Source organism: Triticum urartu, chromosome 7A, assembly GCF_056163025.1.
Source record: "Triticum urartu cultivar PI428250 chromosome 7A, HENAU_Tu73, whole genome shotgun sequence".
In the NCBI taxonomy this organism is placed as follows: domain Eukaryota; kingdom Viridiplantae; phylum Streptophyta; class Magnoliopsida; order Poales; family Poaceae; genus Triticum; species Triticum urartu.
Window position 1 is genome coordinate 171679035 of NC_141879.1, and position 72089 is coordinate 171751123.

The window sequence follows — 72089 nt, forward strand, 5'->3', positions numbered from 1 at the left end:
GATAATTTTTCATACATAATTTGTTTGATTTGGAGTTACGGTTGAATTACTATGAATTTTTGAAGTTTTGGATATTTTCTGCAATTTTCTGAATTATTTTAAATCCAGAAAATCAATACTACATCAGCATGACACCATGCTGATGTCATCAGGTCAATGGCGCCAGCCCAGGTCAAACCTGACCTGTGGGTTCCACTGGTCAGTGACCCAATGTCATTTGTGTCGCTGACAGGTGGGCCCGGTCAAATGCCACGTCAGCCAGTCAACCATGACGCGTGGGTCCGCTGGTTTTGTTAACTAATCTAAAATTAAACTAAATAGCGGTTTAATTAGGCAGCAGGGCCCACTACTGAGTGGCTCTAGGGGTGATTAATTCCTAACTAAGTGGCCACGTCGGCCCGCCGGAGTTTGGCCGGCGGCGACCATGGAACACGGCGGAGGCACGCCGAAGTTGCTCGGGCTCGCACTGGAGGCGGCGGCTTGCGGCGGGGTTTGGCTCTACGGTGAGCTGGCGTTCGGGCGCATCTACTAGGGCAGGCGGGAGGGGCTAGGATGGCCCAAGCTTGCCAGAATCAAGCTCGCGGTGGCAGATGGATTTCGGGTTTGCACGGGGTTGCGGCTACGGAGCAGGGCAGGCCTAACTTGCGGGTGATTCGAGCTCCTGGAGAATCCCTGAGTGCGTTGACGTGCTTGGAGGCGAGCTTGCGCGGCCGTAGCCGCGGTGGCGGCATGGTCGGCGGCGAGGAGCTATCGGCTCCGGTGAAACTAGGGCTGCGCGGCGGAAAAGAGGCGGGGAAGAGAGGGGTTCAGGGCGGGAGCTCACATGGATTCCAATGGAGGCCTCACTAGGCTCGGGGAGGCACCATGGACGACGGATGCGGGCCGGCGATCTCGGTTGGCCGAGGTAGAAGACGACCGCGGTGACGACGTTCGGGGGCGTCCGGTGCCGCGTGGCTCGGCGGAGAGGACGAGGGCGATGAGGCGGGGCCTCTGGACTGCTCGAGGGGACGAGGGAGAGGCGACGGCCGCGGTGGTGCTCGACGGGGCGCTGCGGTGCGCTCGGGCACAAAAGAGAGGGATCCAGGGAAGGGGTGAGAGCGAGGGAGAGTGAGAGAGAGAGGCAGGGAGGTGCGTGGCGCCATCTGGGGTCGTCCAGGGCATCGGCAGAAGCAGGAGGTGGCCGGAGCGTGTGCTTGCGTGCGGTGGCCACGCGCTCTCGTCCTTCTGGCTGGAGGAGGATGATGACTGGCGGATGGCTGCGTGGGCTGGGCCGCTAGCTGGGCCATGTAAGTGTGCTGCCAGGTACAGTGCCCTCTCTCTCCGATTTTCTATTTAGTTTCTGTTTTTCTATTTTCTGTAATTGTTTTTTCTTTAATAAAAATGCTAGAGCATTTTCACAAATCCTAAAAATATTTTTGGGCTCTATTTGGAATATTCCCAACAGCCCTCATTTACTTTAAAGATCGTTTAGACATTTAAAATTATTTATAGTATTTAAATGCCCAAATGCAAATAAAGTATGATTTAATTCAGAGCCCAAATATGTCATGGAAAAATGTGCATCACCTCTGGTTACTGTTTATAGCATTTTCCATAAATGATGAACAATTTTGAAAGCCATTTGGATTTACTGAAAATAATTTAGGTGAACCTAGTGAATTCCTTTGATGCTAGGGGTTTAGGTAATCCCCATTTCAAGTTTTTGAGAAACTTAAACATGATGCACACATGAAGGGCTAGCCTAGTGCATACCAGAACTAGGGATGTGACATATATGCGTGGGGGCTGAAGACGACGACTGCAATCTTTTAGGTTATATACATATATACATAAACGGCCGCACAGGAGGCATCATAATACTTTCAGGCAAAAGTATAAAAACAACCACCTTTATAAATAAAATAAAACATTGTTTTTACAATGGGAATACATGTCACTAGAACATAATATTCTTCGAGCACCGAGCCTCTATCGAACGAGTGCCTTCAAGGACTTCTTCAAAGTAGTGCTCGGCAGCTACTCGGCCTACGGCCGAACCCTGTGTTGCAATAGTGGTGGCCTCCATCTCTGCCCAGTATGTCTTGACACGGACAAGTGCCATCTGCGCACCCTCTATGCACGCCGACCTCTTCATAGCGTCGATGTGCGGCACATCACAAAGGAATTTTTGCACTAAACTAAATTAACTATTCGGCCTTGGCCCTTCGGACCACAGATGATCCAAAACAGACCTCATGGCAACTCCGGACAACCTATGGAGCTCGGCCCACTCGTCCATTCGCTCATTCAACAGCAGCGGACGCACTGGAGCATGGAACTGTGACCAGAATAGCTTTTCCACTTCACGATCTTTTTGATCCTTGAAGTACTCGGCCGCATCAGCAACACTTGCTGCCAAATCCATGTATGTGTCTGCAGAACTCCATAGTTGATCAAGAGGGGCATACTCCGGATCTCCGAACTTCGTCCACACCAAAAAGGGCTTCCCAGCTGCGATATCTCCAGATTGACGCAGCTCCTCCTTCGCCGCTCTGATTTTGGAGCGGGCTTCCTTGGCTGCTACCATGGCCTTCTCCAGGTCCGTCGCCTTCGCTCGGCTTTCTTTTTCAAGAAGCTGGTATCGATCGGCGACATCTTTCAACTCAACGGCCATCTTGGCTATTCTTTCCTTGCTTTGGCAATGCGCAGCCTTTTCGGCCCTCAGCTCTTCGACCGCCTTTAGAGCGGCCGCATTGCTATTCCTGGCTTGTTCATTGGCTCGGGCAAGTTCCGCCCAAAGGGTCTCCACGACGGCAGCTCCATCTGTAGTTAAAAACATATTAAAGATACTGGCATCATGCTCCTCTTACTATGTGTTGATCGCCAGAGAAATCACATACCCTGTGCCTTGTCGAGCCGCTTGTTGACAAGCACGATGTCGGCGGCTGCCGCATCAAATTGCCACTTCAGCTCGGCAAACTCATCAATCCGGCTAGCCACCGGACCTTTAGTCACCTGCACATGAAGGCAGTCTAATTATTACCCGAGACTATGATCCTCTGTTTGCCGCCGTTCTCGACGGCAACCAGACTCTCAAGGGCTACTATCTGCATAGGGCACACCTAACATGTGTGGTACTGTAAAAACATACACTATTTCACGTACCTCAAAGCCTTTCAGCAGACTCATAAAAGCTTCATGCAACCCACTTTCGGCGGATGAAATCCTTTCAATCACCGTACCCATTAGCGTACGATGGACTTCTGAGATGGCCGCTTGCTCCGGAAGATCCTTCAGTGCGTCCGACCACACACCGTATGGTTCCGGACTCTTTCTATTGCTCTCTTTAGGAGCCGAATACTGGGGACTTCGGGTGGCCAAAGGATTACCCTCTGGCCTTGGCGGAATAGGAGAAACCCTCCGCGACGACACTTCAGGGTCGCGGCCTCATGAGGCGGGGTGGCAGGGGGAGGTGTTTCGCTCTCCATCATCTCCGGAAGAAGGTCCCCCGAAGACAAACTCTGTTGAGAAGGGTTACGATCCGAACTGCAAGACATATGCTTCGGTTATTATCTTCAGAAGTAATGTAAGGTATTTTTACTATTAAGTACTTTTTGTTTACTTACAACTCGGTAGAGGGCTGATCCCCTTGCGGACACTGTGAGGCAAGAGTACCCTCCGAGGCAGGACCCTCTGGCGGAGATTTCTTCCCCCGTTTGGACACCTTTGTTTCTGGGTCATCAGAGGTGGTCCTCTTCCTTCCTTGGGGAGAGGAAATTTCAGATTCTTCTCCCTGGCTATCCTCCGTCGCGGAGGCGCTAACTCCCCCGATTTGGACGAATAGTGAGTGAGGCCCGCTTTCAGCTTCTTTGTCCCCCCCCCCTTTATCTTCCTTTGAGGGTGCCTGATAAGGCGCCGGATCGAGCATTCTGTCTAGTACTGGATTGGCCAAGCCTTCGGGAAGCGGGGCCGAACAGCTGATCATCTTCGCCTTTGTTATCCAGTCCTGGTCAAAGAGCGACTTTTCATAATGATGTTATGATAAATAGAAAGACAGCGTGTTCGGCCATGGGATTACTTACTTGGTTATCGGGGCGATTACAGCTCAGATCCGCATCCTCGGTGGTGTCCGGACACTCTATTTGGGGTCCGAAGAACAATTTTTACATCTCTTCGAGCGTCATGCCGAGGAAGTGCTGAATAGTTTGCGGTCCTTCCGGGTTGAATTCCCACATACGGAGGGGTCGATGTTTGCAAGGCTGGACTCGACGAACTAGCATGACTTGCATTACCACGACCAGGCTGACATCTCTCTCAAGGAGATCTCGGGTGCGACTCTGCAATATCGGCACATCATTTACTGGCCCCCAGTTCAGCCCCTTGCTGATCCATGACGTCAGTTTTGGTGGGGGGCCCGAGCGAAAGGCAGGGGCGGCTACCCACTTGGCACCTTGTGGAGCTGTGATATAAAACCACTCCTGCTGCCACAAACTGGACACCTCTGGGAAGGAACCCTCTGGCCATGGAGCATCAACGCTTTTTCTTATTACGGCACCTCCGCACTCTGCCTGCCGCCCCTCGATCATCTTCGGCTTGACATTGAAAGTCTTGAGCCACATGCCGAAGTGTGGGGTAATGCGGAGGAAGGCCTCACACACGACGATGAACGACGAGATGTGAAGGAGGGATTCCGTGGCCAGATCATGGAAATCCAGCCCATAATAGAACATGAGCCCCCTAACAAAGGAATCCAGAGCGAGGCCTAGCCCTCGGAGAAAGTGAGAGATGAACACAACACTCTCGATGGGTTTGGCAGTGGGGATGACCTGCCCTCAGGCAGGCAGCCTGTGCGAGATTTCGGCGGTCAGATACCTGGCCTCTCTCAGCTTCTTGATGTCCTCCTCTGTGACAAAGGAAGGCATCCACTGACCTTGGAGGTTGGATCCGGACATGGTTGAAGGTCCGAAACGCCTGACCTGAGCTGTGGGTGTTGGAACTCGAGGAGGGGGGAAGATTCAATTGAGCACGAGAGGGAAAAAGGGACAGGCCTTGGCCTCGTTATAAATAGGATGAATATCAAGCGTCCTCCTCGTGGCCGTTTGGCACTTGCCTGAAATCGAGGAGTCATACCAACGGGCATGATTGGGTTTCCCACGTCTGTATTGATGAGAATCCCGTAATAAGGGGGACACGATCTCTGCTTTGACAAGACGTGTCAGGGAAACCGCCTCGCGATATGTGCAGTGCTAGTTGAGAAAAATGGTTCGAATAAAGACCGGGCCATGACATGATGTCATGCTGTCAAAACGTGTCAGTAGATTAGATTTGTGGAAATATTACTCTCTCTATGGTGGTATGTGGAACTTGCTTTCTAGAGCCAGACACTATCCTTGTGCTCGAAATCTTCCATGGAGTATTCGAAGGAGGAACCCACCTTGCAACGCCGAAGACAAAACGGCGCGCCGGACTCATCGTCATTGAAGCCTGGTTCAGGGGCTACTGAGGGAGTCCTAGATTAGGGGGTCTCCGCACAGCCGGACTATATCCTTTGGCCGGACTGTTGGACTATGAAGATACAAGATTGAAGACTTCGTCCCGTGTCCGGATGGGACTTTCCTTGGCGTGGAAGGCAAGCTTGGCGATGCGGATATTCAAGATCCAGAGGACTTTGACCCTATGTCAAGAAAGCAACTAGGAGGGCACGAGGTAGGGGGGCGCGCCTACCCCCCCAGGCGCACCCTCCACCTTCGTGGGGCCCATGTTGCTCCACCGACGTACTTCTTCCTCCTATATATACCTACGTACCCCCAAACTACCAGATACGGAGCCAAAACCCTAATTCCACTGCCGTAACTTTCTGTACCTGTGAGATCCCATCTTGGGGCCTTTTCTGGAGCTCCGCCGGAGGGGGCATCGATCACGGAGGGCTTCTACATCAACACCATAGCCTATCCAATGAAGTGTGAGTAGTTTACTTCAGACCGTCGGGTCCATAGTTATTAGCTAGATGGCTTCTTCTCTCTTTTTGGATCTCAATACAAAGTTCTCCCCCTCTCTTGTGGAGATCTATTCGATGTAATCTTCTTTTACGGTGTGTTTGTTGAGACCGATGAATTGTGGTTTTATGATCAAGTTTATCTATGAACAATATTTGAATCTTCTCTAAATTCTTTTATGTATGATGGTTATCTTTGCAAGTCTCTTCGAATTATCAGTTTTGTTTGGCCTACTAGATTGATCTTTCTTGCAATGGGAGAAGTGCTTAGCTTTGGGTTCAATCTTGCGGTGTCCTTTCCTAGTGACAGTAGGGGCAGCAAGGCACGTGTTGTATTGTTGCCATCGAGGATAACAAGATGGGGTGTATATCATATTTCATGAGTTTATCCCTCGACATCATGTCATCTTGCTTAAAGCGTTACTCTGTTCTTTTGAACTTAATACTCTAGATGCCTGCTGGATAGTGGTCGATGTGTGGAGTAATAGTAGTAGATGTAGGCAGGAGTCGGTCTACTTGTCTCGGATGTGATGCCTATATACATGATCATACCTAGATATTCTCACAACTATGCTCAATTCTTTCAATTGCTCAACAGTAATTTGTTTACCCACCATAATACGTATGCTGTCGAGATAAGCCACTAGTGAAACCTATGGCCCCCGGGTCTATTTTCCATCTTATTAGTCTTCCGTCAACAAGCTATTTCCTTTTTCGTTTATTTTGCTTTCTTTACATTGCATCTTTATCATAAAAATACCAAAAATATTATCTTATCATATCTATCAGATCTCACTTTCGTAAGTGACCGTGAAGGGATTGACAACCCCTTTATTGCGTTGGTTGTGAGGATTTTATTTGTTTGTGTATGTGCAAGGGACTCGTGCATGGCCTCCTACTAACTTGATACCTTGGTTCTCAAAAACTGCGGGAAATACTTACGCTACTTTGCTGCATCACCCTTTCCTCTTCAAGGGAAAACCAACGCAGTGCTCAAGAGGTAGCAATGCATAGCAATGAGAGGGGAGCATGTGTCTATGTACCTCGTAGACCATAAGCAGAAGCGTTTATCAACGCGGTTGATGTAGTCATACACCTTCACGATTCTCCCAATCAAGTATCGAACGTATGGCACCTCCACGTTCATCACAGGTTAAACTCGATGACGTCCTTGCCTTATTGATCCAGCAAGACGGGTGAAGTAGTAGATGAGTTCTAGCAGCACGACGGCGTGGTGACGGTGGTGATGAACTATCTCCGCAAGGCTTTGCCGAGCACTATAAAATATGACCGAGGACGTACTAGAGGGAGAGGTGTGCCACACACGGCTAGGGAATCATGGTGTGTGTTGCTCCTTTCCCTCCTCTCATATATATTGGTGGAGGGGGAGGGGAGGCATCCCCTAGGGTGCCCTAAGTTTTTGGCGGCTTCCCTAGGGCGCCTGCCCTGGCCGAATCCCCCCTTCCATATTTGTGCATGGGGGGGATGGGGATTGGCTGCCTTTGGGTGCCTCCCCCTTCCTTCCCTCCCTCTTTGGTGCATGGGCAAGGGGTGGAGGGGCACACCAGCCCCCTTGTGGGCTGGTGTGCTTCCCCCCTTTGGCCCATAAGGCCCACTGCTTGTCGGTGGCCTCCCGGAACCCCTTCCGACACCCCGATAAAATACCCGGTACTTCCGAAACTTTTCCAGTGACCAAATACTATCGTCCGATATATCAATCTTTACCTCCGAACCATTCCGGAGCTCCTCGCCATGTCCGTGATCTCACCCGGGACTTCGAACAACATTCGGTCATCAACTCAGATAACTCACACAATACTATATCGTCAACGAGCGTTAAGCGTGCGGACCCTACGGGTTCAAGAATGATGTAGACATGATCGAGACACCTCTCCGGTCAATAACCAATAGCGTAACCTGGATGCCCATATTGGTTCCTACATATTCTACAAAGATCTTTATCGGTCGAACCTTATGAGAACATACGTATTTCCCTTTGTTTGTCGGTATATTACTTTCCTGAGATTCGATCGTCGGTATCTTCATACCTAGTTCAATCTCGTTACTGGGAAGTCTCTTTACTCATTCCATAATACACCATCTCGTAACTAACTCCTTAGTCACTTTGCTTGCAAGGCTTCTCATGATGTCTATTACAAAGAGGGCCCAGAAATACCTCTCCGATATATACATGGAGAGACAAATCCTAATCTCGATCCATGCCAACTCAATAGAGACCTTCAGAGATACCTGTAGAGCATCTTTATGATCACCCAGTTACGTTGTGATGTTTGATAGCACACAAGGCATTCCTCCGGTATCCGGGAGTTGCATGATCTCATAGTCGAAGGAATATGTATTTGACATTTAAGAAAACACACTGGTGCACGTCGGTCCTAAACAAACGGTTTAAAACCCCTTTCCGCGATGACATTTGGAACCGTCACCAAGTGAGTGTGGGCGATAGGGGGGTCCTTCCCACACGACCCAGAAACCGTCAGGGATAGGGCCCCTACAGTACTCCTACTCGTTTCTGCCCGCATTGCCATCACAGTCGGTATTTTGTGGTGCTACGTTTACGATGTGCGGCCCATCACAAATGGTTCACTATTATAGAACGTGTATGATGCACGGCCCATCACAAATGGTTCACCATTAAGAAGATTAGCTAATCGTCGTACGGGTGTCGGACAGGATTACGAAACGTCGGACCGTCGTAACATCGTCGTACACGACAACTATCGCACACGCTATTCTGTGGTGCAACGTTTACGATGCATACTTCATCAGAAACAGTTCATGGTTGCGAATCGTGTACGATAAGGCAACTAACACAAATGTTTAGTTTGCCTGCACCGTTTGTGATATTGTCTGACATCGCACACGCTTTTCAAACGAGAACTGTGTGCATGCTTGCACATGTTTCCTCTCTGTGAACCATCTCGGATTATGGTGCATATCGCAAACATTTGTGTTTTACCAACAGTGTGTGCTGTAACAACCTGGAGAGCGTAATTTCATCGTAATTTAACTGCTGCTTTTCCAAATTGTACCGAATTTGGATTTGAATTTGAATGTATGATACAACTTTATTCATATCCATCAGGTTCAAACAACCAATGCGTTATTCGATTCATAGGTACATATGTTCAAGAATTACATAAGAACCAAATAAAGAATGATGAACCATAGTTGTATACTTGTACTATTAAAGATGGTAAAGAGAGAGGAGGAATATATTCTGGTTGCTGAACAAGGTGAAGCGGAATGCCCATATTGTGCCCTCCGCCATGCAGAAGGCACGCACGACTCTAGTCCAACCCCTTGTGATGGCCGACCGCCCATCCTTCATGATCTTCATGAAAACATCTAGATAATCATTGTGTTCTGGTATAAAAACATTAACCTTTGCATGCCCACCAATCATGTAGTTTGAGAGGTAATCTTGAGTAAACTGATTTGGCAACCACTGCAAAGGAATAAGATTTCAGACATTGTCATCTAACACAACTCATTATGGGCAGTAAAAAGAAGGCTGCAGAGTTCTTACTTACCATCCTGCAGTTCGCTGTTGTCTTGGATAAAGTGTAAACAAATAGTTTAATTCCCATCTTTGGACCCATTTTACTAACAATCTTTATCAGCTTCCTCACTTGATGCTGGTTCATCGATATCTCATTACCCCATACATAGAAAGGGTGGAAACACGGATCTTTACCAATGACATATGTACCTAAAAGCACCAAGTTAACATTAGAAGCTAAACAAAAATGGCACAATGATGTAGTACAACACTCTTTTATAATATGTCTATATACATCCGTATGTGGTAGTCCATTTGAAATGTCTAAAAAGAACAAATATTTAGGAATGGAGGGAGTATATTATAACATCCAATATACTCACATATTAGATGAATTAACATCTTATATTATATATGGGCCGGAAGGAGTTTAGTTCGTTCTTAAAAAGTATATGCTGCTGTATCCATGGGTTACAGTTAGTTTGAGCTAGTTCGGGCTCAAATAGCCCTAAAGTATATCTAAATATGAGGGCTAGTTTGAGCTAGTTGCATCTATAACCCACCCAAAAAACTAGTATCCAAACCAAGAGGTGCTAATTGGAGCTAGTTCTCCTAATGCATTTATTGTCAATCTAACCCTGCCGTCCAAACAACTCTTTGGATGGAGTTAGTTCAGGGTTAGTAATGAGCTAGAAACTAACTCTAACCTCTAGCTAAGTTGAGTATCCAAACAGGGCTGTATTGTTGCTGTTGCTGTTGCTGTTGCTGCTCTTCTACATATATCTAGACATCATTAGAACATTAATGTAACACTCTTCCTTGTTTATATGTAGTCTAGGATTGCATATTTAGACATTAAGTACAGTTCATGTTGCTATGTAGCCTCAGATATATTACATATGGCCCTAGTTAACGTAAGGAAAAATGGGTTGTAGATATATTCAATTAAAAGTCCGATTCACCGATTAGTCCCTTATTAGCTACCGGCCTATATGGTACCAGCTACGGATATCCTGAACAGTGAGCAGATATAAGCCATGGGATGAAACTAACCTCGATGGAAAATAGTAGTCGTTCCCAAATTTGTCCTGTGTAGGTACATCAAGAAGCATGGTAAGCACAACAGGCTAAACATCAACCAAAATTACACATGGCAGACAAAATAATCTCCAAAATATAGCTTCAGTGTGCAGGTTTAAGCACGCTAGTAAAGTAAAACAAGTGGAAAGGTGTGCTAACTGCAACATTCCTAGCATTTAACAACAAGCAAACATGGTCATTCAAACTGGTATTGTGCCGGTCTAAGTACACTGGTTATGGTTAAATAAAAATGGAAAGGCGTGTTAACTACAAGATGCAGCAACCAAATGTAGTCATTCATAGTGGTATTGTTGAAACTGCTACTGATGAAATTGAACTGCACAGTTCATACTTGCACATATAGAACATCACGTTGTGAATGACTGGAATAAACAAGGCATACTACGAACAACCAAAGATAGCATTTGAAACTGAACATATGCTAACTACAAACAACCGAACAATCAAAAAACTTTAAAAGAGGCATATGATAGCTATAACAAGCTTAACAATAAGCAAATATATGCATTCCTATCGGTATGTTTAAAACTGGATTGATGAAATGTACTGCACAGTAAATAATTGCACATATAGAACATCACAATATGAACAACTGAAATAAACAAATCATGGGTTTCCTCACTTGTCACAGATGGTCTCATTCCCGTGGGAAGAGCACGGACTCTGGATGCGCTCCATGTTGTCGCAGATGGGCTACTTCCCCTTGGAAGAGCACGGCTTTAGGGATTCCCTCCCTAATGTCGCAGATGGGTGCTTTCCCCTTGGAAGAGCAGATGGGCTCTTTCCCCTTGGAAGAGCCAGAGAGGGTGCCCTCCTCGTGGTCGCTGTCGATGAGGGGTGACTTGGAAGCTATGGATCCCAAGCCAGCGTCGCAAAACGTGTCCTTTAGTAATGAAAAAAGTGGCGTGATGGCGATGTAGAATGGCAAATTGTTGACAGCGAGCCAGAGGAGATCAGCGGCGGGGCCATTGATGAGATCGGCGGCGGTTGAACCTGAGGGGTTGGGGGTGGTCCACTTAACCTGTGACACAGCCCACCTCAAGGCGTCGCTGTTGATGACCTCGATGTCGTATCCGGCGGACGAGACATGCACTCATACTCTAGCCCACTGCTTGAGTGCCTCCCGCCAGTAATGGTCGTCAGCTTCGTCGGCAACGTCGGGCGAAGAGACCGCTATACAGCTCTTTTGGGCCAGTGGCTCCTTGAGCTCCACGGGAAGCGTATCTGGGCTTTGTCTGTGACGCTCTGGAGTGGGGGATGGGGATGGGGATCTGTGGGAAAGGGGGCGTTTGGCAGGCGTCATCTAAGAAACTCAGGCCGGCCTGGGTATGGAGATCGGTGGGTAAGCTGCACGGGCAAACCGGCAGATGTTGACAATGGAGGCCTTGCGCCGGCGGCGGGGACTTTGCTAGGGTTTTGAGCGAGGGAGGGTGTGTTTGTGTGTATGTGCATGCGCGCGCGCACGCCCGAGCAGGTTTTGGTGTGTGTGTGTGTGGAGGGGGGTGTTTGAGGAAATGACGCGGGTACTAAAAATTTTACTATGCGGGAGTCAAACGCGGGAGTGAAATGTCGGGCTATTGAAAATTTTGATGATAGTGCATCGCACACGGTCCGGAGATAACAACCGTGCGTTATGAAAAAGAAAAACCCTCGAGGCGGGCAGATATTTTTGATGCGGGCGGGATTGGGAACAAGAAACATTGCACACGGTCCGGAGATAACAATCATGTGTTATGAAACAGAAAAACCCTCGAAGCGGGCAGATATTTTTGAGAGGGGGAGCCTCGTGGATCCCAATGTACTGTGCGGATGTGTGTGTGATAGGTGCACTGGCGTGGCACATGGTTAGTTTGAGTGAACCGTGTCTGTTGTGTAATCCGACTTGTCTAATGTTCATAAATTTGGCGAAAAATGACGCAGGCGAGGGTCAGAACATGAACACACTTGCATGTGGACCAAATTTATGTATCAAAAGGGTGGTTTGATTTTCAAATACCAAATGCAACTTCGATGTGGCAGCTCTGTCGCAAAGCGCACGGTATTGCTTGCTCCCACACTCTCGTGTCGGCATGAAGGGAATCCTAAGCTATGAATGCATGCCCCCTCACCCTCAACCGAGGTTCACCTAGCAAAGTGCGAAGTAGCTAGCAGCCCCCTCCTCCCTCGTGTCGGCACGAAGGGAATCCTGAGCTATATATGAATGCATGCCCCCTCCCCATTAACCGAGGTTCACCTAGCAAAAGTGCGAAGTAGCTAGCAGCCCCCCTCCTCCCTTGTGTCGGCACGAAGGGAATCCTAAGCTATATATGAATGCATGCCCCCCCAACCGAGGTTCACCGTAGCAAAGTGCGAAGTAGCTAGCAGCCCCCCTCCCTCGTGTCGGCACGAAGGGAATCCTAAGCTATGAATGCATGCCCCCAACCGAGGTTCACCTAGCAAAGTGTGAAGTAGAGCTAGCAGCCCCCCTCCCTCGTGTCGGCACTAAGGGATTCCTAAGCTATGAATGCATGCCCCCACCCCAACCGAGGTTCACCTAGAAAAGTGCAAAGTAGCTAGCAGCCCCCTCCCTCGTGTCTGCATGAAGGGAATCCTAGCTAAGCTATAATGCATGCCCTCCCCCCAACCGAGGTTCACCCTAGCAAAGTGCGAAGTAGCTAGCAGCCACCGCTTCCTCGTGTCGGCACGAAGGGAATCCTAAGCTATGAATGCACATCCCCTAACCGAGGTTCACCTAGCAAAGTGCGAAGTAGCTACCAGCCCCCCTCATGTCGACACGAAGGGAATCCAAAGCTATAAGCATGCCCCCTCCCCCCAACCGAGGTTCATCTAGCAAAGTGCAAAGTATCTAGCAGCCCCCCACCCCCCTCGTGTCGCCACGAAGGGAATCCTAATTAAGCTATGAATGCATGCCCCCAACCGAGGTTCACCTAGCAAAGTGCGATGTAGCAACCCCCCCCCACACACACACACTTTCAGTCAGCGGGCCAGAGAGGCATATATCTCACCAAGATGGATCGTAAAACAGACCAACAATAATCCACCTTGGTCGTACAACATCTCTCTTGTTGTTGGTCAAAGTGATGGCCATCCATGCGACCCCGTAGATGGGTTAGCTCGCCAATAATCACGCAAGTAGCTAGTCCCCGAAGACAACCACTTCATGCGTGTGGCCCAAACATATGTTTGGAGAGGTCACTACAAGAAACCTATTAATACGTGATGGATTTCTGGTGACGTTCTCAGATATCGTCACCGATGATGACAGTTTCTCTTATCCGTCATGGAAAGCGTCATGGATCAGCAGGATGTGACCGCATCCCCTTGCTAGTGCTTAGTCTTCTCTTTTTTTATACATCATTCAGACCGTCACCGATGGTTGCTGCTGATGTGTCCCATGTGACTCTTTATTTGTCCCACATGTCAGTTGGTGTAGCCAATGATTTATATTAAAACTAAAAGAGAATGCACGAACTTTCCAGAGAGCGCGTGGACATGTAAAATTTTAAGTCGCCCACGTGGGCCGGTGGCAATTTTTTTTGACCCAGACTACTTAAGCCCACGATCTACACCCATCTAACCCTAATCCCCTTTCTCTCCTCTGTTCCCTCCGCCGCCACAGCTGCCCGCGCCCGATTTCGGCTATTGCAGCGGCTATTGCCGGCGCGGAGCACCCCACTGAGCTCGCCTCGCTCGGGTCCATCCTCCCCTCCGCAAGATTTCCCCGTCCCGGCTTCTACCGCTCGCCGAAAATCCAGTCCTGTGCTAGGGTTTTCTACTCCGGCACACCCTTCATCGTCGGCGCATCTCCGCCGGCCTCTGGCAGCTCTTATTCGTCGTCTACGGTGCCCGCAGTTGTCAGTCCACCTCGAGCAGGTCGGCGCGGAGGATCTCCTCCCGCAGGTTCCATGGACACGGCGCACCCTGCAGTTGCCGGTCCGGGACGAGGGCGGGCACGGCAAGCCTTGTCTTGCTCGACGATGATGCCGGCGAACGCCGGTGCTCCTCCTGGTCGACCTCTAAGGAGGAGCGCCAGTACAACATTAGCACGCCCTGCGGCTGAACCCCCCTTCTCCACCCATCCAGTGGCGTACAGGATGTCAGCAAGTCCAACACCCCCTTAGCCCTGCAGCCCTGCCTCCTGTCCTCTAGCTCCAACGATTTTTATTTACCATTAAGGTACATGAATCACTCATGGAAATATTCTGATATTTATGTACTGACTTGGTTCTTGGGCAGGAGGAGTTAGTGCAGAATCAATATCAGAACCATCAGAAGTTCAGGATTGGACGTGGTGTTATTTTGTTCCAGTTTCTAGACAGAGCCATATATGTACGTATATCTATGTTATATGCAGTATGTTGGTACATATATCTATGTTATATGCAGTATGCTGGTATGTTCAAATCATTATTCCAATCCATATATACCACATTAAAAATGTATTACAGGCATCAACAGTATTCCATCTCAATGCAAGCATAATGTCTCTCCCTTTATCAGCTTGACAAACTGCACTTTTCAGTATCTCTGCTGCTTAGAGCTCTAAGAAGCTTGATTTTTGTGTAAAAAATTAATTCTTTGTGGTTTTATCCAAAATTTACATCTCTTCAAAAGCTTAGCATATATAAGAATAGGCGTTTTATGTTACTTCCATGTTTACATCATGAATGCCATGGTTTTGGACATTTTCAGTTGTATTTGGTAGTGCGAGGTTAGTTGTCCTCCTATAAAGCTAACAAGCTGTTTTTTGTGCACGAACTCTTTCTGGTGAACATTAGGTGAAAAATGACCAAGCAAGAACATATCCATGAATTGAGTTACTTATTCCATGTATTCGGGCCTATTTTTTTAATCTTTTTTAGAACAAGAAAGTGCATTCATGTATCAGCTACATGGCAAAATGTTGTGCTACCGTTTCTGGATAAATGGTGCTTAGGTGGTGTATAGTCAGTTCCCTTCACTCTCCCTCTCCCAGTTTTACATTCTTTCCCCATCTTTTTATTTCGAATTGAGACATTTATGTCAGTTTTCTGTTCATTTGCTACATAACAGTCGAAGGTAGGAGTCGAAGGTAGGAGTTTGTGGTTCTGTGATTGTAGTTGTATATGATGATTTGCACCATGTGTTTTCTTAAACTGTAGAAACTCTCTTACAAAAACTATGTATACAGGAGGGGCACAACTCAACTAAATAGTTCATTTAGATGCCTGGTAGAGAGATAATAGGGTCCCAACACCAATACAATATAGTCTGAGTTGTTTTAAAGATAACTCGGACACCAGTTGGCAGCTTATGATAACCGTCGCTTAGAGGCTGATTTTTTACTAATAGTTATTGCTCATTCAGAAGGGGAGCATGACTCCACCAATGGACATGCACCTTTCCGTCGTTGAAATTTAAACGCTCGACATTCTTGTATTTTTCATGTATGTCGTAGTGGAGTCAAATATGGCCTCTTTTGTTAGGAAATTATATCTTGTCTCTCAGTAATACTCCTTCATTATGTTTCTAAATGTATTTTGTTTGTTCTAGAATAAATCATATACTGCATTTTGCATCATTTAAATGCGCTGGTTCTGATCATATCTCCACTTTTGTCCTGTATGTTTTGCGAAATGGAGTAATTAACTTGAATTGTTAATGCGATTCAGATCTTTGGCATGTACAGTTCATATAGCTAATGCCTCCCTACAAATGACTTTGACCCCACTACAATTGTTCAAAGTTTACATGCATATTGTTTATGTTGGGTTCACTTCATATAGGAGCAAAATCTGAGAAGTTGTTGCGTTCAAGTTTATGTGAGTTCTTGGTATGGTTCCACTTCAACGCTGTTTAGTTGTAATATCACGCCTTTGAATGACTTTTTCATAATACTTCTGTTGTTACGCAACCTTAGCTGTGCTGCATTTCTTATCTGAGTTGTAGTGGAACTTTTTATGTCAACTAAGCACAACGGAGTTTAGTTCTTTTCTCCCTACCAACTCTATTGATCTATTATAGTTCATCATTACTTTTTGTTGTTGCTGGTTGTTTCTTTTCACATGTTCGATTAAGTTTGTTGCACTACTTTGCATCCTGGGAGTGAAAAAATATCGTGATAATGTGTAAGCTACTTCTAGTTTTACCTACTGGCTATTACATTTTATAATGTGAGGTAATTTTCATAATGTGGCAGATATTGGTTTATGGGAGCAGTTTCAACCACAACTACATGCGTTTTGATGACTTCGGTGTGCAGCCAGAAACATGGGATCACCCATAGTTGCTGTTTGATGAGAGTTGGCCTTGCTGATTTGGGCGGTACTGCCTGGAGAGTAGCATAGTGTTCTTTGAGACGTGCTTGTAAAATTAGTGTTTTCTGGGTCTTCCTTTTGCTCCTGTACTGATATATTTTTGGTGTATATTTGTAATTTTCTTTTTTTAGTGAAATGAGCATATATTTTTCGGCAAACTCTTAATAGCCTGAAATTTCCATGGACCAAGAGAAATGACTGATGTGCTGATGTCTATGGATTGAAATTCGTGGGCCTTACCTGAAATTATTATGGGCTGTCCCTTTTGGACACCGAGCTGAAATATAGTGGGCCAAAATTTAGATGGGCTGATTACTATATGGGCTGCCACGTCATATCCATGTCAGATGATGATGTGGCAGGCAAATTGACGCCGTTATGAGTATGTCAGTTAGGTGCCATCCATGATAGTAAAGAACCGTCATGGTTCATGATGGTTTTGGATGATTCGTCATGGAGTGTGCAGTGGTTAAACTATGACGTGATATACATGACGGATTTTAAATCCGTCACGTATGCCCTTCCACGACAGTTTTGCACATGCCTGTGACAGACTTAATCTGTCATGGATTAACAGAATTCTTGTAGTGGGAGTGTTTTTGAGTAACAATGAACAACTTTGATGTGGCACGGTGATTTCGAACTAAAAATCCCTACACTGAGTGAGGGTTAGGTTGACGATGCATATGTATGTTACACCACACTTCAAGCCAACGACGGGGATTCATATATGCATGCATGCGCGCATAGTATATGCGCTCAAACTTAATTAGGTCTGAATCTCACCATGACCTATACTATGATAACACTAACCAAATGAAGAATATGCCATGGTAACCTATCTTGTTGTTGGTCAAGGTGATCATGGATGTCCACACGGGCCCACGAATATATAGGCTTGTCGTCGATAACCACGCGAGGGCGTGTATCGTTCAAAGGCAACCACTACATGCATATGTATGGAGGTGAGGCATGTATGCATGTTTGAATACACAACATTGATCTAGCGCGTGTGTCAAAAATCATACACTAGCTCCCCACACAGAGCGAGATCGGTTCATGATGGTGTCGTTGTACTAGCCACTTTGACTCGATGGGAGGGATTCATTCGTACACATGCATATGTGTGTGCTCAAAGTGTATCATGCATGTCATCCCAGAGCAAAAAAAATAATCCCCTCCTAAGTCAAATTAACCTCTCTTGTTGTCAGGCAAAAAGAAGTGATGGACCAAGCGGGCCCATAGGTGGAAAGCATCAATATCGCTGATAACCGTTTAAGTGGGTGCGAGAGGACAACCACCACCACTTTGCATGTGGGCCAACCATATCTATGTTGTATACCCAAAATGCACAACTTTGATGTGCCACATGCCTCAAAAACCGTAAACCATGCACCCACACAGAGCGAGGTTCATATCAAGCGTACTACATATGATGGTCCCCTTCCCCCCTCTTCACCGCATACTATATGCTCCTGCCGTAATATATGTACAACCCAAAAGAATCCTCATCGATGGTGAAATTAATTAACCTCTCCCGATGTAGGTCAAAGTGATGCATGCATGCATCGATGATGGCCTCGTTGGCCCACAGATGGAAGCGTCACACGTGAGTGTCCTAGATAGTGTTGTGTGATGTTTGAATAACCAATTTCACAATTTGGATGTGGCACGTGCCTCGGTAACCAAAAAGTCTCGACACTGAGTGAGGTGTACTTGTTCACGGACGCATACATATAGTATATATGCTAGTCCCCTCCCACCTCTTCGACGCGTCCTATATACCACCATAACACAAACAAAACAGATTATACCTTGCTGGTCAAATTAACCTCACTGCCGGTTGTTCGTCAAAGTGATGGACGACGACCTCGCAGGCCCACAGAAAGCGTCACATGCGAGTATCGAGTGTCGTGTAGGACAACCATCGACTGCATGTGGCCAAAACATTTATGTATGAAAGGGTTGTGTAATTTTTTAAATAATGATTTCACGACTGTAATGTGGCACCAGCCTGCCTAACAAAATGACCAACCCACACGGTGGCTCACAACTCGTAGTGTACTGCGAGCCACCCGCCAACCCCAGATGCACACACCCACACACACACTGCGAATCCACCGCAACTACGATGCATGTTAAATTAATTATCCTGCAGTGAACATACATGATACCAAAGCAGGGATGTTTTAATTTCAAAAAATTCACAGAGATCATTAAGACGTTTAAGTACATTGATCGATTGATTTTCTATGGGTATAATGTGCAAAAATCAAATTTGATCTACATGCACACATGACAGTGCACCTAAATGGATTGCAAAAACACATGTGTCTCACTGGGTGCATGTTTCCTCCCCGTGCAACAAATTTCAAACATTGAGAATCCTGATATTTAAATTCCAGTACATCCAAAACTTATTTGAAGTTCATGAAACTTATCGTGTTGTCATATGGACACCAATACAAAGTGGCATTGTACTTTTTTTGTCAAATTTGAGACCAGTTTTGATGTAATCTTTATCTAATTACAAATGGGAGATTTTTAATAATTGGGAACCAATATCCCAAACATATTATTTATTCGAACCGTGAGCGTTAGACCAACAATGGATACGTGCCATGCTTCGGTTAAGCAATAAAGAGGCAGCATTAATCATCCAAATAGAAAAACAATATACGTGCCGCCGCGCGACATACGAGCAGTCCGATGGGGAGGCGTGCGTGCAGGTGTGTCAATTTATGGAGGCATGCTCGCTACGCATTGTCATCGAGAGGCGTGCGAGTAGTTGTGTGAAACTTTGGTAGGCATGTCAGCAGTCCGGTGCGCAGGCTCACCAGGAGGCGAGCCATCGGTTTGACCACCGCCCGCCTCTCTCCAACAACTCCCACTACTCCATATTAATGGTGCGCCCGAGCGGCCGCACCCCCATCCTCGCTACGCACACACAATCCTCTCTCTCCACTTGCAACCTCGACGCCGCTCTCAGTCCTCAAAGCCGTTAGTGTATGAGGATACCGCCGAAGCGCCCCATCGGAGGGAGTGGTGATGCCGAGGATGCTAAAGCACCGGAGCATAGCGTGGAGATGGAGACAGAGGTTGCCGTCACCGCCGGCGAGTTATCGCTACACCCTGACGTCATCGACGGTGTCGAGCTTCCACAGCCGGAGGCGGAGTTCCACACCAACTCCGACGACCACTCCGGCGATGACTCCAACGACCACTCTGGCGACGACTCCGACGACGACGGACAGCTGGTTAGTCATCTATACCCATTTATGTGTCAAGTAGATCATAGGGTTTCTCTGGTTACTCCTGCCTCCCCTTTTTGGAATAGAAATCATGTGGTTATGTTCTCCCAATCCATGAAATCTAAGTAAGTTTCGTTAGATCCGTGTAGTGTATTGATTATTTGAATGGTACAGGTGATAAGTCATTAGTTGTTTCATCTGTGCAAATGATTTCTGCTAGTAATCCGGCTAGGGTTAGTGTCCGTGCTAATAATTCCTAGCCAGGACTTGACAATTGATTTTGAATGACCTACATATGTTTGATCCATTATTTTCTTCAAGATTGGTCTGTACTGTTGGGAAACAAAGTAATTTCAAAAAATCCTACGCACACACAAGATCATGGTAATGCACAACAACGAGAGGGGACAGTATCGTCTACGTACCCTCGTAGACCGTAAATGGAAGCGTTATGAGAACACGGTTGATGTAGTCAAACATCTTCACGATCCGACCGATCCAAGGACCGAACGCATGGCACCTCCAAGTTCAGCACACGTTCAGCTCGATGACGTCCCACGAACTCCGATCCAGCAGAGCTTCACGGGAGAGTTCCGTCAGCATGATGGCATGATGGCGTGATGATGTAGTCCAATATATCGATCTTTATGTCTTGACCATTTCGAGACTCCTCGTCATGTCCCCGATCTCATCTGCGACTCCGAACTACCTTCGGTATATCAAATCACATAAACTCATAATACCGATCGTCACCGAATGTTAAGCGTGCGGACCCTACGGGTTCGAGAACTATGTACACATGACCTAGACACGTCTCCGGTCAATAAGCATTAGCGGAACCTGGATGTTCATATTGGCTCCTACATATTCTACAAAGATCTTTACCGGTCAAACCGCATAACAACATAAGTTGTTCTCTTTGTCATCGGTATGTTACTTGCCCGATATTCGATCGTCGGTATCTCAATACCTAGTTCAATGTCGTTACCGGCAAGTCTCTTTACTTATTTCCGTAATGCATCATCCCGCAAGAAACTCATTAGTTGCATTGCTTGCAAGGCTTATAGTGATGTGCATTACCGAGAGGGCCCAGAGATACCTCTTCGACAATCGGAGTGACAAATCCTAATCTCGATCTATGCCAAGTCAACAAGTACCATTGGAGACACCTGTAGAGCAACTTTATAATCACCCAGTTACGTTGTGACATTTGGTAGCACACAAAGTGTAATCGGGAGTTGTATAATCTCATAGTCATAGGAACATGTATAAGTCATGAAGAAAGCAATAGCCGTAAACTAAAACGATCAAGTGCTAAGCTAACGGAATGGGTCAAGTCAATCACATCATTCTCCTAATGATGTGATCCCGTTTATCAAATGACAACTCATGTCTATGGTTAGGAAACATAACCATTTTTTATCAACGAGCTAGTCAAGTAAAGGCATACTAGTGGCATTCTTTTTGTCTATGTATTCACATATGTATTATGTTTCCGGTTAATACAATTCTAGCATGAATAATAAACATTTATCATGAAATAAGGAAATAAATAATAACTTTATTATTGCCTCTAGGGCATTGCTACCTCTTGAGCACTGCATTGGTTTTCCCCGAAGAGGAAGGGATGATGCAGCAAAGTAGCGTAAGTATTTCCCTCAGTTTTTGAGAACCAAGGTATCAATCCAGTAGGAGGCTACGCGCGAGTCCCTCGTACCTGCACAAAACAAATAAATCCTCACAACCAACACAAATAGGGGTTGTCAATCCCTATAAGGCCACTTACGAGAGTGAGATCTGATAGATATGATAAGATAATATTTTTGGTATTTTTATGATAAAGATGCAAAGTAAAATAAAGGCAAAGTAAATAACTAAGTAGTAGGAGATTAATATGATAAAGATAGACCCGGGGGCCATAGGTTTCACTAGTGGCTTCTCTCGAGAGCATAAGTATTCTATGGTGGGTGAACAAATTACTGTTGAGCAATTCACAGAATTGAGCATAGTTATGAGAATATCTAGGTATCACTACTAGGGAAAAGCCTAGCAGCAGCGCGGGTTTTGGGCCTCTCAGTAGTGCGGGGACCGGCGCTACTAATAAGGCGCTACAGCTAATGTATAGCAGTAACGCCTGTTGTCCCACGCTACTGCTATACATGAATAGCTGTAGCGCTCTTTAGAAAAGGGCGTTGCTGATATTATCTACAGCGCTGTTTACTGGGAAGCGCTACTGGTAAGGAGGCGCTACTGCTAAATTTCCCCCCTCGCTACTACTAGTTTTATTAGTTTTTTTCCTCCATATTTGTTTTGTATTTTAATAGGCTTTATACAATAATCTTTAGTATATCATACACATACAAATGTAATCATAGCATATACATACAATTAGTCTCATCAAATCATGTCATCATCCAACACAAAGTGGTCTCTCATCATCATCTCGAAAATAGCGATACAAGTCTCGATTACTTGCAAATACATCGCCATCCATCTAAACAATGATATACGCGAGAAGAGCTATCACTTTGAGTACATGAGTTCGTATCCCTCTCTCGCATTACCGTGAACCTAAACTAACGACTGCCTGTCGCTCGGAAACCAAAAACCGGTGTACCTGGGCCTGACACTCCGACCACTTGTCATATATATACTCCTGGCATAGCACTTCTTCGCCATTTATGATCTGTGCACATGCATCGTCACATGAGTCGATGATATGCAACATATATAGTTGAGCAACAGAAAGAGACAGACTTGGCAAAAATAGAAACAACATATCATAAGCATAAATAACAAAGTTCATCGTACCCCAAAATGCCCTAACTAGAGTGATTTTCGCTAGTCGAGGAGGAGGATAGTTTAATTACATCACAAATAAAGTTTCACCATGCATAAATCAAAGTTTTGTCATACAGAAAGTATGGACTAAACGGACACATTGTCATATATCGACAATCACTCCAACATTTCATTCCATCCATCCAAGTCAGGGAGATAGTCCTCGAGCTTAGTGAAAGGCTTCATGTCAAGACGCTGAGAGGCGATCCATGTTCGGATGTCTTCCCGCGACATTTGTCCTTCTCCGTAGAACATCCCTGTTTTTGCGACGACCTCCTTCATGATGATTTGGGCAATTTCGCGCTCGATGTTATAGAACTCAGCTCAAATTCGATGATCCTCGATATCTCCTATGTCCTTTGCCCATTGCAGAATATGGGCATCGCCGGATCTAGGTGACATGCGAAGGTTCTGGTGACCCCGTCTGTACTCCAGCATGTGGTGTAGGACATAGAATCCATCATTAAGAGAATCGTTCAGTTGCTGGATGCAGTAGAAGTCGGTCTTATGGCCGAAGGCGACCCTGCCGCCCCTTCTCTTCTTGTCCCTGACCTCTCCACCCCTTGCTTGGTAGTAAAACATAGCACTGTCGAGAACATCCTTGATGTGGGTGTAATCCTTTTTGTGAATGTTCTTCAACGAGTCCAAGTAAAGAGCGTGGGAGAATCGGGGGTAGAGGATGATGAGGACGGCGTGCCCGCCGCTGCGCAAAATAAGTACACCTCAAATTAATTAGCCTCCACCGTGCAAATGAATGATTGAAATCGAAGGAAGGGTAGCAGCGCGGATGACTTACACGGGATGATAAGGCACGAGAATCGCCTCCTTATCCTTATTGGCGACCATGAAACTGACGATGTAATCCCTCGCGAATTCATAGTGCTTTGCGCAGACTGCTAAGAAGCCCTTGTGCATGTAGTACGGGTCAGCGACACAGATATGAGATATCACTACAAGAAATATGTCAACTTGTGACCACCACTATTGGTCACTGAATGGTCACAAATTTCAATTTGTGACCTTTTTGTGACCAAAAACATAAGGTCAAAAGCTGGCCGTCATAAACTGACATTAGCGACCTTTCTTCTGGAATGGTCGAAACGTTTATGACCAAAAAAAAGGTCGTAGATTTAATGACCAACTGTTTTGGTCACTAGCAATCCGACCACAGCACGTCAGATCCACCGTGGCAAGCTGACGTGGCAGACTTATGACCAAATGAAAAGGTCGTAAAATAGAATCAGCCCGGTCCATTTCAGCCCATTTAATTTTTTTCTCTTTATTTTGCTTATCTGCATGGGCTTGGCCCAATAATTTGGCCTTTTATTTTCTGGGAATGGAGCCTTTTTCTAATGAATTTTTTTTATATTCCACTATTGTTTTGGGCCACAGCCTTTTTAGTCTAGTTCGAATTTGGGCCTTGGCCTTTTTATTTTGTGTTATGCAGCCTTTTGTAAAAAATTTCTTACAGTCATTTCTTTTTTTAGGCCCAAGCCTTTTTAGTCTAATTCTTGTTTGGGCCTCGGCATTTTTAGAGCCCAGGTTCATATTTTGCATGACTTCAGAAAATGATCCACAAGCCCAGGTTCACAAGATCCACATAACTATAAACAGGCCCAGGTTCACAAGATCCATAAGTGATCCACAAGGCATAAAACAGCCAGGTGTAAAACACTACAAGATGCAAAACACTACCAAGTGCAAAATGCAACAAACACTACCAGATGCAAAACACTACCAGATCCACATAAGTTCATGACCTACTACAACATAACTTCACATCAAGTTCAAAGACAAACTACACAGCAAGTTCAAAGACCATCAAACTGCCTTAGCTCCAAAGAGAGCCATCAAGTGGGCTAACTGCTCTTCCTGCTCTTGAGACTTCTTGCGCAGCAGCTAAAGTTCCTTGTCGCGTGCAGCTTTAGATTCTTCTGCCTTCATCTTGATTGCCGCCAATTCTTCTTGCATCACTTCAGCTTGAAGCTCAGACCTCTCCAGCTTCTGCTCAAGGTCACGAACATGAGCAGCAACTTCAGTTGTTGCTTTGCCGGAGTTGTTCCTAGATGACTGGAGCCCAACATTCCTGAGGAATGTGCTTTGCTTGACTTCGGTCTTGAGGACTTGTTCGACAATTTCAACAGCAGACTTTGGCTCTTCACCTTCTAGTACCGGCGCGTCCTTCATTTTTTCCATCTCAAGCTAGCATATGGAGGAAAATTATAGGCATTAGTGGGAGATATATTTCACATTTTGCAAACCAAACCAATCAAGAGAAACCAAACCAGCACACAAATCGATTATTTGAAGTAACCAAACCAGCACACAAAATCTATACAAGAAGATGATGACTAGTGACCTGGAGACATGCAATTGGAACAATATGATCACTTCATTAAGCCTAGAATGGTGGTTCTATATAAGATGGCTTCCTGAGTGAGCCGATCATCAAACTAACATTCAGATCAAATTTCATCATATCATAAAAAATGCATCAAATAGCTACAGCAAGTTCTGATATCTTTGTTGAACTATCAAACAACATCAAAGCATGGAACATTGCGTGTGTTCTTAACTGGCTCCGAATCAAACAACATCAAATCATCAAAGCATCAAAGCTGGTTGTGAATCAAACAGGGCAAAGCATGGAGTGACTTACTATAGCAGTCTTGACTGGCTCCGAAAATCCGTGCTTCTTGCTGTTGTGGGTGGCCTTAAACAAGTCAATCGCAGACAGCTCCTCAACCTTACGCTCTTCTTTCTGAAATGTTTTTCAACAAAAATCAAAATGTTATTCAGCAAGAATCAGAAATGTTATTCAATGAGGATCAAACGGTAAGGTCCCTAGAGAAGAGTTCTCACAGTGGCAAAAATGTGTGCTGTGTAGTGCCTGGAACTAGTTCTGTGATTGTACACGACTTTTTCTCGATTCATCTTGTTCGACACACAGGTTTCCTACAAAAAAGCATACTGTCAGCATGATCTAGCACTAGCATATCATGTGCAGAACATAAAGCATCAAACAAAGCAGAGACAAACCTTGTGTCTTGGGGTAGACCACATCTCCACCAGAGCTTGCCATTCACCATCCGTTAGATCAGGCACCGGAGACTTAATGCTGACTTTATTTGCGGCTACGGTATCAAAATACTTCTTCTTAATCTGATGGCGTTTGTTCTTTGAATATTTCTGCAGAATATCTTTGCACGAGGTCTTGATGGTCTCCGAGTCCGGGTTCATCTCAAAATTTGCCTACCAAGATAGCAAACAAGGTAGGAACAATATTAGTGATCATGCATAGGTGTAACAGAAAATAGATAGCACATTAACTATGAAATAAGTAGCTTACAGCAACTTTCCCAATGTAGTTCTCCAATAGACTAGCATTTTTTGTATAGCTTGAAGTGAGGAAGAACCGGAAGATGGCTTTTTGCAACGAGTCCACACTCAGAAGCAAGCTTTGATGCCTGCAGAGGCTTCTCTGGACGAATCATCCCTTCGGCAATTTGGATAGGCACCTTGCTACCAAGCGACTTGGTGATCCTCTCTAGCCCTTTGCCCTTTCTAAGTCTAGTCTTGGGAGTCATTGCATCTGAAAATGAAATTGAACTCATAAATTAGAATAGAAATTGACAAATGCAGGAATCGACAAAAGCATACATGATCATTCCATTTGGAAAATGCACTAGTAAAAGATAGCATTGCAAAGGTCAACTTGCCTGATTGAAGCACAAGCTGCTGTTCTTCTTCATTGATGACAGCGTTCCTGTCAATAGAAGGTGCAACAGGGCTGAGGTCTGTGTGGACAGTGCCTGCTTCATCAATGCAGATGGTTCCTGCTTCATCTAGGCAGACAGTGCCACTTCCATCCATGCTGAGAGTGGTTCCTTGATCCATGGGCGGCAACTCATCACCCGTTTGCACCGAGGTCTGAGAGTCCATGCGCAGCATACTTTCCTGATGGTCCATCGCAGTCGCCATCCTTGCTTTCTGCCTTGTGACTCTATCAAGGGCAGGTTCATCAGGTTCCAGGATCCTCTTTTTTTGTCCTGGAGCTGGGGCCATCACCCTTCCTGGAGGCATTGCAGCAGATGTTTCTGAGCTCTTGTTCTTCTTGCTGACTGTCTTCTTAACACCAGGCCTCTTCGTCCTAGATTCCTTCAGTGCCTCGTATAAACAGCACGGAAAAAAGCATTAGATCACAAGAGAAATATGTAAGCACAAGAATAACATAGAATAACAGAACCCCAACCCTCCAAACAAGACAGAGTTTGCACCTTAACAATCTTGTTGACTACAACATCATCCACTTCCTCTCCATCAATAACTTCATCCTCCTTAGGATTGTACTCTGGGTCATCATTGATAACTCCACTACCCTCTTGAACCTCATCACTTATACCTTCTTGTACACCATTTGTTTTCCTAATCATCGACGCTATTGCACCGATGCCAAGGGACTGGAACATCCAATTGTTCCTCATGATATTTCTAGCCCTAACCTTCTCGTACTCGGTGAGAGGCTCTTCTTTGCATGATAAAGGAAACGTAACTATTAGGTGAATGTTTGGAATGCATGGACAGACAGCCAAACATATCTTATGAAATTTTATTATCATTTAATCCTAGTTATTCAGGTAAGGAAGACTAACAGCACACAGGCACAATTAAGCCAGCTTATTCAGATTGCAGCAATACATTTCACTTAGCATATTAAGACACAGATTTTATGAAACTGATAGTATAACCACAAGGAGCAAGTTGCATACCAACGGTTGGCCTCATGCTTGACCTTGTCCTCCTTGCCATGGATGATCTTGAGGTGGTTCTTGCAAAATAGAATAAACAACAATCAGGTACAACAGGGATAAAGTAAAATGATGCACTTGTATCAATAAAGGAAAGCATTTGGACCATCATGCACATACATGTAATACATGTGAAACAAACTTGATGGATAAACAATACAGTGATCTAGTGTTATTAATTAAGAAAACATGTAAGTGCACTAAACAAGCATGCATGTACACTGGAAGGATATGAAGCATCTCTTAATAACTTCACTACATCAAGCAGGAGGTAGTAATGTACATCAAGCAGGAGGTAGTAATGAACATCAAGAAATCTTCCTAGTGCCTCATATAAAGTACACAACAAGCAAGCAAAGTGCTAGTAATACTGCTGATGCAAACCCTAACCCTATGTACGCTAGCAAGCAACTGAATTGAAGAGTGGCAGCAAGCAAGCAAGCATCCCCATGATGTACTGAAGAGACTAACAACGCTTGGACTGACATTCTACTGATTGTATTACTCTATGTATGCCAAGAAAAACTAAACTAAACTAAGATAAATAGAAATTAGCATGTGATGAACAAAGATAACTTTAATAAATATGAAATCAGCATCAGTCACTATACATAGAAAAAATAGATTATGTAGTATTGTTCCTATATCAGGAAGTGAAAGTCTAAATCGCAATCCACCAACAGGCACCTTATGGGCATCCTCTATGAACAGGATATGCATAAGGTGCTTTCAGCGTCCACAGTTTCACTTCAACAAGCTTTGATGATGATAATCGTAAATGGGAATCAAACTTAAAACAAGCAAAGAAAAATTCCCCATGCATGTTCCTCTACAACCTATACAACAATTTTTCAGAAGCTTCAGCCAAACCCGGTTTGATTTGGTATATCAACCCATATAGACACATATCATGTTGAGTAAGTAAAGCATGCATGATACACTCATCCTAATCAATGTGCGGTATCACATTCTCATAATAATGGAACAGAAAAATAGAATTCTGCTAAGACCCACAACAATTGCAAGCAAGTGGCTTTGTGTACCCCCATCACAAATGCAGGCTAACCCATGCATAGGCAGACCATCATAAACAAGAGTAGCATGTACTAGCAACATGATTCTTGTTGTAACTCACCCTCATCAGAATTTAGACTACTTTACCAATTAGTACAAGATTTACATATGAAGTCTGTCAAGTGAATTAGTACAAGATTTACAGGACCAACATGCACTCTTAGCAACAGTAGTCAATACATAGAGAAGCACACGCTCTTAACAACAATTGAAATCATGCATAGGAAGGACCCCATGAACCCCATGAAACCCTAACCCTAGGAACCCCATGAAACTCTAACCCCATGAAACCCATGAAACCGTAACCAGATGGAGATCATCCCCATGAATCCACATTGATCCTTCTCCATGAACAAGAAAAGCAGGAGATCCATCAATCCTAACCCTAACCATCTCCATGAACTAGAGAAACATGTACCACATGAACCCTAACCCTAGCCATCCCCATCCCCATCGATCCATCCCCATGAACCCTAGATGAACCCATGAGGGGGGTCTACCGAACCCTAGAAGATCTACCCATGAATATCGAGGGGAGATGGCTAGAGGGGAGAAGTGCCTAGGGGTGGATGATGTTGAACCCCATGAACCCTAACCCCATGAACCCCATGAACCCTAACCCTGGCCCCATGAACCCTAACCCTAACCCCATGAACTAGAGGGAGATCATCCCCACGCAACAATTAAAATGAACCCTAACCCCAAGAACAAGGACCTACCGAACCAGCAGGAGATCCTAACCCTAGAAAATCCTAACCCATGAGGGGATCTACCAGAGGGGAGATGGATCGACCAGAGGGGAGGTGGATCCACCAGAGGAGGGGAGATGGATCCACCAGAGGAGGGGAGAAGTACCTAGGGGGAGATGATGATGATGCAGCGGTGGTCGTTGTCGATCGCGCCGTCGTCGATGTAGCTGTCGTCCTCGTCGATGTAGTCGATCACGTCGTCGTCGTCGATGTGGGCGGCGCACCGCGGCCCGGCGGGGCGGCGTAGCAGCGGCGGGGCGGCACGGAGGAGAGGAGGGGAGGGAGTGGGAGCGGGGCGGCGCGGAGGTGGGGAGGGGAGGGGAGGGTTCGTCGTGGGAGAGGGAGTGGTGGATCCCGCCTGGTAGTGGGAGAGGGAGTGGTGGGTCCCGCCTGGTAGTGGGAGAGGGAGAGGAGGGAAATTTTGGTGGAGGGAAAATTTTGGTGTGGGAGGGAAATCCTTTTGGGTTTGGGTGTAGAAAAAAAGGGTTTTTTTGTAAATTTTGTAGAAATCAAGGTTAAAATCATACCGAGTAGCTGAAGAAAACGCCGGTATTGCAAGTTTAGTATTGTTGCTAGTTGGTAGGCCACATTTGATGATGTGACGCGGAGGTCTCCCATTTTTTTGATTTTTTTGAATTTTTTACGGTGTTTTCAAAAACCGGCCGATTTCATCGCGGCGGCCGTCCGTGGCTAGGGTTTGAGCCGTGCAAATCTGTTGTCGATTCTGTGATGAAAAGCCTACCTGTGAAGCTAAAAAGCATATTTAGTGAAAATAACGGGCAAGCTATGGAGGACCCGCAGTTCAAATTCCAGCCGGTTCCAGCTGAATCGGCCGAAGGTGGTCCGAATTGCCGGGAGTAGCTACGAGGGTCGCAAATGCATGCTTTTTGGCGACCGTCCGTAAAATAGGGTCTACTTTGAGATAGACATGGAATGGCGCTGTTTGGGGTGCCCCTCCTTGTAGCCGCTTCACGAAAAACGCATGTCTTTTGCATTCAAAAAATGAAAAACGGTTTTTTTGTTAAACAAGTTGGAACCTCGCTTTGGCAACATTGTTTGCCATCACAAGACGGAGGCATGCGCCCAATTTGGGCATATTATCAGAAACTATTCAACGGATGCGGCCATATCATTGCTAGTTTGGCTTGAAAGCCATGAATTTTCGTTCATGGTAGGTCGTTTTTTAGAACACTTTTTCAAGAAAACGCCGGTATTGCAAGTTTAGTATTTTTGCTAGTTGGTAGGCCACATTTGATGATGTGACGCGGAGGTCTCCCATTTTTTTGATTTTTTTTGAATTTTTTACGGTGTTTTCAAAAACCGGCCGATTTCATCGCGGCGGCCCTCCGTGGCTAGGGTTTGAGCCGTGCAAATATGTTGTCGATTCTGTGATGAAAAGCCTACCTATGAAGCTAAAAAGCATTTTTAGTGAAAATAACGGGCAAGCTATGGAGGACCCGCAGTTCAAATTCCAGTCGGTTCCAGCTGAATCGGCCGAAGGTGGTCCGAATTGCCGGGAGTAGCTACGAGGGTCGCAAATGCATGCTTTTTGGCGACCGTCCGTAAAATAGGGTCTACTTTGAGATAGACATGGAATGGCGCCGTTTGGGGTGCCCCTCCTTGTAGCCGCTTCACGAAAAACGCATGTCTTATGCATTCAAAAAATGAAAAACGGTTTTTGAATTTTTACGGTGTTTTCAAAAACCGGCGGATTTAGTCATGGCGGTCGTTCGTGGCTAGGGTTTGAGTCATGTTTTTAGCATTCAAAAAATGAAACTTATATTGTTTCATAAATGAGCATGCACAAAAACCCATAATTTTATCTTTCATCCATGAGCATGCATAAAAAATTTCAATTCCCATCAATTACCAAACTGAATATTCATTGTTAAAAACATGACTTGTTTAGATGACACTGTCATACAGCATCCATGAGCATGCACAAAATTGAACCTGACATACTTAACATTGACATGTTCATATTACACTAACAAGCTTAAACCTAACATGCTGAACACCTTTTTAACATCTTCACTCCTCCTTCTTCTCCTTCATCAACCTGGTGCGCTCAGAGTGGCGAATCCCAATGTGGATGTACTCCTCTACCACAATTGGCATGGTCCTGTCGCCAAGCAGTGCGATTGCAGGCGCCGCCACCATCGCGAAGTCGTCGTCTGCCACCACCATAGCAAGGTCGTCGTCTGCCACGACCATCGCGAGGTCGTCATCCACCACCACCATAGCGAGGTCGTCGTCCGCCACCACCATAGCAAGGTCGTCATCCGCCACCACCATAGCAGGGTCGTCGTCAGCCACCACCATAGCATGTTTGTCGTCAGCCAGAATAGGCTGCTCCTCGTCATCCCCGCTCTGCTCCTCGTCATCCCCGCTCTGCTTGTCATCCCCGCTCTGCTCCTCCTCATCATCCCCGCTCTGCTCCTCGTCATCCCCGCTGCTGCTCCCATTGCCTGGCCAAATGCAACAAAGTGTGAACATGGTGTTGTCGTCGTGCAGGTAGAGGAAGCCGAAAGGACAGGAAGAAGAGAGGCAGAGAGCTTACTGGCATCGTCGTCGTGCTAGTAGTACATGCGGCACATGGTGTTGTCGAACATCTTCACGGTGAACATGGCGTCGCCGTCGTAGCGGAAGACAAGGAAGTACCCGAGCTGTAGCTCATGGGCGCGGGCGAAATGCTCCCAGCCGGGCCCTAGGTACATGTGGCCTTCACCATCAAACACCACCAACACTTCCCACATCCTGTGAAGCCCACTGCCGGCCTCCCGCAGCTTCACTTTGTGGGGCTCACGGCCGGCGAGCATCTTCGCAAACTTGTCAGGCAGCCTCTGCAGCGAGGGTCAAGCAGTGGTTAATTGTGGCAATCAAGCACTAGACAGCAGAGTGAATTTAACACTAGAATTTCGGAGATTCAGAGCTATTGGCTTAATTTGCTTTGCTAGGGTTTATATAGCCAAAGGCCACTGGAGGCTAGATCCCCTACAAGTTTAACTGCTCCAGTGTGCCGCAGCATCTTTTTAGACAAATATAAACATGTTTATTTTAAAAACAAACAAACACAATTGGAAAATACTAATACACTTGCAACATTATAAGTGTTGGCATCATTTTTTCCCCTTTCGGTCTGCCTTTTCTATTTCTGATGAATTCTACATCACTGTGAAGAGAACCACAGGGAAACTAGCATACCTAGCAAGGTAGCACCACATCAAATGAACATGGCCAAAAGGGACCTAAACCTAAATGCCTAATTCAGTCTGCAAAATCCCTCTGAATGTGGTCCAATCGCTCGATAGTTGGGCTGGAATCAATAGAACGCACGCGCAGGCACAATACGACCATTAGCCATGTAGTATACCACAATTCCAGTAGGGACGCACGCACAGGAACAATACGAGTAACTCCTAAATCAGCATGCTTGTTGGCCTTGTTGGCCTTGTCAACAAAGAACATGGGGGAAACAAAGCAAATCAAAGAACACGGGGGGAACAGAACGGACCTGGGGGGACGGCGACTGCTTGAGCTTGTTGGCCTTGTCGGTGTCGTGGACGGTGCCTCCTCTTGATCTACTACTCTATCTACAATGGAACCCTAATCAGCATGCGCCGGGGAACCCTAATCTAATCAATAGGAAGAGGAACAGGAAGGACTCGGCGGATTCATACCTTAGGAGGCCGTCGCTGTCAATGGAGGAGTGGTTCGCCAGGGAGGTCGTCACCGTCGATGGAGGAGAAGGGGATGCCGGCGGCGGAGAGGAGGAGTGGGTCGAGTGGATAATGGAGAGGAGGAGCGGGTCAAGTGGACAAGAGGAGTGGGGAAAAGAGTGGGTCCACTTGTCAGCGAGTTCTGTTTTGATATATTGAGAAGGGTTGGCATAGAGTACAAAACCAACAACCTCTAACTAGCCCAGTGGTAGAAAAACAGTGGAATAAGCAGCAGGTCGTGGGTTCGAGCCCCCGCTCGCCCAATATTTTTTGGTAGCTCAGGGGAAAAGGGTCGAGTGGGTAGAGTAGCAAAATGGCCCACTTGTCAGTGAGTTGGTCGAGTGGCCCACTTGTCAGCGAGGTCTGTGTTTGATACTTCACTAGTTTGATGATTTGAAAAGAGATGGCATAGAGTGGACGACCAGTAGCCTCTTCCTAGCCCAGTGGTAGAAACACAGTGAAACGAGCGCACGGTCGTGGGTTCGAGTCCCCGCTCGCGCATATTTTTTTGCTCACGATGAAATGGGGCCGTGCGTGGGATCAGATGGCTGTCTGATGGAGCGCACCCAAAAATTCAGTTAAAGCAGCTCTGAAAACATCTTCAGTTCACCAAAAACAACATCTTCAGTTCAAAAAACATCTTCAGTCCAAAAACAACATCATTTTGCAGTCTTTTACATCACAACCAAAACTACATGATCACCAAAACTAAGAAAAACAGCTCTAAAAACAACAACTTCAGTTCATCATTTTGCTTCTTCATTCAAAACAACATCTTCATTTTGCATTGTATCTTCCATCACCAAAACTACATCATTTTGCATTGTATCTTCAACCATCATCTGCCTCTCCATCACTACACAGTCTCATGCATTTTGGTACCTGGAGAGATTTGTAGTACAAAAACTACATCAGGATCACATCAACAACAACTACCCAGGAGACAAAATAACATTAGATCACCAAGGAGACCAAATTTACCTTCACTACTCATCGTCGTCGATACGAAAACAAGGAACTCTATGCCCACTCCTATTTTCCTCATCATCACTACAATATTGCAGCATAGTATGATCAGTCCGGTTTTCCTCATCCTCGCTTTCATTTCCATCCTCTACCACCTTTCTTCTTTTCTTGATGCCTTGAACTGTTGCAGCACCAACGATCACACGTTCCCGGTCCCTTCGCACTCTGCTTTGCACCAGAACTTCCATAGAGTCATCATCAGCATGCAACGGAACTTCCGTAGAGTCATCATCTTGGTATGTTAGTCCACCATCACCGGGGCCCTTTTCCACTTCAGTTTCAGTCACACTCCACAAGTGTCTGTGCTGAAAGTTTTGCACAACTCGCCATTTTCCGTGCAAAAGAGTGTCTGGCAGATAAAACACCATTGTTGCTTGTGTTGTTAGAATAAAGGGATCACTCTTATACCAGCACCTTGCAGTGTTGATGCTTTTGAAGTGGCCATCATATTTGACAAAAGAGTCTCTCCTCTTCTTGCTACCAAGCTCAAACCAGTCACAGCGAAATAAGACAACCGAGCGATGGATGCCTCCACTAGAGTTGTACTGCAACTCTACGATGCTTCTCAACTGACCATAGAAGTCAATGATCTCACCATCATGTGACCCCTCAGTGATGATTCCACTATTCTGTGTCTTCCTTTTTTCCTCGCGGTCAACGGTGTGGTACCGGACACCGTCAGCAATGCATGTTGAATACACTCTCACTCGCTTATCCGGTAAGCATGCCAAAGCAAATAGATCATCACTGACCTTCTTCTCCTCATGCAACTTTCCAATCTGCACAAATAAACCATTTAGCAAACAATGGTATTTAACAATGGGTGAATAACACAGAAAACATAAACACATGTGGCTAAAGATCTCACATGATTCTTAAACCACTTAGCAAACCCCTTGGCAACCCTTTTATCAACATTGATATTGCTTTCTTCCTGATTTAACTCTTCCTTGCATTTCCTGCAATGCCAACAAAACATGTGAATTAAAACATTAGGCTGGTGCCAACCCAAGCAAAAAATATATATATATAATGAGTGCACAAGATATAACGTACTCGATATATGGAAGAACCTCGGCGCAATTGCTGAGCACAAACAAAACCATCTTGTCATACTCATCACCAGCCTCCAAGTATTGTGAGGCTCCAAGAAAGTTCACACCATGGTTGAAAACAGAGACATCACCACTTTGCGAATCAGACCGCTCTCTATTTCTGCCCGGCCGGTTCCATCTTGTTTCCACATCACCAAAGTATCTAGAGCAAAAAGTCAAGCACTCGTCAACGATATATGCTTCAGCAATAGAACCTTCAGGTCTTGCTGTGTTTCACACATAATTCTTACAAGTAAGCAGCCTTCTTTCGATTGGGTACATCCAACCGTATTGCACAGGGCCTCTAAGCATTGCCTCTTTGGGTAAGTGCACCGCCAAATGGACCATCACGGTGAATAAAGCTGGAGGGAAAATCTTCTTGAGCTTGCAAAGAATAATTGGGATTTCTTTTTCAAGTCTTTCCAGGACAGTTAACTTGAGGGTTTTGCAGCACGGTTCTCTAAAGAAATTTCCCAGCTCAGCAACCGCTTCATATATATCCTTGTGCATGATTCCTCGGAGGCCCGCCGGTAAAATCCTTTGGAGGAGGATGTGACAATCATGGGTTTTCAGTACTGAAAGCTTGAATCCATCAGAAGTAACGCACTTTGCTAGGTTAACAGCATAACCATCTGGAAATTTCACCGCTCTTAGGAATTCAAAGAATGCAAGCTTTTGTTCTTTATTCATTGTATACCATGCTCGTGGAATTTCAAATGAATCTTCATCTTCATTGTGATGTAGATGCAAATCTTCTCTTATGCCCATGTCCTCCATATCAAGCCTAGAACTAACCGTGTCCTTTGTCTTCCCTTCAATGTTCAGAAACATCCCTAGCAGATTCTCGCATATGTTTTTCTCAATGTGCATTACATCGAGATTATGCCTAAATTTCATATCAGCCCAGTATGGCAGGTCCCGCAAACAAGACCTCCGGTCCCAACATTGACCTTCCTCACGCTTTCTTTTCTTCGCCAGCTTTCCTGGTCTCACATCTTTCACCTTTTCAAGTTGCTGCTCCAGCTCTTCTTTAGTGAATTCAGCTGGCTTGTCATGGGTTTCATTCTCACCATTAAAATCTTTGCTTCTTCGCCAGCGATGGTTTGGATGAAGAAAGCGGCGGTGCCCAATATAGCAGATCTTTCTCCTTATTCTCTTTGAGCAAGGGTCTTTGTCACAATGGACACAAGCCTGATAACCCACTGTGATCCTCCCAGATAGAGTGTGCAGAGCCGGGAAATCATGGATGGACCATATGATCGTAGCACGTAGATTGAACTTTTCTTCCAGACTCAAGGCATCGTATGTAGGTACACCAGTCCAGAGCTGGAGCAGTTCTTCTACGAGGGGCTCCATAAAGACATCAAAATCCTTTCCTGGAGAATCTGGACCCGGGATAAGCAATGACATCATGAAGTTGGACTGATCCATGCATGCCCATGGTGGCAGGTTGTACGGCACCACAAAAACTGGCCACATGCTATAAGACGTGCTCATGTTCCCAAACGGATTAAACCCATCTGTGGCAATGCCAAGTTTTATGTTCCTTGGATCTGCAGCAAAATCTAAATGTATACGGTCAAACTCTTTCCATGCCTCTCCATCCGCTGGATGGCTCAGCTCATTGTCCACAGGTTGCCGCTTCAGCTTGTGCCACTGTACCTCACGTGATGATTTCTTCGAGATGAACATCTGCTGCAGCCTTGGTATCAAGGGAAAGTGCCTCAGTACCTTCTCCGGTATTGACTTCTTCCCATCAGCATCTTTCCACCTAGATGCATTGCATTTTGGACAGTTGTCATGCTTTGCTAAATCCTTCCGAAACAAGACACAGTTATTTGGGCACACATGTATTGACACATAACCTAACCCCAGCCTGCGGATTATGCCCAATGCTTCATCATAAGATCTGGGAACACAACTATCAGGGAATTGCAAGCTCAAAAGACGGAGTATTGCGTTGAATGCGGCATTGCTAATCCGGTAGAAAGACTTGATGTGGAGTAACTTCACGGTGAAGGTAATTCTTGAAAATTTACCCCCTTCATGAGCTGCGCGCTTCGCCTCCTCTAACACCTCAGCAAACAACAATTTCTGTCCATCAGCACGATCTTCAGCATCGTATAAATCCTTCAATAGGTCAGGAATCCTATCATCTTCATGCCCATCCTCTTCCTCCAAAACAGCATTATCTCGCAAAACCTTTTCCATGAAATCAATGCCAGCATCACCACCACCCATCATATGAGGGGCCTCTGTATCAGCTTCAAAATGTTGAGGTTGTCCGTCTAAAGGTTCTCCATGATATATCCATCTATCATATGTGCTGGACATCCCATTAAGAAGCAGATGATCTTCCACTCTTCCTTGAGCCATTCTTGGACGATTGAGGCATTCACAACATGGGCAAAGAATGTGAGCATCGTTGGCAAAATTTGCCCGAACAAATGCCATGAAATCATCAACTCCTTTCATATGTTCTTTCGAAAACTTTCTAACTCCTTCTCTAATCCAGCTTCTGTCCATCTGCCAAAGACAATAAATTGTTGCAACTTAGCAAATCAATCTAAGTGCATCAGCATTAATTAATGAAAATGGATGGAAGTAATGGAAGCTAAAATTCCAGAAAAATTTATATGCTAATTGCCTAACCACAAGGCCTGAAGAATTCTTAACAAACAAGCTGAACAATTCCTAACAGTACATCAAGAAAATTCATCTATGCAATATCTACCAAACAAGCAAGCTATCTCCTAACTACTAACAGTGCATCAACAAAATTCATCTATGCTGAAGAACATCTGACTGAAATCCATCTCCCACTACTCGGGTGACAAGAGAGGAGAGGGGGGAAGAGGTGAGGGGTGCATACCGGGAGGTGTGTTTGCGGCGGCGACGAGTCCCCCATGCTCGGCGAGGCCCCACCACCGTCGGTCGCCTATGCCCCTGCTGGCCCCCGCCTCCATGCCCTGCCTCGCCTCCGCCCCCTGTCGGCCCTGCCCCCGCCTCCGCTGCCGCACCCGCCCCCACCTCCGCCCCCTGCTGGTTGCTTCCGCCGCGAGGCCGTGGGCGAGGTCACCTGGTTGCTTCCGCCGCCGCCCGCCGCCACCTGGTCGGAAGACCTAGAAAAATGCTAAGTGTTGCTCTGTTCGATGCCACCCGCCGCCACCTGGTCGGAAGGTCCCACTTGTCACTGATACGTGAGAGCCGTGGTTTTATATACAATATGGAAAACTACCCACACATTAGCAACAATCTCTCTCTAGCCTAGCGGTAACGAACGAGCGAACCCAGCGTGACGTCATGGGTTCGAGTCCCCGCTAGCGCATATTTTTTAGGGAATTAAACGCTCACTCACCCACATATCAAATGGGTCCCGCCTGTCAGTGTTGCAAATCATTGCTCTGTTCGATGTCACCTGATCGGAAGGTCCCACTTGTCAATGATACAAGAGAGCCGTAGTTCTATATAATGTATAGATAAACTCCCAGATGTGAGCAACTGTCCCTCTCTAGCCCAGCGGTAGCATGCGAGCAAACCAAGCGCGAGGTGGTGGGTTCGAGTCCCGCCTCGTGCATCTTTTTTGGGCGAATTAAGCGCTCGGCCCCACATGTCAAATGGGTCCCGCCTGCCAATGTGTGCCCTGTCTGTCTATTGAATATTAAAACTCAAGCAAAAATGACACGTAGACAGTGACACATAAGCGAGGTTGCTGAGGTGGCTGCCAAATCATCCAAATTCATTCAAACTCAAGTGTAGTGACCATTTTATATTGGTCGTTATCAGCTAGGCATGAGGCAGTGGAGCTACTAGCTTTACGACCATTTCCTCTAATGAAATTATGACCTTTCTGACCAAAATGGTCGTTATGGTTTAGGGTTTAGAGCCCCCAGACAGCTTTTGACCAATTGGTCTAAAATGGTCATAAATTTATGACCAATTCTTCGAGGGTCACTGACAGAACGTCATAAGTTGACATATTTCTTGTAGTGTATCTGCTCAACCCCGATGATGTACTTCATGTGCAAGGCATAAAGGCGGACAAACGTAAAATCCAGCTTCTTCACGTGAAACATGTCGAATATGTAATCGAACCGGAGGAAGAACTTATCCGCGGGGAAGCTGTCGGCGTACGACATTTGTCGCGGAACGTTAACCACGTAGAGTGGGTATCCTGGATCTTTCGAGGCGATGAGGCCTTTCTCTACCCGCAGTACATTATCATGAAGTCTCCTTAGATCGCCGAATCTGTCCCGTAGCGCTGTTGCAGGTAGGATTGGTTGACCGGGGATATGCCATTTATACGCATCGGGGATATCTGTACGGTCCTGAAACCGAGGCTGCTGAGGCGGCTGGATCATAGAATCAGCTTTTTTGCCTTTCCTCGCTCTCTTCCTAGACTTCTTTACTACCGGAAGGTCGTCCATAATACGTTGAGACGACAATTTAGGCACCGACTCATGACGCTCAAACCCTGAGGAGGTGCCGGTATAGACATACTGTTCAGCGCCATCGTCGTCCTCATCCTCATCCATGGCGACGTCGTCAGTGACTAATCGAGCCTCCTCCTTACCCCGTCCGCTATCACCCAACCCGACACCCGACGCTAATTGGGTAGTTGGGGTGTTGATGTTCATACCTTGCTGAGGCTGCGTGCTCGTGGGTGTGCTCCCGGCCGCCACCAGACAAAGCAGACTCTTTGGCCACAACAGGACCCACCCATTGCAACAATCACCAAGCCGCCACGGTGTCTCGTCGTCACCCCCCACTAGTATTGGAGGAGGCAAAATCTCGTGGCCCGGTTTGACACTGGCCATGGAAACCTTGAAGACGTTCGGGGGGATCGACCGGCTATGGAACAATGGTTCCTTCGGCTCCATTATCGTCGCCTTCCCCACGTCCACCTTCTGGTCGTTGATGGTGTACAATATGGTGCACGGGGTTTCGTCGGCCTACAAAGAAAAGTCTGCGACATGAGACATCCGAATGGCAACGAAAACGGGAGATTATACATTTATATTGAAGGAGGGCGATGTGACAGATACCGTGAGGGCATCGAGCTCAGCCAAAGACGAAGCACCACCGAGCACGTCCGGTGCGGGAGCAGGTGCTGGTGCAATGCTAGTCGAGCTGCTCCCCAAGAAGTCAGCAAGGGGAAAGTCCTCTGCATTTTTTTCTGGATTTTCCCTTGTCCAAGTGAAAACGCCTATCACCAAGGAAGTAGACAAATCTGCAACCACCTGTTTTGCGGCAGCTACCGCTGTTGCGACTATCTGAGATGATTTCTTCTCAACCGCAATCTCAACCTTCTTGTCGATGTTTTCTTCAGTTAACCTCCGTCTTTCCTTTCTCTCCTCCGTGGTCTCACGGTAGTACTTCTTCCACGTGGCGCCGTATCCGACACCGTGCACGCGTCCATATGACGGTCGAGTATCCACCGGTTGTCGTTTCAATATGTTCAACGCCTGGTTGAATGGAGTGTCCCACTTGGGCCTCGCCAATGCCTCAGACGGCGAGTCGCTTTCGGCCGCAATCCGGTGCTGCTCTCTCTGCAAAAGGCAAAGGATTGTTTACAAATATGAATAACGTGTGCAGTCGAATTGATCAGAAACTAAAATTACTAGCAGTCTCATGAACTCCGTAATGACCGGTTTTGTCTCGTAAACCTTCTTCATTGGGTCCCAACGGTGCCGGGCCCTGAGGACGTCATGCTCCTGCGGGGCGGTGAAATCCGCCAAGGGGTCTGGGATGCCCAGACTTGCGGCTTCCGCGTCCTCCTTGGCCCATTTGGACCTATTTCCGCTGTAACCACGGCTTCCGAGGTGGTGGCTCCCAATGTTCCTCTCTTGAAGCCCCTTCATGTACTTAGACTTTTTTTGGCAGCTACGGCCTCGCAAGCCTCCTTGGATATTTGAAACTGCTCTTTCATGATTGTCGGATTATCCTTTACAATCTCGGAGTAGGGTTCCTTCTTGTCGATGATGTTTGCTTTCACTCGATTTTTCCAGGCGGCCAACGCGTCGTTAAACTTGGTCATGGCATGTTTTTTTATCTTCTTCATTACCGGGTCCTCATCTGGATCTTCATAATCCTTCTCATTCCGGCCCGGGAATAAGAATATCTGTTGAAACTTCTTTAGGAGGGAGCTCCTCATATTTTCTATCTTCTATAGTTTGATTGCCGTACGATGCAGCCTATTTGATTGCCGTAGCATCGACGCGCTTCCTCGGGCGCCTTTGGCTCAAAATTGCCGTCGTCCACCTCCGTGACCACCAGTCTAGTAGTCCTGAGTTTGTTAGGAGGTCGTTGCCTCTTTTCCTTCGGTTCTACACCGGCTCCGCTCCCCGAGGCAGCGCCGGTCTCAGTCTCAGCGCCGGTCTCGATGCCAGTCTGAGTCTCAGTGCCGGTCTCAGTCTCAGCACCGGTCTGCGTGTCGGCAAGGCTAAAAAATTCATCTATCGCCCGGTAGACGTCGTCGCAATCACCAGAACCCTGTCCTTCATCGTTGCTAGCCATGTTTCCTACGATTAAATCTAGTCAATTAATTCTAGACCTAATAAAATGAATAATGACATAAAAAAGGCCTATTGTTTTGCAGGAACGTTGACTCCTTCCCGGGGTGGCAAATCCCGGGCACTCGATATGTCCTAGTTTGTTGCACAAGTCATGCCGAAATTCATGGAAAATTTCGGCATGGCCTTTGCTAAAAAGTGGACAAATCGAGAACCTAGATTTTGCCGGAACGGAAATGAATCAACATTCCGGCTAAACATAGGCCACTCGGCTTCATTCCCTGGAAACAACAAAAGGCCACTTGGGCACAATCGAACCACTTCAATGTCGATTATGATCAATGAGCAAACATAGCTGAGGATTTTTCATATACCATGACCACTTCAAATTTGCATCTCCTAGTGTTTGACACTTCAAGAAAATCTACACAAATCTCATGCTCTCTGAAACTTAATTCAAAAACCAAATATAGATGGATGAACCCTAGAACTCAAATTATGAACCTAGAACTCAAATTATGTCCTAAATTTTTGTCCTAATAAAAATTCACTAAAAATTAAGAACCTACTAGACTGGCAACACTAATAGAAATTTATATTTTTATATTGATTTTTTTCTCTAAACTAAATCCCACCACCCTAGTTAACATCTAGTTAAACCTTACTTTCCTAACATATGTAATTAAACACTACAACCCTAACCCTACCGCCCTAGTTAAGCATATACAATTTTTTCCTACGGGGAGGGAGGCAGGGGCGTCTCTGTCAAAGCCCTATCTAAATTATTTTCCTACCTAAATTAACCTAACTAAATTCTTTTCCTAACTAAATTAACCTAACTAATTTAGAGAGAGAGGAGGGGTGGGGGCTTACAGAGGATGGCTCCGGTGGTGGCGAGGGAGGCAGGGGCGTCTCCGGCGACGACGAGGGAGGCAATTATGGCGAGGGAGGATCCGGTGGCGTCGACTACGGCTCCGGAGGCGTTGATGTGGCCGCGCGGCTCCGGTGGCGTCGACGACGCACGACTCTGGTGGCTCCGGGGGCGTCGACGTCCGCGGGAGACGGCGGCGAAGTGGGGTGACGGCGAATCGGGCAAACGGCGGCGGGGTGGGTCGAGGGATTTGGGGGAGAAGTGGTGGCCGGGGCGAAACGGTTTTTTGGTGAAGTCAAACTTAGTGGTAGCGCTTTTTGTGAAACGCGCTATAGCTAAGTTAGCTATAGCGATTTTCACAAAACGCGCTACTGCTATAGCTATGTATTTCCCTTCATATTTCTTATTTCCTTTTCTATTTCTACAGTGGGGGTTTAGGAAACATGCTGTAGCAACGTTAGCTATAGCGCCTCTTACGAAAAAATGCTACTGCTACGCCTTTCTCGTTTTTTCGCTTTTTCATTTACTAGCAAAAGGGCCCGTGCGTTGCAACGGGGTAATAAAATTGCGGCGTTCAAATCAATCCATCGAGGACATAAATAAATATCTAAATGAGTATATAAGTAATATATTAATTCAAATCAAATGAAATTGGTGGCTGGCTGCACTTAAGAAATAGTCATGCTAATATGTGCTAATATTACACATTTAGTAATTGACTACACACAAGCTTAGATGCCACAATTTATTCTAAAAGCCTTGGTTCAATTTAGCGTGATTGAAACATTCATTATCCAGTGTGTAAAGACAAACTGTGACTTTATATTTGTTTTTGTTTGGAATTTTCTTTTTAGACATAACAATGCATGCAAGCACAACACTAAATTAGAAATTGTTCTTCTGAAATTAATATGGCATGTAACTATGCCGGCAGAATACATAACCATTTAAACAAGTACCAATATAAGTGAGTTGCCTAGCCTGTACTCTATCATCTGCCTTGAACTACGGTGCAAATAGCCTCTACAAATATCCTGAAAGAAATCATTAGCAATAAAATTTAGAGCCATGATAAAATCATGTTTCAAGTTATTACTGTTGACACTACTACTCGTATCCAATCAGCTTTAGCCGAAAAAGTGATATTTGAACCAATCACAGAGCAAAATCAAATATGGGTGTTTCTTGTCATGCACATAATATTGCAAGAAACTACTATGTATTACTCATAAAATCCAGTAGCTTACTCAATCAAGTGTTTGCCACTACTCTTATCAGTTTTCATTATTCAAACAGTATAGCGTACAAACCTGACATCAAAAAATAATTCAAATCTCAAGCAAATATGCTTCACTCTCTCAGTCTTGTACAGACTTCTGAGTAATAGAATAGAACAAACTTGAACAAAAAAGAAGGATGCACTTACTTAATTTGAGGTAGCAGCTTCTATAGAGCAGACGATATGGGAAAACATGAAGAACTTGAAGAAAAAAAATTCAAGTAAGATGCAAGTAATAGCAGAAAAGAATTCGTGACCTCAAGCAAATCTATGTCACTCACCCAGACCCAACTCCTCCGTAAAGACTTCCGATTAACATAATAGAACAAACACCTGTGTTTTGCCACGGAACAATGGCTAGTTGCTAGAATTACTGTTTTTCCCTTCCCTTTCCTTATCTCCTGTTCTCCACTAACAATAAAGTTAAACTTTTTATAAAGCCAAATTGCATAATATGGATTTTTAAAGGAAAAAATGCACTACAACATGAAGTGATGTTTGACACACAACCTAGCAAACAAATAAAGATTAATTTGGTCAGAACTAAGGTCAAATTCTGCCTGACTCCGTAATATTATTCTTCATACACAATTAATCTTTTACTCTAATGTGTTACAACACAACACTTAAGAAATCACTTACACAATAGCAGAACCATTCATAGTGATAGCCGAAGACCTTCACTATTAAATATATGTGCAACATGATCATGTCACAAACATGCACAAGAATGCCCCATCAGCTTGAGAAACTTCATGTTGTAGATATTCCCACCACTTTTTTGGATTTGCAAAGATGCATCTATATTTAAAAAGATTACAAATGCAAATTACACTTGCTGAAATAAAAAGTCATTTTCATAAGATCTAGAAATCCAAGATTTACACAAAGAGAAGTAACATAATTTGATTTATAGGTGAAGAAATTTTGCTGGAACTATCACATTGCATCAGCTGATTATACTGTGAGCAAAGTATGTTTGTATACTACTTACAACTGCTTGAACTTTGAGGCGCATAGAGAAATATAAGCAGAGTTCAGCACAGTTACATGTAAACAGAAATCATCTCTGCACATCATACAATATTTTCAGATTGCGGGATGGTTACATCAGATTCCCATCAAAGTTCAAGTAGAAGTAGATAATATTAAATAAAATAGCTTTAGTTTGATCTGTTCCACTCCTTTTTCTAACACTTCAAATTTTTGAAAAACCGTGGCTACCTCTTGTAAACCACACTACTACAAACCCCAAAAGAGCTCTTGGTTTTTAAGAAACCGATCTGAAGCCATCATATAATTTGAAGTTGAAAAATATTTTTTTACTGAGACAATAGTATTATTTAAATCTGCTAAATCTATGCAGTGTAATTATGTTTCTAGTAATGTGCAGGCATGAAATATAATGTTTTCAAAAGTCTATATTAAGGCCAGAAGCTTGCGCTCAACTATGCAGATGAAGGGCAAGTAAATAGGCACCTACAAAAACCTGCGATTTGGTGCTGGAATAATGCCGCGTTGTAGCGGTAGCGTCATGGAAGAGCGGCGAGTCCTCTTAGGATGAGCAGCGAATCCTTGCTCGATTAGGCGGCTCACACATTGTCGGAAGCAGCGGCGGTGGCGAGCATCTGCGCTCAGAATACTTTCCTCATCCATATGCTGATTTACACAATGTCATCATATAAAACAAAGCTTGATGATGCATTATACCAGCAAAACATGGACATAAAGAAAGTTTAATCTTGACCAAACATATACTTAAAAACAAAAACTCAAATCAAATACTACTGAAGTTGCTTGTCTATTACCATGAGAACTAAAATACTTCGTATTATTCAGTTAGTATGTAAACAGAAAGGATTTTATGATATATCTTTCTATGAACTAAACCAAACATAATTCCTTTCTAGGGCTGCATCCAGAAAAGTAAAATACATTGCTTGTGGTAGTAGTGGGTGAACAAGCAGGCCACGAACAGATGGATCTTCATTGAATCTTGACACTGAATCCATCACCCCATCTTCTGCGCAGTTCCAAGGGAACTCTGACAACAAAGATTTTATACTGATTTCCTCACAACCCTGCAATTTAAATCACCTATCAATACAACCATGAATTCACCTCTATGCTTGTAATGGATAGGAAGAGAGAGGAACATGTAGAACCAGTAGGAGGTCCTCGCGCTGCCCATCGATCGGCCCCTGCTCCTAGCTTCGCGTGCTCTTGTTCCCCAACCAAGTCTGCATCCCCTGTCAGACCGTCCCCACTCTCGCACAAACGCGGCATGTACGCGCGGCGGCGCCTGACTCCGCTCCTTGGCTCAGCCGCTCATCACCAAGGGGTGGAGAAGATGCTGACAAACGGAGTTCCGGCGAAGCCGGCAGATCGGTGGCACGACGATGTCGAGCGCCCCCAGAACGAATAGACAAAGAAGAAAACTGGCCACGCGGCCACGCGTGGTGGCGGCGCCCTGCTCGAACGCATCAATAAGATGGGGCGGGGCGGGAGTGGAGGCGCGGTGGAGTTAGAGATGGGATTGGGAGGGCGAGTGGCTGGCGGCGGTGGCGGCGCCCTGCCTGAACGCATCGGTAAGATGGGGCGGGGCGGGAGGTGGCGGCGCGCTGGGGCGGGGCCGGAGGTGCTGGCACGCTGGAGGTCGACAGGATTTGGGAGGGCGAGTGGCTAGGTTTTTTTATTTTCTCTCATCCGTACCGCTTCGGGTTGACTTATTATAACAACTGCGGATTAAATAACTAAAACATCAGGGACTTTCTTGCAAAAACTCCATGACGGTGAATCCGGAGACTCAATCCATGCTTTATTATTAGGGAGAGATTTTGCTCTACATTTTATTTTTTCCTTTCTCCTTTTTCTATTTCTTTCTTTTTCATTTACTTTTCCATTTGTTTTTCATTTCATTTTATTTCCATTAGCAGTAGCGCTCTCCGCGCGAAACGCGCTGCTACTTATGTCCTAGTGGTAGCACGCTTCTCTCAAGACTGCTACTGCTATGCGTAGCCTTTCGTTTTGGCAATGGGAATATTAGTCGTAGCGCTTTTTCATGTGCACGTGCTACTGCTACTATTGTATCTGTAGTGCGGTTTCCGCACGCGCGCTACTGCTACTTAGAACTAGCGCCCGTTTTTTCCACGCGCTACTGCTAAATTTCTGTGTATAAGGTTATCCCTGGTAGTGTAATATCATGTATATAGGCATCACGTCCGAGACAAGTAGACCGACTCCTGCCTGCATCTACTACTATTACTTCACTCATCGACCGCTATCCGACATGCATCTAGAGTATTAAGTTAAAAACAGAGTAACGCTTAAGAAAGATGACATGATGTAGAGGGATAGACTCATGCAATATGAAGAAAACCCCATCTTGTTATTTTCGATGGCAACAATACAATACGTGCCTTGCTTCCCTTACTGTCACCGGGAAAGGACACCGCAAGATTGAACACAAAGCTAAGCACTTATCCCATTGCAAGAAAGATCAATCTAGTAGGCCAAACCAAACTGATAATTCGAAGAGACTTGCAAAGATAACCAATCATACATAAAAGAATTCAGAGATGATTCAAATATTATTCATAGATAGACTTGATCATAAACCCACAATTCATCGGTCTCAACAAACACACTGCAAAAAGAAAATTACATCGAATAGATCTCGACAAGAGAGGGGGAGAACATTGTATTGAGATCCAAAAAGAGAGAAGAAGCCATCTAGCTACTAACTATGGACCCGTAGGTCTGAGGTAAACTACTCACACTTCATCGGATAGGCTATAGTGTTGATGTAGAAGCCCTCCGTGATCGATGCCCCCTCTGGCGGAGCTCCGGAACAGGCCCCAAGATGGGATCTCGTGGATACAGAAAGTTGCGGCGGTGGAATTATGGTTTCGGCTTCGTTTCTGATTGTTTGGGGGTATGTAGGTATATATAGGAGGAAGGAGTACGTCGGTGGAGCAACAGGGGGCCCACGAGGGTGGAGGGCATGCATAGGGTAGGCAGGCGCGCCCCCCTACCTCGTGGCCTCCTCGTTTCTTTCTTAACGTAGGGTTCAAGTCTCCCGGTTCATAATCTTCCTAAAATTCACGTTCCCGAAGGTTTCATTCCGTTTGGACTCTATTTGATATTGCTTTTCTTCGAAACCCTAAAACAGGCAAAAAAACAACAATTCTGGGCTGGGCCTCCGGTTAATAGGTTAGTCCCAAAAATAATATAAAAGTGGATAATAAAGCCCAATAATGTCCAAAACAGTACATAATATAGCATGGAGCAATCAAAAATTATAGATACGCATGGCCCAATAATGTCCAAATCAGTTTTTTGCACTCTAGTTCTCAGAGAGACTCAGGTTCTAGTTTGATCGTGGGCGGATTTGGCTTAACCCCAATTGATCACATGCGGTTTTCAAATGCTAATGCTGCTGAGGCATCTACATCGTTGGCTCAAGATTCTTTGGATCTTCAAGGGTTTTCTATGAAAGACCATTATCATTTGGGCACAGATTCTTCGAGCCATGGTTTTTCGGCTCATCCTCAGGAACAATCTGTTCATCCGACCTCCGACAGCAATAATCAAGCGGCATTAATTGAGCATTTTCTAGGCTTGGCAAAATTAGAGGAACACCGGCCGTTAATTTCATTAAATTGGGAGACTTTAATTGCCCTCTGTCTTGCCCGTATCCGCAGCTTCCACAATGCTTTTTGCGCTCGGCCTTCAAATATGCCCCCATGCATACCTCTTGGCCCGCTTTTCTTTCGGCCCGACACAAGGCGGATTTGGCCCAAGCCCGCTACATGGCTGCAGAAATTTTGGATTTATCAAATAATTGGGGAGTGCTCTGCCCGCGCTGTCTGCACTGGAGACACCACAAGAATTCTTGCCATGCTCAATTGATTTGCATTAATTGTTCATCTCCAGGGCACAAGGCAGTCGATTGCCCATTAGCACCTAAATCTCGGACCTGCCCTGTGTTGCACGATCAATTTGGTAATGATCAATCTGCTCCAAATACTACTCACATGCCAAACACACGCAGTAAGAGGGGAACTGTCCGATGCTCTGCTTGTGGCTACTATGGACACATGGAACGATCTTGTCTTAAGTTGCGGTATAACAAAAAATGGCAATGGAAGCCCAAGAATCCGCAGACTTCCTTTCCTACCCCTCACGGTCCATCTTCCGCCTCGGTTTCCATCACAACGCTGCAGCGTCCAGTCTTGTCACAGTTATAGCCGCCACCGCCCACCTCCACCTCCCTGCCCATGGTGAACTATCCACTGAATCCGGTTCCTTTCATCCCTCCTGGCTTCGCCGTCGAGCCCGGTCCGGCGGATCGCCTGGTTCGTAGTGGGATGGTTGTCAGCCCCATTGCGCCGCTCAATCATGACTTCCTCGCCATCGCTGAAGCAAGCCACTACATTCCTCTGCATCGTCGCGCGTCCATCCGCACCATGATTGAAGGTCTGTTGCATGAATCCCAGCTCTTCACAACTGAGTCATCTGATCATCCTTTTGGCATTGGCATCTTTGGATTTGTGGATTCATTCATGCGTGATACTGCGGTCGCCACCCCCATTGAGCTGGAGGAAGAGGATCTCCTCATCACCTTCGTGCCGCACAATGAAGCCATGAGTCGTCGCACAACTTCTTTCGGCCCTGAGGTCTGGCTCATGTTCTTCGGATTCCCTCATGACTACCAGACAGACTACGACATCACCAAAGCTTTGGGTGGTTATGGCTCCCTGGTCAGTTGGTACAATCCCCGCCAGGATAGAAGGTGTATCCTGCTCAAAGCTTGTGTTCTTCGTCTCCATTTGATTCCCAAGAGTTTTGTTGTCTGGCAGTTGGGTGGTGCCCATGACTGTTGGACAGTGCAAGTTACAATTCTCCGCAGCAATGACTGGAACGGGCTGCTCCCTGAAGTTCTTGCTCCGGGTGAAGAACCACCGCCACCTGACGGCAACCCACATCCTCTTTTCGGACCCGAGCTCACGGCAGAACATCTTTACCAACAGCAGGTCCACACCTGGTTGGTTCAGAACGGTGCTCCTGGTGCTGGAGATGCTAATCAGGGTGATGGGCATGGTCAGAACAATGCTGCCTGGGATGCTTGGCCTGCTCCACCTGCACCACCATTGCCGCCACGTCCTCCTCACCTGGTGAATTATCAGGCCTGGCTAGCTGCACAAGGATTGACTGTCCAACATGGTATTGTGCCCGAAGACAACTTGACTGATAATGCTATGGATGCTTCACATGACACCTTCTCTGCTTCTGAGGACAGCTTTGACGACTCTGCTCTGATTCTGGTCCCACTATCTGCACCTGTGTATCAGCAGCATACTGTCCCTGAATCTGTTACTATCTCTGTCGCTCTGTACCACAATGGTCTTCAGTTTGGACTGTCTGCTAAAGGCTCTGACCTGATCAACCTACTGCTGCATGATCCCATCCCCCGTCAACATCTCAACACCTATATTTTTCATGCTCTTCGCCCCATGATTGCTGCCAGTGGTCCGTGGAGTGCTGGTTACGGCTTAAGGCCTAACAACATGGATCTTGAGGTCACTATGTCAACTGATGAGTTTGGGCTCACCTTCGCTCACTTCCATACTCCACCTAATGTTACTTCTTCTGTGACGATCGAAGAAATCCATGACGAGGCCTCACAGTACAATTTGGACGGCCAACAGAATTAGATGGAAATTGTGCCTGCCGCCCCTGCTAGCCCTGGGCCTGTTACCAGTCCGATTGCTGACAGAATTGCCTCTGATCCACCTGGCCTGGCTGTTGTTAATGCTATCTCTCTGCCGTCCGGTCCTGTGATCACTCGTGGTCGTCGCACCCGTCCCGCCGCTCCCATCTCCACTACTGAGGTGCGCCGGAGCAACCACTCTAACAAGTACAACGACTTCAAGACGCAGCAGGTAACTGACACTCGCCCTGTGATCTCTCGGGTCAAACCCAGGCTGGCTCCTTCGATTGGATCATCCTCTAAAGTGGCTCCACAGAATGAGATCTTACCACCCACACCAGTTGCAGTGCTTCAAGACATTGGCATCAACAGGTGCGCGATCCCTCCGGCGGAACTATCTGAAGAAATTCTCAATGCCTCACCACTGCCAGTTCAGAGTACGTCTCAAGAGATGGCCACTGATTCATTGGAGCCTCAGGGTGAGTCTGCTGCTTCCAGGGCCTAATTACTTGCTTTCCTCATGCCTCCGTCGATCTGCTGGAATGTTCTTTGTTGGAATATCCGTGGTCTGAACTCTGACGACAAGCAACTTGCTCTGAATAATGCGATCCGATCTAGTGGTTGTTCGGTTATTTGTCTGCAAGAGACCAAAAAGACTTCTTTTGATCTAGCGTTTATTAAGTCGTGCTGTCCTAGACAATTCAATAAATTTGCTTTTGTTCCCTCCCAAGGGATCAGGGGGCCTAGTTACTATTTGAAAAAGTTCTGTCTTTTCTGGTGATGTCATATTTTCTTCTGGTTTTGCTCTGGTTATTACTTTCACGAGTACCTTATCAGCTCATTCGTGGTCTCTGGCCAACATTTACGGACCTTGCTCTGGTGATGCTCATCTGGCGTGTACAAATTGGCTTTATGATCTTGTCATCCCCCCTACAGAAGACTGGCTTTTACTCGGCGATTTTAATTATATCAGAGGATCTGAAAACCGTAACAAACCTGGGGGATGTCCGAATGACATGTGCACGTTCAACGATATCATATGCAAACTTAGCTTAATTGAACTACCCATCAAAGGCCGAATGTTTACTTGGAGTAATATGCAGCAGGAGCCCCTCCTCGAGTAATTAGACTGGTTCTTTACTTTGCTACATTGGACCAACGCTTACCCTAAGACCATGGTTAAACCCCTCAGTAAGCCTGTCTCTGACCATGTACCTTGTCTAGTGTCCATCTAGACCACCATCCCTTGAAGCAAAGTTTTTAGATTCGAACCATATTGGATTCTACACCCTGGATTCACTGACATAGTGATGGAGGTTTGGACTAGACCTGTTCGTTCCCATAATGCTGCCACTGTCCTTTGCTGTAAGTTCAAGGCACTACGATATGCCCTGAAAAATTGTAGCAAAACCATTTCTCGCCTCTCAGTGGCCATCGTCAACTGTAATGAGACCTTGGCACAATTAGATGAGCTTGAAAACAATAGAGTCCTGACAGTGCCAGAGATGAACTTCCGGAACATACGTAAGAAACATCTCTTGCGTCTCCTCAATTATCAAAACATATACTGGAAGAAACGTTGTACAATCCGTTGGATCAAATTTGGAGACGAAAATACTAAGTTTTTGCAAGCTGTTGCCACCAAATGATTTAGACGGAACAACATTGCTAGCTTCAGAAATGATGCGGGAGAAATTGTAGATGATCACGCTGAGAAAGAGGCTCTACTTCTTCCAACCTATACTGATCTCCTAGGCACTTCTCGACCAACTTAAATGAAGTTTAATCTACCTGACATCATACAGCGTCATGCAAATCTGGACCAACTGACTGATCCTTTCACACATGCAGAGATCGACGATGTGATTAAAGCTATGCCTTCTGATCGAGCACCTGGTCCGGATGGGTTTAGTGGTGCATTTCTTAAAGCTTGCTGGCCTTTGATCAAACACAACTTCTATTCTCTGTGTGACCAATTCTACGAAGGCAGCCTGGACCTCACAAGCATAAATGATGGTTTGATCACTCTGATCCCAAAAACGACCTCTCCTGAGACGGTTAATGATTGCAGGCCGATCACACTCCTAAACTGTTGTCTAAAGCTCATTACCAAACTCCTGTCCAATCGCTTACATAGTGTCATCCTACAAATAGTTCACAGAAACCAATACGGTTTCATCAAAGGTCGCACGATCCAAGACTGCCTCGCCTGGGCCTTCTAGTATATTCATTAGTGCCAAGCCTCAAAGCGAGAGATTATTCTTCTGAAATTGGACTTCGCCAAAGCCTTCGACACGATCGAGCACGCCCCCATGCTTAACATCATGAAACACATGGGCTTCAATGACAAGTGGCTGTCTTGGATTGATTGTATCTTTTCCACTGGCAGATCTTCTGTGCTGCTTAACGGGGTTCCTGGCCGACAGTTTCACTGCCGTACGGGTGTACGCCAGGGTGACCCACTGTCCCCCCTAATCTTTGTCCTTGCCACTGACCTCCTCCAGGCTGCCATCAATGAGGCCTTCTGACAAGGACAAATCCAACTGCCCTTCCCGTGCCCAGGTCAAACGGAATACCCGGTGATACAATACGCCGATGATACGATTCTAGTAATGCCATCCTGCCTGCAACAAGCTGCCACCATGAAAGAGATGCTGACTAACTATGCTTCCTCGATTGTCTTGCGGATCAACTTTCATAAGTCCACACTTATACCAATCAATCTCTCTGCTGCTGCAGCCACTACCTTTGCAAATCTATTTGGTTGCTCTGTTGGGACGATGCCGTTCACTTACCTCGGACTACCCCTTGGTACCTCCTAACCTACGATCCTAGATCTCATGCCGCTTGTTTGCAGTGCTGAACGACGTCTCACCTCCACTATTGCAATGATGTCTTATGGCGGTAAGCTATCTTGGCTCAATGCTACGGTCACCTCGCTCCTCATCTACGCCATGTGCACGCTTAAGTTCCTGCCAAAACTGATTGAGATGCTAGACAAGATCAGGAGGAGATGTCTTTGGACCAAGAAATCTGAACAAGGTGAGAAATGCAACTCCCTTGCTGCATGGGAGATGGTCTGTAAGCCAAAGAAGCATGGAGGTCTCGGGGTCATCAACATCAAGCTGCAAAATGAAGCCTTACTAATGAAATTCTTACATAAGTTTTACAACAAGATGGATATACCATGGGTGCAACTCCTGTGGGATGCCTACTACACCGACAAGATACCACATGTTGTGCCACCGGTCGGCTCTTTCTGGTGGCGAGACATCTTGAAGCTCACTCCTATCTTCCGCGGCATCTCACAGGTACAAGTGGTGTCTGGCACGTCTGCATTATTTTGGAAAGATCTATGGGGACACGATGTACTACAAAACACACACCCCCATGCCTTCTCCTTTGCCATGCATGAAGATACTTCCATCAAGGGGTTTTTGGAGACCATGTTGTTATCGACGGCGTTTCACCTCCCGCTCTCGCCACAGGCTTTATCTGAGGTACGAGATATTCAAAGGCTCTCCATGTACATGAGCCCGAGCACCTCCATCAATGACGTTTGGCACTATATCTGGGGCAAAACAGAGTACAGATCAGCAGACTACTATCAGTATTTCTTCAGAGACGCCCATGCCCACCCCATCTTCAAATGTCCCTAGCGTTCACATTGCATCATGAGGATTAAGGTCTTCGGCTGGCCATTATTTCATGACAGACTCAACACACGTAACATGCTGAAACGACGCCATTATGACATCGGTGATGATCACAGCTGCCTTCTTTGTGGGGGCCCAGACGAAGAGACGGTGGATCATATGATCTTTACATGCCCTTTCAGTCAAGCGTGTTGGAGTCAACTGTGGATTGTCTGGCCAACATTTGACCGCCGTCTACATGTTTTGCAAACCACCAAAGACTCATGGAGCGGCCCTCTATTCCTCGACATTTTCCTCGTGGCAGCTTGGAGCTTATGGAAGGAAAGAAACAACAAGCATTTTAGAAGAGTGGACCCTTCCATCAACTCCTGGTTTTGGAGGTTCAAGGAAGACTTTGGATTACTACAGCACAGAACCAAGAGGACTCACTCTGCCCTCATAGCTTCCTTCCTAGCTAATCTTTGACACATTAGTAGTTCTCCAAACTATACCTACTTGGCTTGTATCTTCACTTTCACCTCTGATCATACCACACATCTTGGTTTGGTATGGTTGGGCTGCTTGTACATATGATGTAACTGTGTAAAACAACCCCATTATATATGAAAACACAGTAGGAGCCTCTCCTACTGTCCTTCCCATCAAAAAAATTGTAGATACGTTGGAGATGTATCAGGCATATTTCCTTTAGTCTCCCACTTGCACTAGAGTCAATAATCTAGATTACACAGTAATGATTCTAACACCCATGGAGCCTTGGTGCTGATCATGTATTGCTTGTGAGAGAGGCTTAGTCAACGGGTCTGCAATATTCAGATCCGTATGTATATTACAAATCTCTATGTCTCCCACCTGGACTTGATCGCGGATGGAATTGAAGCGTCTCTTGATGTGTTTGGTTCTCTTGTGAAATCTGGATTCCTCTGCCAAGGAAATTGCACCAGTATTGTCATAAAAAAATTTCATTGGACCCGATGCACTAGGTATGATACCTAGATCGGATATGAACTCCTTCATCCAGACTCCTTCATTTGCTGCTTCCGAAGCAGCTATGTACTCCGCTTCACACGTAGATCCCGCCACGACAATTTGTTTAGAACTGCTCCAACTGACAGCTCCACCGTTCAATATAAACACGTATCCGGTTTGCGATTTAGAATCATCCGGATCAGTGTCAAATCTTGCATCGATGTAACCATTTACAACGAGCTCTTTGTCACCTCCATAAACGAGAAACATATCCTTAGTCCTTTCTAGGTATTTCAGGAGGTTCTTGACCACTGTCCAGTGATCCACTCCTGGATTACTTTGGTACCTCCCTGCTAAACTAATAGCAAGGCACACATGAGGTCTGGTACACAACATTTCATACATGATAGAGCCTATGGCTGAAGCATAGGGAACACTTTTCATTTTCTCACTACCTTCTGCAGTGGTCGGGCATTGAGTCTTACTCAACTTCACACCTTGTAACACAGGCAAGAACCCTTTCTTAGCTTGATCCTTTTTGAACTTTTTTCAAAACTTTATCAAGGTATGTGCTTTGTGAAAGTCCAATTAAGCGTCTTGATCTATCTCTATAGATCTTGATGCCCAATATATAAGCAGCTTCACCGAGATCTTTCATTGAAAAACTCTTATTCAAGTATCCTTTTATGCTATTTAGAAATTCTATATCATTTCCAATCAACAATATGTCATCCACATATAATATTAGAAATGCTACAGAGCTCCCACTCACTTTCTTGTAAATACATGCTTCTCCAAAAGTATGTATAAAACCATATGCTTTGATCACACTATCAAAACATTTATTCCAACTCCGAGAGGCTTGCACCAGTCCATAAATGGATCGCTGGAGCTTGCACACATTGTTAGCACCTTTTGGATCGATAAAACCTTCATGTTGCATCCAGAAATCCATTCAGGAATGCAGTCTTTACATCCATTTGCCAAATTTCATAATCATAAAATGCGGCAATTGCTAACCTGATTCGGATAGACTTAAGCATCGCTACGGGTGAGAAGGTCTCATCGTAGTCAACTCCTTGAACTTGTCGAAAACCTTTCGCAACAAGTCGAGCTTTGTAGACAGTAATGTTACCGTCAGCGTCAGTCTTCTTGAAGATCCATTTATTCTCGATGGCTTGCCGATCATTGGGCAAGTCAACCAAAGTCCACACTTTGTTCTCATACATGGATCTCATCTCAGATTTCATGGCCTCAAGCCATTTTGCGGAATCTGGGCTCATCATCGCTTCCTCATAGTTCGTAGGTTCGTCATGGTCAAGTAAGTAGACCTCCAGAACAGGATTACTGTACCACTCTGGTGCGAATCTTACTCTAGTTGACCTACGAGATTCGGTAGTAACTTGATCTGAAGTTTCATAATCATCATCATTGGCTTCCTCACTAATTGGTGTAGGTGTCACAGGAACCGGTTTCTGTGATAGACTACTTTCCAATAAGGGAGCAGGTATATTTACCTCATCAAGTTCTACTTTCCTCACACTCACTTCTTTTGAGAGAAACTCTCTCTCTAGAATGGACCCATTTCTTAGCAAAAAATGTCTTGCCTTTGGATCTGTGATAGAAGGTGTAGCCAACAGTCTCCTTTGGGTATCCTATGAAGACACATTTCTCCGATTTGGGTTCGAGCTTATCAGGTTGAAGCTTTTTCACATAAGCATCGCAGCCCCAAACTTTAAGAAACGACAACTTTGGTTTCTTGCCAAACCATAGTTCATAAGGCGTCGTCTCAATGGATTTAGATGGTGCCCTATTTAACGTGAACGCAGCTGTCTCTAAAGCGTAACCCCAAAACGATAGCGGTAAATCAGTAAGAGACATCACAAATCGCACCATATCTAGTAAAGTATGATTATGATGTTCGGACACACCATTACGCTGTGGTGTTCCGGGAGGCGTGAGTTGCGAAACTATTCCGCATTGTTTCAAATGAAGACCAAACTCATAACTGAAATATTCACCTCCACGATTAGATCGTAGAAACTTTATTTTCTTGTTACGATGATTTTCCACTTCACTCTGAAATTCTTTGAACTTTTCAAATGTTTCAGACTTATGTTTCGTCAAGTATATATACCCATACCTGCTCAAATCATCTGTGAAGGTAAGAAAATAATGATGCCCGCCGCGAGCATCAACACTCATCTGACCGCATACATCAGTATGTATTATTTCCATCAAGTCTTTTGCTCGCTCCGTTATTCCAGAGAACGGAGTCTTAGTCATCTTGCCCATGAGGCATGGTTCGCAAGCATCAAGTGATTCCAAAAGCCCATCAGCATGGAGTTTCTTCATGCGCTTTACACCAATATGACCTAAATGGCAGTGCCACAAATAAGTTGCACTATCATTATTAAACTCATATCTTTTGGCTTTAATACTATGAACATGTGTATCACTACTATCAAGATTTAGTAAAAATAGATCACTCATCAAGGGTGCATGACCATTAAAGATATTATTCATATAAATAGAACAACCATTATTCTCTAATTTAAATGAATAACCGTCTCGCATCAAACAAGATCCAGATATAATGTTCATGCTCAACGCTGGCACCAAATAACAATTATTTAGGTCTAAAACAAATCCCGAAGGTAGATGTAGAGGTAGTATGCCGACGGCGATCACATTGACTTTGGAACCATTTCCCACACGCATCGCCACCTCGTCCTTAGCCAATCTTCGCTTAATCCGTAGCCCTAGTTTCGAGTTGCAAATATTAGCAACAGAACCAGTATCAAATACGCAGGTGCTACTTCGAGCATTAGTAAGATACACATCAATAACATGTATATCGCATATACCTTTGTTCACCTTGCCATCCTTCTTATCCGCCAAATACTTGGGCAGTTCCGCTTCTAGTGACCATTCCCTTTGCAGTAGAAGCACTCAGCCTTAGGCTTAGGTCCAGACTTGGGTTTCTTCTCTTGAGCAGCAACTTGTTTGCCGTTCTTTTTGAAGTTCCCTTTCTTCTTCCCTTTACCCTTTTTTCTTGAAACTGGTGGTCTTGTTGACCATCAACATTTGATGCTCCTTCTTGATTTTAACCTCCGCAGCTTTTAGCATTGCGAAGAGCTCGAGAATCGTCTTATCCATCCCTTGCATATTATAGTTCATCATGAAGCTCTTATAGCTTGGTGGCAGTGATTGAAGACATCTGTCAGTGACACTATCAACAGGAAGATTAACTCCCAGTTGAGTCATGTGCTTATGGTACCCAGACATTCTGAGTATATGTTCACTGAGAGAACTATTCTCTTCCATCTTGCAACTGTAGAACTTACTGGAGACTTCATATCTCTCAATCCGGGCATTTGCTTGAAATATTAACTTCAACTCCTGGAACATCTTATATGCTCCATGACGTTCAAAACGTCCTTGAAGTCCCGGTTCTAAGCCGTAAAGCATGGCACACTGAACTATCAAGTAGTCATCAGCTTTGCTCTGCCAGATGTTCATAACATCTGGATTTGCTCCTGCAGCGGGTTTGGCACTTAGCGGTGCTTCCAGGACGTAATTCTTCTGTGCACCAATGAGGATAATCCTCAAGTTACGGACCCAGTCCTTGAAATTGCTACCATCATCTTTCAACTTTGCTTTCTCAAGGAACGCATTAAAATTTAACGGAACAACAACACGGGCCATCTATCTACAACAACATAGACAAAGCAAAATACTATCAGGTACTATGTTCATGATAAATTAAAGTTCAATTAATCATATTTAAGAACTCCCACTTAGATAGACATCCCTCTAATCATCTGTAACGCCCTCGACGCGGCTATATCTCCCACGTGTCGAAGCACGACTTAGAGGCATAACCGCATTGAAAGTAATGTCGCAAGTGAGGTAATCTTCACAACAACCCATGTAAATAAGTAAAGGGAAAGATACATAGTTGGCTTACACTCGCCATGTCACACAAATACATAAATAAGATTACATTCATCCAATACACTCAAGGTCCGACTACGGAACCAAAATAAAGATCAACCCCCAAATACGACAAAGTCCCCGATCGCCCCAACTGGGCACCACTACTGATCATCTGGGAAAGACACGTCGTAACGACGAGAGTCTTCATCGAACTCCCACTTGAGCTCGGTCATATCATCTGGAGCGGCATCATCGGTCCCTGCATCTGGTTTGAAGGAATTTGTGAGTCACGGGGACTCAGCAATCTCACACCTTCGCGATCAAGACTATTTAAGCTTATAGGTAAGGCAAAGGTATGATGTGGAGCTGCAGCAAGCAACTAGCATATATGGTGGCTAACAAATGCAAATGAGAGCGAGAAGTGAAGGCAAAAGCACGGTCGAACAACTATGATCAAGAAGTGATCCTAGAACAACCTACGCCAAGCATTACTCCAACACCGTGTTCACTTCCTGGACTCCGCCGAGAAGAGACCATCACGGTTACAGACGCGGTTGGTGCATTTTAATTAAGTTCAGTTTCAGGTTATCTACAACCGGACATTAACAAATTCCCATCTGCCCATAACCGCGGGCACGGCTTTCAAAAGTTCAAATCTCCGCAGGGGAGTCCCAACTTAGCCCATCACAAGCTCTCATGGTCAACGAAGGATATTCCTTCTCCCAAGACAATCCGATCAGACTCGGCATCCCGGTTACAAGACATCCTCGACAATGGTAAAACAAGTCCAGCAACACCGTCCGAATGTGCCGACAAATCCCGATAGGAGATGCACATATCTCGTTCTCAGGGCACACTCAGATGAGACATCCTCTGAGTAAAACCAACCCTCAAGTTGCCCCGAGGTGGCCCCGCAGTCTACTAGGTCGGACCAACACTCAGAGGAGCACTGGCCTAGGGGGGTTTAATAAAGATGACCCTTGGGCTCCGAAAACCCAAGGGAAAAAGAGGCTAGGTGGCGAATGGTAAAACCAATGTTGGGCATTGCTGGAGGAGTTTTATTCAAGGCAAACTGTCAAGGGGTTCCCATTATAACCCAACCGTGTGAGGAACGCAAAATCCGGGAACATAACACCGATATGACGGAAACTAGGGCGGCAAGAGTGGAACAAAACACTAGGCATAAGGCCGAGCTAAAATTCCAGAAAATTTTATATGCTAATTGCCTAACCACAAGGCCTGAAGAATTCTTAACAAACAAGCTGAACAATTCCTAACAGTACATCAAGAAAATTCATCTATGCAATATCTACCAAACAAGCAAGCTATCTCCTAACTACTAACAATGCATCAACAAAATTCATCTATGCTGAAGAACATCTGACTGAAATCCATCTCCCACTACTCGGGTGACGAGAGAGGAGAGGGGGGAAGAGGTGAGGGGTGCATACCGGGAGGTTTGCTTGCGGCGGCGGCGAGTCCCCCCATGCTCGGCGAGCCCCCACAACCGTCGGTCGCCTACGCCCCTGCTGGCCCCCGCCTCCACGCCCTGCCTCGCCTCCGCCCCCTGCCGGCCCCGCCCCCGCCTCCGTTGCCGGCCCCGCCCCCGCCTCCGCCCCTGCTGGTTGCTTCCTCCGCGAGGCCATGGGTGAGGTCACCTGGTTGCTTCCGCTGCCGCCCGCCGCCACCTGGTCGGAAGACCTAGAAAAACGCTAAGTGTTGCTCTGTTCGATGCCACCCGCCGCCACCTGGTCGGAAGGTCCCACTTGTCACTGATACGTGAGAGCCGTGGTTTTATATACTATATGGAAAAATACCCACACATTAGCAACAATCTCTCTCTAGCCCAGCGGTAACGAACGAGCGAACCCAGCGCGACGTCATGTGTTCGAGTCCCCGCTAGCGCATATTTTTTAGGGAATTAAACGCTCGCTCACCCACCTGTAAAATGGGTCCCGCCTATCAGTGTTGCAAATCGTTGCTCTGTTCGATGCCACCTGGTCCGAAGGTCCCACTTGTCAATGATACGAGAGAGCCGTAGTTCTATATAATGTATAGATAAACTCCCAGATATGAGCAACTGTCCCTCTCTAGCCCAGCGGTAGCATGCGAGCAAACCAAGCACGAGGTCGTGGGTTCGAGTCCCGCCTTGTGCATCTTTTTTGGGCGAATTAAGTGCTCGGCCCCACCTGTCAAATGGGTCCCGCCTGTCAATGTGTGCCCCGTCTGTCTATTGAATATTAAAACTCAAGCAAAAATGACACGTAGACAGTGACACATAAGGAAGGTTGCTGAGCTGGCTGCCAAATCATCCTAATTCATTCAAACTCAAGTGTAGTGACCATTTTATATTGGTCATTATCAGCTAGGCATGAGGCAGTGGACAGTGCTACTAGCATTACGACCATTTCCTCTAATGAAATTATGACCTTTCTGACCAAAATGGTCGTTATGGTTTAGGGTTTAGAGCCCCCAGACAGCTTTTGACCAATTGGTCTAAAATGGTCATAAATTTATGACCAATTCTTCGAGGGTCACTAACAGAAGGTCATAAGTTCACATATTTGTTGTAGTGTATCTGCTCAACCCCGATGATGTAGTTCATGTGCAAGGCATAAAGGCGGACAAACGTAAAATCCAGCTTCTTCACATGAAACATGTCGAATATGTAATCGAATTGGAGGAAGAACTTATCCGCAGGGAAGCTGTCGACGTACGACATTTGCCGCAGAACGTTAACCACGTAGAGTGGGTATCTTGGATCTTTCGAGGCGATGAGGCCTTTCTCTACCCGCAGCACATCATCATGAAGTCTCCTTAGATCGCCGAATCTGTCCCGTAGCGCTGTTGCAGGTAGGATTGGTTGACCGGGGATATGCCATTTATACGCATCAGGGATATCTATACGGTCCTGAAAGCAAGGCTGCTGAGGCGGCTGGATCATAGAATCAGCTTTTTTGCCTTTCCTCGCTCTCTTCCTAGACTTCTTTACTACCGGAAGGTCGTCCATAATACGTTGAGACGACAATTTAGGCACCAACTCATGACGCTCAAACCCTGAGGAGGCACCGGTATAGACATACTGTTCAGCGCCATCTCGTCCTCATCCTCATCCATGGCGACGTCGTCAGTGACTAATCGAGCCTCCTCCTTACCCCGTCCGCTATCACCCAACCCGACACCCGACGCTAATTGGGTAGGTGGGGTGTTGATGTTCATACCTTGCTGAGGTTGCGTGCTCGTGGGTGTGCTCCCAGCCGCCACCAGACAAAGCAGACTCTTTGGCCACAACAGGACCCACCCATTGCAACAATCACCAAGCCGCCACGGTGTCTCGTCGTCACCCCCCACTAGTATTGGAGGAGGCAAAATCTCGTGGCCCGGTTTGACACTGGCCATGGAAACCTTGAAGACGTTCGGGGGGATCGACCGGCTATGGAACAATGGTTCCTTCGGCTCCATTATCGTCGCCTTCCCCACGTCCACCTTCTGGTTGCTGATGGTGTACAATATGGTGCACGGGGTTTCGTCGGCCTACAAAGAAAAGTCTGCGACATGAGACATCCGAATGGCAACGAAAACGGGAGATTATACATTTATATTGAAGGGGGCCGGTGTGACAGATATCGTGAGGCCATCGAGCTCAGCCAAAGACGAAGCACCACCGAGCACGTCCGGTGCGGGAGCAGGTGCTGGTGCAATGCTAGTCGAGCTGCTCCCCAAGAAGTCAGCAAGGGGAAAGTCCTCTGCATTTTTTTCTGGATTTTGCCTTGTCCAAGTGAAAACGCCTGTCACCAAGGAAGTAGACAAATCTGCAACCACCTATTTTGCGGCAGCTACCGCTGTTGCGACTGTCTGAGATGATTTCTTCTCAACCGCAATCTCAACCTTCTTATCGATGTTTTCTTCAGTTAACCTCCGTCTTTCCTTTCTCTCCTCCGTGGTCTCACGGTAGTACTTCTTCCACGTGGCGCCGTATCCGACATCGTGCACGCGTCCATACAACGGTCGAGTATCCACCGGTTGTCGTTTCAATATGTTCAACGCCCGGTTGAATGGAGTGTCCCACTTGAGCCTCGCCAATGCCTCAGACGGCGAGTCGCTTTCGGCCGCAATCCAGTGCTGCTCTCTCTGCAAAAGGCACAAGGATCATTTACAAATATGAATAACGTGTGCAGTCGAATTGATCAGAAACTAAAATTACTAGCAGTCTCATGAACTCCATAATGACCGGTTTTGTCTCGTAAACCTTCTTCACTGGGTCCGAACGATGCCGGGCCCTGAGGACGTCATGCTCCTGCGGGGCGGTGAAATCCGCCAAGGGGTCTGGGATGCCCAGACTTGCGGCTTCCGCGTCCTCCTTGGCCCATTTGGACCTCTTTCCGCCGTAACCACGGCTTCCGAGGTGGTGGCTCCCAATGTTCCTCTCTTGAAGCCCCTGCATGTACTTAAGACTTTTTTTGGAAGCTACGGCCTCGCAAGCCTCCTTGAATATTTGAAACTGATCTTTCGTGATTGTCGAATTATCCTTTACAATCTCGGAGTAGGGTTCCTTCTTGTCGATGATCTTTGCTTTCACTCAATTTTTCCAGGCGGCCAACGCGTCGCTAAACTTGGTCATGGCATGTTTTTTTATCTTCTTCATTGCCGGGTCCTCATCTGGATCTTCATAATCCTTCTCATTCCAGCCCGGGAACAAGAATATCTGTTGAAACTTCTTTAGGAGGGAGCTCCTCATATTTTCTATCTTCTGTAGTTTGATTGCCGTATGATGCAGCCTATTTGATTGCCGTAGCATCGACACGCTTCCTCAGGCGCCTTTGGCTCAGAATTGCCGTCGTCCACCTCCGTGACCACCAGTCTAGTAGTCCTGAGTTTGTTAGGAGGCCGTTGCCTCTTTGCCTTCGGTTCTACACCGGCTCCGCTCCCCGAGGCAGCGCCGGTCTCAGTCTCAGCGCCGGTCTCGATGCCGGTCTGAGTCTCAGTGCCGGTCTCAGTCTCAGCACCGGTCTGCGTGTCGGCAAGGCTAAAAAAATGATCTGTCGCCCGGTAGACGTCGTCTCAATCACCAGAACCCTGTCCTTCATCGTTGCTAGCTATGTTTCCTACGATTAAATCTAGTCAATTAATTCTAGACCTAATAAAATGAATAATGACATAAAAAAGGCATATTGTTTTGCAGGAACGTTGACTCCTTTCCGGGGTGGCAAATCCCGGGCACTCGATATGTCCTAGTTTGTAGCACAAGTCATGCCGAAAATCATGGAAAATTTCGGCATGGCCTTTGCTAAAAAGTGGACAAATCGAGAACCTGGATTTTGCCGGAACGGAAATGAATCAACATTCCGGCTAAACATAGGCCACTCGGCTTCATTCCCTGGAAACAACAAAAGGCCACTTGGGCACAATCGAACCACTTCAATGTCGATTATGATCAATGAGCAAACACAGGTGAGGATTTTTCATATATCATGACCACTTCAAATTTGCATCTCCTAGTGTTTGACACTTCAAGAAATCTACACAAATCTCATGCTCTCTGAAACTTAATTCAAAAACCAAATATAGATGGATGAACCCTAGAACTCAAATTATGAACCTAGAACTCAAATTATGTCCTAGATTTTTGTCCTAATAAAAATTCACTAAAAATTAAGAACCTACTAGACTGGCAACACTAATAGAAATTTATATTTTTATATTGATTTTTTTTCTCTAAACTAAATCCCACCACCCTAGTTAACATCTAGTTAAACCTTACTTTCCTAACATTTGTAATTAAACACTACAACCCTAACCCTACCGCCCTAGTTAAGCATATACAATTTTTTCCTACGGCGAGGGAGGCAGGGGCGTCTCTGTCAAAGCCCTATCTAAATTATTTTCCTAACTAAATTAACCTAACTAAATTCTTTTCCTAACTAAATTAACCTAACTAAATTCTTTTCCTAACTAAATTAACCTAACTAATTTAGAGAGAGAGAGGAGGGGTGGGGGCTTACAGAGGATGGCTCTGGTGGTGGCGAGGGAGACAGGGGCGTCTCCAGCGACGACGAGGGAGGAAATTGTGGCGAGGGAGGATCCGGTGGCGTCGACTACGGCTCCGGGGGCGTTGATGTGGCCGGCAGAATACATAACCATTTAAACGAGTACCAATATAAGTGAGTTGCCTAGCCTGTACTCTATCATCTGCCTTGAACTACGGTGCAAATAGCCTCTACAAATATCCTGAAAGAAATCATTAGCAATAAAATTTAGAGCCATGATAAAATCATGTTTCAAGTTATTACTGTTGACACTACTACTCATATCCAATCAGCTTTAGCCCAAAAAGTGATATTTGAACCAATCACAGAGCAAAATCAAATATGGGTGTTTCTTGTCATGCAGATAATATTGCAAGAAACTACTGTGTATTACTCATAAAATCCAGTAGCTTACTCAATCAAGTGTTTGCCACTACTCTTATCAGTTTTCATTAATCAAACAGTATAGCGTACAAACCTGACATAAAAAAAAATTCAAATCTCAAGCAAATATGCTTCACTCTCTCAGTCTTGTACAGACTTCTGAGTAATAGAATAGAACAAACTTGAACAAAAAAGAAGGATGCACTTACTTAATTTGAGGTAGCAGCTTCTATAGAGCAGACGATATGGGAAAACATGAAGAACTTGAAGAAAAAAAATTCAAGTAAGATGCAAGTAATAGCAGAAAAGAATTCATGACCTCAAGCAAATCTATGTCACTCACCCAGACCCAACTCCTCCGTAAAGACTTCCGATTAACATAAGAGAACAAACACCTGTGTTTTGCCACGAAACAATGGCTAGTTGCTAGAATTACTGTTTTCCCTTCCCTTTCCTTATCTCCCGTTCTCCACTAATAATAAAGTTAAACTTTTTATAAAGCCAAATTGCATAATGTGGATTTTTAAAGGAAAAAATGCACTACAACATGAAGTGATGTTTGACACACAACCTAGCAAACAAATAAAGATTAATTTGGTCAGAACTAAGGTCAAATTCTGCCTGACTCCGTAATATTATTCTTCATACACAACTAATCTTTTACTCTAATGTGTTACAACACAACACTTAAGAAATCACTTACACAACAGCAGAACCATTCATAGTGATAGCCGAAGACCTTCACTATTAAATATATGTGCAACATGATCATGTCACAATCATGCACAAGAATGCCCCATCAGCTTGAGAAACTTCATGTTGTAGATATTCCCACCACTTTTTTGGATTTGCAAAGATGCATCTATATTTAAAAAGATTACAAATTCAAATTACACATGCTGAAATAAAAAGTCATTTTCATAAGATCTAGAAATCCAAGATTTACACAAAGAGAAGTAACATAATTTGATTTATAGGTGAAGAAATTTTGCTGGAACTATCACATTGCATCAGCTGATTATACTGTGAGCAAAGTATGTTTGTGTACTACTTACAACTGCTTGAACTTTGCGGCGCATAGAGAAATATAAGCAGAGTTCATCCCAGTTACATGTAAACAGAAATCTTCTCTGCACATCATACCATATTTTCAGATTGCGGGATGGTTACATCAGATTCCCATCAAAGTTCAAGTAGAAGTAGATAATATTAAATAAAATAGCTTCAGTTTGATCTGTTCCACTCCTTTTGCTAACACTTCAAATTTTTGAAAAACCGTGACTACCTCTTGTAAACCACACTACTGCAAACCCCAAAAGAGCTCTTGGTTTTTAAAAAAACAATCTGAAGCCATCATATAATTTGAAGTTGAAAAATATTTTTTTACTGAGACAATAGTATTATTTAAATCTGCTAAATCTATGCAGTGTAATTATGTTTCTAGTAATGTGCAGGCATGAAATATAATGTTTTCAAAAGTCTATATTAAGGCCAGAAGCTTGCGCTCAACTATGCAGATGAAGGGCAAGTAAATAGGCACCTACAAAAACCTGCGATTTGGTGCTGGAATAATGCCGCGTTGTAGCGGTAGCGTCATGGAAGAGCGGCGAGTCCTCTTAGGATGAGCAGCGAATCCTTGCTCGATTAGGCGGCTCACACGTTGTCGGAAGCAACGGCGGTGGCGAGCATCTGCGCTCAGAATACTTTCCTCATCCATATGCTGATTTACACAATGTCATCATATAAAACAAAGCTTGATGATGCATTATACCAGCAAAACATGGACATAAAGAAAGTTTAATCTTGACCAAACATATACTTAAAAACAAAAACTCAAATCAAATACTACTGAAGTTGCTTGTCTATTACCATGAGAACTAAAATACTTCGTATTATTCAGTTAGTATGTAAACAGAAAGGATTTTATGATATATCTTTCTATGAACTAAACCAAACATAATTCCTTTCTAGGGCTGCATCCAGAAAAGTAAAATACATTGCTTGTGGTAGTAGTGGGTGAACAAGCAGGCCACGAACAGATGGATCTTCATTGAATCTTGACACTGAATCCATCACCCCATCTTCTGCGCAGTTCCAAGGGAACTCCGACAACAAAGATTTTATACTGATTTCCTCACAACCCTGCAATTTAAATCACCTATCAATACAACCATGAATTCACCTCTATGCTTGTAATGTATAGGAAGAGAGAGGAACATGTAGAACCAGTAGGAGGTCCTCGCGCTGCCCATCAATCGGCCCCTGCTCCTAGCTTCGCGTGCTCTTGTTCCCCAACCAAGTATGCATCCCCTGTCAGACCGTCCCCACTCTCGCACGAACGCGACATGTACGCGCGGCGGCATCTGACTCCGCTCCTTGGCTCAGCCGCTCATCACCAAGGGGTGGAGAAGATGCTGACAAACGGAGTTCCGGCGAAGCCGGCAGATCGGCGGCACGACGATGTCGAGCGCCCCCAGAACGAATAGACAAAGAAGAAAACTGGCCACGCGGCCACGCGTGGTGGCGGCGCCCTGCTCGAACGCATCGATAAGATGAGGTGGGGCGGGAGTGGAGGCGCGGTGGAGTTAGAGATGGGATTGGGAGGACGAGTGGCCGGCGGCGGTGGCGGCGCCCTGCCTGAACGCATTGGTAAGATGGGGCGGGGCGGGAGGTGGCGGCGCGCTGGGGCGGGGCCGGAGGTGCTGGCACGCTGGAGGTCGACAGGATTTGGGAGGGCGAGTGGCTAGGTTTTTTTATTTTCTTTTCTCTCATCCGTACCGCTTCGGGTTGACTTATTATAACAACTGCGGATTAAATAACTAAAACATCAGGGACTTTCTTGCAAAAACTCCATGACGGTGAATCCGGAGACTCAATCCGTGCTTTATTATTAGGGAGAGATTTTGCTCTATATTTTATTTTTTCCTTTCTCCTTTTTCTATTTCTTTCTTTTTCATTGACTTTTCCATTTGTTTTTCATTTCATTTTATTTCCATTAGCAGTAGCGCTCTCCGCGCGAAACGCACTGCTACTTATGTCCTAGCGGTAGCACGCTTCTCTCAAGACTGCTACTGCTATGTGTAGCCTTTCGTTTTGGCAATGGGAATATTAGTCGTAGCACTTTTTCATGTGCACGCGCTACTGCTACTATTGTATCTGTAGCGCGGTTTTCGCACGCGCGCTACTGCTACTTAGAACTAGCGCCCGTTTTTTCCACGCGCTACTGCTAAATTTCTGTGTATAAGGTTATCCCTAGTAGTGTAATATCATGTATATAGGCATCACGTCCGAGACAAGTAGACCGACTCCTGCCTGCATCTACTACTATTACTTCACTCATCGACCGCGATCCAACATGCATCTAGAGTATTAAGTTAAAAACAGAGTAACGCCTTAAGCAAGATGACATGATGTAGAGGGATAGACTCATGCAATATGAAGAAAACCCCATCTTGTTATTTTCGATGGCATCGATACAATACGTGCCTTGCTGCCCTTACTGTCACCGGGAAAGGACACCGCAAGATTGAACCTATAGCTAAGCACTTCTCCCATTGCAAGAAAGATCAATCTAGTAGGCCAAACCAAACTGATAATTCGAAGAGACTTGCAAAGATAACCAATCATACATAAAAGAATTCAGAGAAGATTCAAATATTATTCATAGATAGACTTGATCATAAACCCACAATTCACCGGTCTCAACAAACACACCGCAAAAAGAATATTACATCGAATAGATCTCGACAAGAGAGGGGGAGAACATTGTATTGAGATCCAAAAAGAGAGAAGAAGCCATCTAGGTACTAAGTATGGACCCGTAGGTCTGAGGTAAACTACTCACACTTCATCGGATAGGCTATGGTGTTGATGTAGAAGCCCTCCGTGATCGATGCCCCCTCTGGCGGAGCTCCGGAACAGGCCCCAAGATGGGATCTCGTGGATACAGAAAGTTGCGGCGGTGGAATTATGGTTTCGGCTTCGTTTCTGATCGTTTGGGGGTACGTAGGTATATATAGGAGGAAGGAGCACGTCGGTGGAGCAACAGGGGCCCCATGAGGGTGGAGGGCACACATAGGGTAGGCAGGCGCGCCCCCCCTACCTCGTGGCCTCCTCGTTTCTTTCTTAACGTAGGGTTCAAGTATCCCGGGTCATAATCTTCCTAAAATTCACGTTCCCGAAGGTTTCATTCCGTTTGGACTCTGTTTGATATTTCTTTTCTTCGAAACCCTAAAACAGGCAAAAAACAACAATTCTGGGATGGGCCTCCGGTTAATAGGTTAGTCCCAAAAATAATATAAAAGTGGATAATAAAGCCCAATAATGTCCAAAACAGTACATAATATAGCATGGAGCTATCAAAAATTATAGATACGTTGGACGACCACCTATTCGGACGTCTAAGGAATATGGCTCCCCCCTCCTGGCTCCCCCTCCCTCTCCCACCTCCTCTGAGCTCCATGGCGACTTCTAGGCTACATGCCCATGGAAGGACTCATGCATTGGGATTTTGCGCCGGGACTTGCCCTAGCAGATCAGGTGAGAAGAAGGTTTGGATCCACGGTCCGTTTTTCCCCCTCCCGGGACTACAAGGAATTTTTTTGGTGGTCTCTTTCTCTTCGGCCTCTTTCGTTCTCTCGGAGGAATCGGTTGGCATTGCGTTGCAATGTTGTATTGGGGGTATCAGTTCTGGTTTTCATGTGTCCAAGATCAACGCTCGCTCTTTTAAATTCTCTATGGCCAATAACAAAGTGGGGCATTTCATTCATCGCTTACGGGACATAATTTGGCTGGATTTTGTTTGTCACTTCCATCTATTCAATGGACGTTTTGCTCCCGCGCCGGTTGTGTCTTCTTGTTGGCACGCTGATCAAGAACTTTTGGATATCTCTGCTCATCTTCCATTGGCCATTAAGCCTTCCATCAATTTTTTGCACTCTAGTTCTTAGAGAGACTCAGGTTCTAGTTTGATCCTGGGCGGATTTGGCTTAACCCCAATTGATCACATGCGATTTTCAAATGCTAATGCTGCTGAGGCATCTACATCGTTGGCTCAAGATTCTTTGGATCTTCAAGGGTTTTCTATGAAAGACCATTATCATTTGGGCACAGATTCTTCAAGCCATGGTTTTTCGGCTCATCCTCAGGAACAATCTGTTCATCCGACCTCCGATAGCAATAATCAAGCGGCATTAATTGAGCATTTTCTAGGCTTGGCAAAATTAGAGGAACACCGGCCCGTTAATTTCATTAAATTGGGAGACTTTAATTGCCCTCTGTCTTGCCCGTATCCGCAGCTTCCACAATGCTTTCTGCGCTCGGCCTTCAAATATGCCCCCATGCATACCTCTTGGCCCACTTTTCTTTCGGCCCGACACAAGGCGGATTTGGCCCAAGCCCGCTACATGGCTGCAGAAATTTTGGATTTATCAAATAATTGGGGAGTGCTCTGCCCGCGCTGTCTGCACTGGAGACACCACAAGAATTATTGCCATGCTCAATTGATTTGCATTAATTGTTCATCTCCAGGGCACAAGGCAGTCGATTGCCCATTAGCACCTAAATCTCGGACCTGCCCTGTGTTGCACGATCAATTTGGTAATGATCAATCTGCTCCAAATACTACTCACATGCCAAACACACGTAGTAAGAGGGCAACCGTCCGATGCTCTGCTTGTGGCTACTATGGACACGTGGAACGATCTTGTCTTAAGTTGCAGTATAACAAAAAATGGCAATGGAAGCCCAAGAATCCGCAGACTTCCTTTCCTACCCCTCACGGTCCATCTTCCACCTCGGTTTCCATCACAACGCTGCAGCGTCCAGTCTTGTCACAGTTATAGCCGCCACCGCCCACCTCCACCTCCCTGCCCATGGCGAACTATCCACTGAATCCGGTTCCTTTCATCCCTCCTGGCTTCGCCGTCGAGCCCGGTCCGGCGGATCGCCTGGTTCGTAGTGGGATGGTTGTCGGCCCCATTGCGTCGCTCAATCATGACTTCCTCGCCATCGCTGAAGCAAGCCACTACATTCCTCTGCATCGTCGCGCGTCCATCCGCACCATGATTGAAGGTCTGTTGCATGAATCCCAACTCTTCACAACTGAGTCATCTGATCATCCTTTTGGCATTGGCATCTTCGGATTTGTGGATTCATTCATGCGTGATACTGCGGTCGCCACCCCCATTGAGCTGGAGGAAGAGGATCTCCTCATCACCTTCGTGCCGCACAATGAAGCCATGAATCGTCGCACAACTTCTTTCGGCCCTGAGGTCTGGCTCATGT

General features: G+C 45.6%; 2 protein-coding genes across 2 annotated transcripts; both read right to left on the reverse strand.

Annotated features, from left to right (window-relative positions):
• Positions 1-34322: 34322 nt before the first annotated feature.
• On the reverse strand, positions 34323-35468 carry LOC147958823 (uncharacterized). Its single transcript, XM_087535478.1, has 3 exons — positions 35419-35468; positions 35231-35321; positions 34323-35141 (listed from the first exon to the last, which is right to left on the reverse strand). The coding sequence occupies exons 1-3, from the start codon at positions 35466-35468 to the stop codon at positions 34323-34325; spliced, it is 960 nt and encodes a 319-aa protein (XP_087391604.1).
• A 222-nt stretch (positions 35469-35690) lies between these two features.
• Positions 35691-37982, reverse strand: LOC147958824 (uncharacterized). Its single transcript, XM_087532321.1, has one exon. It carries the CDS (start codon positions 37980-37982, stop codon positions 35691-35693), a length of 2292 nt encoding a protein of 763 aa, XP_087388447.1.
• Positions 37983-72089: the final 34107 nt, after the last annotated feature.

What these genes read in the sequence shown, in the direction of transcription:
- LOC147958823 (XM_087535478.1), bottom strand. Translation starts at nt 35,468, where the DNA reads ATGGTTTTGTTTGTGCTCAGCAATTGCGCCGAGGTTCTTCCATATATC. An exon ending in GAGGTTCTTCCATATATCGA is followed by an intron (nt 35,322 to 35,418) that starts GTACGTTATATC and finishes TTGGCATTGCAG; the next exon opens with GAAATGCAAGGAAGAGTTAA. An exon ending in CTAAGTGGTTTAAGAATCAT is followed by an intron (nt 35,142 to 35,230) that starts GTGAGATCTTTA and finishes TTATTTGTGCAG; the next exon opens with ATTGGAAAGTTGCATGAGGA.
- LOC147958824 (XM_087532321.1), bottom strand. Translation starts at nt 37,982, where the DNA reads ATGGACAGAAGCTGGATTAGAGAAGGAGTTAGAAAGTTTTCGAAAGAA.